Source organism: Hirsutella rhossiliensis, assembly GCF_020360975.1.
Source record: "Hirsutella rhossiliensis strain HR02 chromosome Unknown scaffold00001, whole genome shotgun sequence".
Lineage (NCBI taxonomy): Eukaryota > Fungi > Ascomycota > Sordariomycetes > Hypocreales > Ophiocordycipitaceae > Hirsutella > Hirsutella rhossiliensis.
In genome coordinates this window covers 3,373,240-3,444,674 of record NW_025408667.1, presented here as the reverse complement: position 1 = coordinate 3,444,674, position 71,435 = coordinate 3,373,240, and the positions used below count along the sequence as shown (strand labels likewise).

The window sequence follows — 71,435 nt, the reverse complement described above, 5'->3', positions numbered from 1 at the left end:
GAATTTTAATAAGGGGGAGTAGTAAAGTACTTTATTCTAGTAGTTTAATAAGTAGGTAAGCCTATATATATAAGCAGTTAAGAATATTATCTTATAACTTATACTTTGCCTATATAGCCTACTAGATTCCCGATACTATGCTTCTCCTTATACTAGCTAACTTTAATTTCGAATCCTAGCTACTTTATAGCACCGTAAGCTCCGTTAACGCGTAAGGGATACGATAGAAACCGGATATATAGACACTATCTAGTCGAAAACATAGAAGACTTAGGAGCGCTATATTACGATTTACGACGATAAAGTTATTAAGAGAGAGCTCTATAATAAAGAGCTAGTTCGTCGCCTAAATAGCAACGTTCTTCGACCGTTCTAGGCTAAGGAGCGGTTGCTAAACGAAGCTATATTACTTTAATTCCTTTGCGTAAATACTACTATACCGGTGCCGATATACCGACTCTATATAATAGATAGGGTTATCTACCTCGAGACGAAACGGATTACGACCGGAGTGCTCCTCGAAGAAATAGATATAGACTCTCGGCTAGCCGCGGTCGCTGCTATTAATAAATAGATAGAAAGCTTTATATTTCCTTAGCTTCGTCTACTTCGTCGAAATTATATTAGAAGTGTCGACTTAAGTCTTCCGGTATTCCCTCCGCAGCGCGTATACGGTCGTGATAGACGGTCTTAGAAGCAAATAACGTCGGAAACCAATAGTTTTATACTTTACTATAACGATCTTAGACCTTAAAATATATTTATCTGCCTAAGTACTTTTTAGATCGTTAGAATTATAGACTAGGAATTCGTAGGATACTTTCCCTTATATTTCGAACTTTAACTATAGAGAGCTTTTAGCTAGGACGAAGAATAAAAAGTCTATAACGATGCGAATTTACGTAAACTTAACTTTTTTAGACTTAGGCCGGAGGATTTAGAAGATTCTATTCTACTATAAGAATATAAGGTAGGTACTTATATATAAATCAACTAAGCGGGCGGCCGCGGCGCTATATATCGTAGGTAAATATAGTCATAAGGTTACTTTAGAGGGGATACTAGATTGCCTTAAAGTTATAAGAATAATAGAAGATTAAACTATCCCGAGTAGCTTAATATTTATCTATTCTTTAACCCCGACGCTATATAACTAACTTCTACCGCGCTAAACTAACTCTAATCCTACTAGACCTCTAAAGCCTTTAGGTGCTTAAGGACGTAGTATAAATATCGTTGGCAAATATTATAAAAGTGCCTAGAGCGCTTATAGGCTTATAGCAAACCCTACTAGAAGATATAGGAAATATAGATAAGCGGATTAGGATAGGAGGGTAGGAGAAAGGGAAAGGATAGGATAAGATAGGAAGGATAGGATAGGATAGGACCCGCTTACCCTACTCTAATTAGGCCGTGTTAAGATAGGGGAAGCTGCCTCGTATATATAAATTAATATGTTAATTATAACCCGGTCTTAAGGCACTAATAGTATATATAACCTTAGGTACTATATATAAAGCACTCTATCCGCTCCTTACTCTAGGTAGATCTAGTTATTTATTAACTAATAGGATAATATACTACCCTACTTATTTTATTAGCACGTTACTTACTATAAACCGAATATTCTTAAGTATAGTATTTAGGAATAACTCGAACGTATATATAAAGTATATCTCTTTAGTAGTAAGGGCGGTCCTCTTATATCTTCTTATTATATAACGTTAGCATTTCGCTCTCTTATTATTGAAAATCACCGCATTTCGATATATAGGATAAGATAACTACTAAGGAGGTAGTTAAAGCGGGTATGGTGTTTGCCGTGACCGCGGTCTTTCTAGTTCCTTATCTATACTAGATAATTAGAGTTAAGTTATAAGAAGCCTCGCGGAGGCGAACTTAGGCGTTAATCTCTACTGCCTGTCTCTTTCTAGGCGCTAGAATAGTCTTCGCCGCTTTATTTAGCACTATAAGGAATATAGTTTTATCTAATACCCTTATATATCTATTCTTTATAGCTTAGAAAGGAGCGACTATACTATACGTCGATATCGTCGAGGTATTTCCCGATTTAGGCACTCTATATAATCTTATACTAATAGCTCGCAGCTTATTTAAGTTATCGATTCCCTAATATACGCCTATTTTCCTCGCTCCGTCGAGCCCTTTTCCTCGGTTAAGGCGAAGATTATTATTTTCGGACTAATATTAGTCTTCTATTTCCTATTTATTAGGGCGATCGTCTAGCGCTCCGGCTAGTCTCGTATCGAGTACTAGTTAGCTGTATTAATGGTTTCTTATTTAAGCACCGCGATTATAGTCGTGGTAATCTAGAGAAGAATAGAGCATTTTCGCCGCTTTAGACGTAGATAGTCTTATTAACTTTAGCTAGAACAATAATTCTATTACGATGCCTTTATGCCGATCGAACGACCGTATAATCTATTCGCGGATTATACTATATATAGGAAGACTTCCTAAGTCGACGATAGCTCTATTCGCATATACTATTAAGTCGCGAAAATACGGACTTTTAAGCTTATAAAATAGGATATTATCGTAAGTCACCTAGTAGATGAGCAGCTGCTAAAAGCGAATAGGTTTAAAGGACGCGACGAAAGTATTTATTAGAGCTTGTTCCCTAGGCTGGTAGGAATCTAGGTTAATTATATCGAGCAAAGTGCGTTATTTCTTTCTCTAAGCTAGTATCGGCCCGTCCTTATTGATGTGGTGAGTAACTGCTATATAGGCGCTCGCTTAGCTCGTAGATGCAGCGTCGTATATATACGTTACGGTGGCCCTCTTCCGGTGATATATCTTATATAGCTAAAATCGATGACTAGAGCTGTCTTTCTTAATGTCGTATCTATGCTCCTATATCTAGCTCATTCGCGGCCTTTTCCGACGCTTGCTAATAGAGTAGCCCGATACTCGGTTCTAGTTAATGCCCTCGTAGCTAACGTGGTCGACCGCGAACGATGCGTCGTCTGCGATCTCTCTTGTTAGATCCGATGTACTGGATTAGGGAGCATTGTCTATGATACTAGAAGAAAAAGCACGCGCCTGAATTACTGGCACGATATTTTTTTCGGTATTAGGAGATAGGGCTATACTAGATTATAAAGTGCATCCGCGCGAGAACCGCGGATCGGGTTAATGCTAGGGGAATGGCCTGGGAAACGCTGCGCAAATTTGTAGGATTATAATTAACGATGCGTAAAGCCGCTGGTGCGCGCTAAGATGAAAATTTGCGCGTCACGCGTTAAGGTTCGACCCTAAGCCTCTTCCGGTCCCTAAGTGGGAACTTAAAACGAGGATTAACGAGGTCTCGTCGGCAGGTTTAGTGGGCAGAGGCTTACCCTAAAGCTGCTATTTAGATAGTTAAATATCTAAATAAATCCGACCTCTGCGATCTGATTTGATCTAAATATGTTGTAGGTTAATTTGATTTGATTTGAATAACCTAAGAGGCGATTTGATTTAATCTGATTTAGATATATCTGATTTGATTTAAATGTATCTAGATTTAATCTATCTGTTTGTAAGTCTGCGCCGCGCTGACATGGCCGGCGACTCTAGCTTATAAGTGCTCGGCCCGCCGTTGGCCACGTCCCTTGGCTGCCGGCAGCGCGTTGATCGAAATGTTTGGTGGCTATAGTAAATGCTCCTTAGAAAGTCCCGGAGGAATGTTCCCCTAGGTTATTAAGGGAAAGTTTAGGCCGTGTACCGCGGCGCTTTTAAAATTGCCCTTATATAGGAAGAGCTTTTAGTCGTTGTATGGAGTTCTCTACTTGAGTTTAAGCTCGGCCGGCTATTAGCGGGTTTCTGATTCTTAAATAGGGTGTTAGTTACTATTAGCTAGTACTCTCGCGAAGGAGAGATTAAAAGTAGGCATAAAAGTAAATAAAGGTGTAACGGGCAAGCCGCTTGCTTTAACGGCGGCTGCGCCGCCTAGCTTCTAGAACCTTCTATTAGCTCGAAGCTATAAAATTCTATTATACTCTTATTTAGTAGATTCTCTTTCTTTCTTTCTTCTCTAACTTAATAGTAAATAGCGTAGGGACTAGTTAGTTAAATTAATTTACTAGAGGCCTTTTATAAAAGGGACTTTTAGTAGGTAGGTTCCTATATATAGCTAGGTAGTATGGTTTTTAATCTAGACCCTTATTAATCTAATTAATTAATATCGCGGATTAAATTAAATTAAATTAACTACTAGATTATTAATCCTAGTTAATCCGCGTAGCGTTCCTTTACTATCTCTTATTAGCTTCTGCTAGTTACTAGCCCCGTTATCTAGCTAATAAATTAAATTAAGGGGCGGCGCCTTAAACGGCGGATTATAGCGCTATAAGGATTAATAGATTAAACTTTATTTAATCTAAGCGCCGGTAATCCTTATTATCGGTAAATAAAGATCGATAATTACGCGCTTATCTAGAAATTATTTTCTTTTAATTACCTAAAGTAGTTATATTACTAGCCGGAACCCCCCCCCTATCTTTTAAGTAAATAGTAGATTTATATAGGTAATCCGTTAACTTTATACTTTATATACTATCCGTTCTATAAGTTAAATACTATACTCTCTTTAATATTTATTATAGAAACTAAACTTAATTTATCCTTTATAATACTTTCTATTAATAATTTAAACGGAATTAATATAAATACTATATCTAAAAATATAAGAGGTATTTTAGCAATTATAACTAGGGAATATTATTGTTTACTAGGACTATATAAACCTAATAGAGCTAGTAAAAACCGACTCTTTTATTATAAGTATTATATAGATAGCTATCGATACTAAGCGAGTAATACCTTTCGAGCGTACCTTATAAAGATTTATAGGATTATTATAGTAGAAGTACCTTATATTTTAAATACGGTATTTAAGTAGCTTAAATAGCTTTACCTTAAGGCTATATTAATAGGGTAGATAGAGGTAATTAATAACTATATCCTTTATAAGGTGCTTAATAAGGAAATTATTATAGAGGCACTTACTATATTAATTATTACGCGAAATCTATCTTTTTATATCGTTAAATAGCCTAAGTTTTACGCCCTTTATAAAGTACTTAATCTAAAAGTAGATAGATATATTATAACTATATACTTTAAGATTAAGAAAGCGATCTATATAATATATAAATCTTAAAAGGATCTTATATAAAAGGCGCTTTAATTATTAAGTTTAAGTATTTATCTAGTAGTTAATATATAGACTTTTTTAAATAGGCTTCTTCTTCTTAGAATCTATACTTACTTTATTATATAAGACTAGGATAAATTATCTAAGCTTCTTATCGGTCTTCGTAGGATTCCTAGCTACTTTAGATTAAAGTAATTCTACGCTATACTACTAGTCCTTAAGGACTATAGTATCTTTTAAAAGGTTAGATCTATCGTTAGCGATAATGTAAGCTCTAACGATATACTTTACTATATAATAAGCGAATACCTTAAATAATAAGGTATTAATTAAGATCTAGTTATTTACTATATACGTTATATTAGCTATATTATTAACTTAGCTATTTAGGCCTTTCTCTTTTATAACTTTATATTAATAAAAGAGTTAGACTTATATAAAGAGTAGGAGATTATAGCTTAGGATAGTATAGCTAGATCTACTAATAAATCCTTATAATAGTTATTCTAGAAAATAGGTCTACTTAGTAAGCTTTATAATATTATTATCTTTATTTAAGCGTTAAGCGGCTATACCTAAGCTTTTATTAAGCTAGTAAGGCGACTAGTTCTATTAGATAATCGTATAAGATAGAATAGCTAGACTAATATATATAAGGTTATACTTTAGTATAAAGGAAAGATTAATAGATTCTATAAAGCCTACTAAGATAACCTTAAAGACGACTTCCTCTCCTTTTTAGACTAGTAGAAGATTTAAATAGTCTAGACGTTTTTAGCACTATTCTAAGAGGCAACTTTATATTACTAAGGATATAATATAATAATCGACTTTATACTCTTTACTATAAATATACTAATTAAGTACCTTAAAGGAGCTTTATTTAAATTTAAGGCTAATAAGGAGCTTTATTTATAGATTTAGAGTAGCTAGGAGACCCTTAATAAGTATTATAATAAGATAAACGACTCTCCTCTTTATACTACTAATATTATACTTAATCTAGATTTTTATATAAAGTATATCTAAAGTAACTAGAAAGCATCCTAGTAAAAGAAAGTAATTAATAACGTTAAGGAGCTTTAGCGGAGCTATTAAGATAGCAATCTTAGTACTATACTATCGTACGAAGCTAAAGCTAGTCTAGAAACCCGAGAGCTAGTATCTATATTTAATAGGATCGCGCGAGGCCTAAAGGATTACTATTAGCTATAAAGCTAAGATAAGTTCGATAATTATTATAACTAAGAACTATATAGGCTCGGTAAGATAACTACTATTAAGTAGTAGCTATAAGACTAATAATAAATACGCTTTCTATACCTTTCGATTATAGTAATTAATATCCTTTTAATTCTAGTAATAAGTAACGAGGTAGAGCGAGTTTTTTTAAGAGCGCGTTATATAATCTAATAGGATAGAGCATAGTTATTAGTAGAAACTATTAAAATACTAGAATATATAAAGAGTTAGCATCGAAGTCCTTATATTAGACTTTAAAGATAATAGTATAGAGTAGTTAATTAAGTATCTTTCTAAATACTACGCTATAGCGCTCCTTTACTTAGTTATCCTACTAAAATAGATTATTAAATTAGTAGCGCCTCTATAGTAGTTATAGCACTATATAGATTAATAAGATTAATAATCTTACTAGTTAATTTAATTAGTCTATTAATATCGATTGATTAGGATTAACTAGATCGAAAACCACACTGCTTAACAATCCTTGACTCTGGAGCCACTCTGCATATTTCTAACTGCCTCCATAAGTTCCGATCCTTTAGGAAGGCAAGGGGCGAATACATTATTGCCGGAGACACAGAAGTCAAAATCCTAGGATACGGCAGGATCAACCTGACTCTTACAAAGCCCGACGGGTCACAGGGGCTTCTACGTCTTAAGCACGTGGCCTACTGCCCTACCTTCGCGACAAGCCTTGTTTCCTTCCAGCGTCTTCTGGACCAAGGAATACATTGGGATACCTTAAAGACCCCTACACGGCTAGTCCACAAGAGCGGCAGGACCGTTGGTCTGCTAGAACGGAAATTAGGCCAATTTGTTCTCAGCTATCGACCTATATCGAAAGACGATATCGAGGCGGCTTTTATAGCTAAGCAGGCAAGAGCTTCATCCAAGGACCCTAGACCGGCCTCCCCTGGCGATGGTCCACTCTGGCACAAACGAATGGGTCATCCAGGACCCTTAGCCCTCGAAAAGCTTGGGACGAGCTCACTTGGAGCCCGATTAAGAGGTCCAAGAACAGCCGAGTGCCAAGCCTGTGGCCAAGCCAAGATGCATCGTCAAATTGCACGGAGACCGCCGACCCGTACAAGGGACCAGCCTTGCCAGGAACTCTGGATTGACTGGACCGATCTAGATCCTAATTTTGAAGACTACGTACGAATTATGTTCGTTACAGATGCCTATTCAGGCATGGTCTTCCCCTATTTCATGCGGACCCACGGATCAGACCAAGAGAGCCTAGCTGTTCTTAGGGACTTTGTGGACTGGATGAAAAATAGACACGGATTTTGTGCCAAGGTCATACGATCAGATGGCGAGCTTTTCACCAAAAGGGTCCGAGGCTGGCTGAGGCAACAGGGAATAACGGCAGAAAAGTCGGCCGCCAATACCCCGGCCCAGAATGGAGGTGCCGAAAGGTCAGGGGGTGCCGTAACAGAAAAATCCCGAGCAATGCGGATTTCGGCCAACCTGCCTCATGACCTTTGGAAGGAAATTGTCGAAGCCGCCTGTTACCTCAAGAATAAGACCCCTCGCGAATCCAATGAGTGGAGAACACCACACGAGCTATTCTTCAAGAAACAGCCGCAGCTAGCACACCTTAAGGCTTATGGCTGCCGGGCCTATGCGATGACATCAGAAGCCCAGCTCAAGCAAAGGCGACTACGGAAGTTAGACCCAAGAGCCCATATCGGCTACCTAGTTGGCTACGAATCGTCCAATATCTTCAAGATCTGGGTCCCGCACAAAGGGAAGGTCATCTTGACCAGAGACGTCATCTTTGATGAAGGCACCTTCTTTGACGGAAAGGATATACAGCCCGAACTGCTAGAGACTATCAACCAGCTAGTACAGAAGGTGGAAGTCCCAGAAAGTCAACAATCCAACGCTCAGGCCTTGGAAGAAGAGATCGAAGATGACGCCCAAAGCACCATCTTTGTCAATACAGACGAACTAGGAAATGAAGACTTGACCGACAAGGAAGACTATGATCGGTTGAGAGACCTCGAAGCAGCGCTAATCTCACCTCCGCCATCAGAGCCCGAAGAGTCACTTGAGGCAGTATTTTCAGTCCATCTGCCAGTCTCTGTCCCTGAGGGGGTGGGAGATCAGCCCATCCGCAGGAACCCCTGGAATTGGCTACCTTCTCTGACCATACAGGGACAGATCATGAAGACCGTTTTCAAGATTTTAATCCCGTGCGGATAGAAGACGGTTCACATGGGGCCTTCACCGCAGGAAGGCTATTTAAGCCAAACAAGGTCCACAAAAGGAGCCTGCCGGATCCCCCTAAGACGATGAGGGACCTTGAAGGTCACCCATATAAGCAGGACTTTATCCAGGCCCAGAAAGATCACCTAGCCTCCCACGAAGCAATGGGTTCCTTCCTAGAAGTCCCGTGGAAGAAGGCGAAAGGGCAACAGGTCCTAGGGTGCATGTGGGTCTTTGTCTATAAGACTGACAAACACGGCTTTCTCGTTAAGTGCAAGGCACGCCTGGTTGTGTGCGGCAATCAACAGGCAAAAAGAGACTTGCCTACGCGAGCTACAACGCTAGCCAGCACCTCATTTCGAGCCCTAATGGCTATAGCTGCTGAATTCGATCTCGAACTCGAACAGATGGATGCAGTCAATGCGTTTGTTAACTGCCCGCTAGAAGACGAAGTGGTCTATATAAGAACGCCACCGGGATTTACCAAGCCAGGCAGAGTCCTAAGGCTTCGGAAGGCTCTCTACGGACTACGAAGATCGCCTCTTCTATGGCAACAGCACCTTATAGGATCCCTAAGGGACCTAGGGTTCTAGACAATCCCGCAAGAGCCCTGCGTTATAACAAGCCAAGGAGTCATTGTCTTCTTCTACGTAGATGATATTATTTAGGCTTATAGGAAGTCAGACCAGAAGATCGCAAAGGCAGCTATTGCCGGCCTACAAGAGCGGTACACGATGAGTGAGCTAGGAGACCTAAAATGGTTCCTAGGGATTCACATCATACGTGATAGACGCAACAGGCTGATTTAGCTGACGCAAGATTCCTACATTGATAAGGTTGCCAATAAATTCCTCAGTATCGGACATGACTCAAAGCCTCCAGACACGCTAATGTCAGAACAGGAGCTCTTTCCTGCTCTTGTCTAAGCAGACAGGCGATCTAGAGAGCTATATTAGCAGAAAGTCGGCTCTATTCTATTTGCGGCTATTTCTACACGACCGGATGTGGCCTTTGCAGCTTCGAGGCTGGCCCGTCACAATCAGAATCCGGATCAAACGCACTATCAAGCAGCTAATAGGGTTATCCAATATCTCTATAGCACTCGGTCCTACGGAATTAGACTAGGTGGGACGAGGACCGCAGAAGTATTTCTCTATGCGAGCGATGCCTCATTTGCGGATAACACACTCGACAGAAGGAGCTCATAGGGCTACTGTATGTTCTTATTCGGCGGACCTATTGCTTGGAGAGCTGCAAAGCAAGCTACCGTCACAACGTCGAGCATAGAAGCCGAGCTCCTAGCTCTATCAGAAGCAGCCAAGGAAGCTATCTTTATAAGCCGACTGCTCAACGAGCTAGGCCTATAGATTTAAGATCCGTTACTCGTCGAGTGTGACAACACACAGACGATACGGCTTCTCGGCGAGACTTCAATAAAGCTGTCAATAAAGCTACGGCATGTTGATATTCATCAACATTGGCTACGCCAGGAATGCCAGGAAAAGAGGATCTAAGTCCGATAGGTTCTAACAGCTCAAATGCGTGCAGACGGCTTAACTAAATCCCTGCCTAGGCAACGGCATAGTGTTTTTCAAAGGATGCTATAGATGGAAGATATCACAGACCGCATTAGACTTGAAACCCGCACGGAAAATCTGCGAGACCAGATAAAGGAGGCACAGGCAAGACGAAGAGACGATCTTATCGAAGGACAAGCTCGACTGGGATATTCCCAAGGGCTAGAGTCACCCAAAAGAACCTTGGCTATGGCGAAAGAGGTAGCTAAGCCCTCTTACTAGGTCTCAGCTAAGGGGGTGTGTTGGATAAACTACGCAATAATGTCGCTGCCATATTACTAAGGATTAAAGCGATGGTGTCGAACGTTCTAGATAACAACGTCACCTAAGCAGCCTAGGTGGCAAGTGGCAACATCGCCACCTAAGGCAAAACAAAGCACTATAAGAAGTAAACTTCTTACCATAATTTAGACAGACAATCAATCATCTTTTTTCATCCACTGTAACCTGTCAGTTTTAACTGACACTCTTTGCTCGAGTCGCGCTGGCATACATCGCAGAGCCGTGGCAATCGCCTCCAGCTCCGCGACATATGGGTTTTGATCTTCTCGCGGCCCCAGAGTGATGGAATAGCTCGCCAGTGCTTCTTGCTCGTTGTTGACTCTCGTATCTCGAACACAGCCTCCCATGCCGACTACGCCTCGCCTTTCGGATGAGCTCGTCGCGACGACAATGCCTTGAGCTTTCGCAACCAACTCAGCTGCCTGGTCATCATCGAGGTCACAGAGAACACGAATGCGGTCTTCCCACGGGGCCACCGCATATTCTCTGATGATTTGTGCCGCCTCGTTCGATCAAGTGCTGTCTCCAAATCACGGCTCTATCCCACGAGCGGAAAAAAGACAAGAATGGTGTAGGCTCCCTGGTCCAGGAGAGATGCGCGTCAAAGCTTTCTCAAGATGGGGTGAGATCCGTGCCGCGGGATACCATCCCATCTGCGCCCCTCCGACCCATCGATCGGTTAAAGTAGGAACTGTTTGTCGCATCGTGACACTCGACACGAAAACCAATCGCGGCTCGCACCAATGGGGGCTGTGCACCGTCGAAGTCGGTGTCCATACTGGGACATTTGAAAAGACGGCTCGCTAATCTGATGGAGCCAATACTTGAAGCAAGGCCGAAACACTGAAATCTCGCGGGGTCGTTTGCTTCGATTCTTGAATCGAGGCCGAGTCGAGGCCGAGTCGAGGCCGGCCTTTTCGGTAGCTTTGGCTTTATGTACTTGAACTGTCGGGCGTCGGGCCAACCTTACGGATTTGTCGCCACTGTAGCCTTTCCTCCTCGACGGGGGTGCTGCCATGATCTACCCTTTCTTGTAAGGTTCCGCGCAGAGCGTATTCGAATCATCATAAGCAGAGAAAACTCAACCCGATATGAGATTGAGTTTTGCCGGGGGAGGTTATAAGCGTTCACCTGTGATGATGGTTACGGAATCGTAATCGAAACCTTGAAGGAAGAGGAGAGAAAGCAAGGAATCTCGTCCCAATGCCAGCCCTCGGGATGTTCGGATGTTCGGGATGCTCGGACGTTGCGATTTACTTCCACTGGAAACGATTTTACAGTAGCTTCGCCGGTGTGTGGCAGTTGCCACAGGCGCTGGGCAATTTCGAAAGCTCAACACAAGACCCGTAATCACTGGAGCAGCGGTGCCAGGCGCTAGTCAAGGCCATGGCAAGGGCGATTGGCATCACCCATCGACAGCACTCACGGGAGGGGAACACTGGCTATGGTGGCTGGCCCGGTTCCCGCCATTGATTTTCCGAGCTACCGGGGGTTCCAGTCGTAAGACATGCCGCGACAGCAACCGGCATTCTGAGTTTTAGTCACATTAAGTTCGCTGTATAATACATCGGCTCATTCAGTCTCACGAGCTCCTCAGGATACTTCAAGAAGTGTGCCAGGATACATACAATTGAGACAGGTATGCATGAACGGCGTGCTGAGTATCCAATTTCGTTCGCTTCCAGTGCATCCCACGCGGACCACGACGCTGCGGGCACGGGAAAAAATAAGAAGGCCTTCCAGTGTCGAGTAGGTACATCAATGAAAGCATCGACGAGAGCCGGTTCTGCTCAATTTCTTTCTGGTGTTCTCAACTACGTGTAAGATATACCAGGCTCTCAATAAAGCTCCAGAAGCGACGCTCAAGTCGTGACATGAAGGATAGGCATTCGATCTCCGACTCCGGCGGGTGTGTACTTGCTTGTGTGTTGGGAAGCGGCGACTGCAGGGCATCATCCCACCTGCCGGCCCGTTCTTGCATATTTTCGCGCTTCAAGGGCAAGACCCGAGCTCTTTGTCTCTCCTCCAGAGTCTTGCGATCAACCCGCTTCCCTTTTCTGAGAGCCTCCAATTCTCGGTTCTGTCGTTTGGCAAGCGATACGATGTCTGCCCTCTCGCAGACGCGCAACTTGCTTTTCTCTTTTCTGTGCTTCCTCGCAAGTTGCTTTTGTTCTCTGACTTCCTTTTCCCGGGCTTCTGTTCTTTTCTTGTCGTTCTTCTTTAGTTCTTGCCTTCTCCTCTTGTGCTGCTCGCAAAGATCTTGGCGATCCTTGGATTGCTTTCTTCGGAGTGCGTTCTTCGCTTCCGTTGCCTTGGCTTCCATTTGACATCTTTCTTGCGCATGCCGTTCTCGAAGTTCATGTTCTTCGATACCTTTTTCATTGTTTGACAGTGCCGACTGTGCGCCTCCCCTGTTCATCTTAGATGACTTCGAGCTTGCTTCCTGGTTGTGAGAGAAAACCCTGCTTTTATCGCACACACCGATGATTTGTGGGGACCCGATGTCCCTCCATCTGTCTGTACAAGTCACAATGCCGAAGGTAGAGACCCAAGCTGCAACCCCGTCTTTTGGCCACAGCTGATAAGTGAAATCCGCTGCGTCGGGCACTCGCGGGTGTACGATACGAATAGCATTTACACCTTTGTTACCAGTTGTTCCCTTGATGATGGGCTGCTCTATTGTTTGGAAGCTGGTTCCTTCTGACGGGTGGAACCGCACCGGAGGCGGCCTCGATAAGACAGTCACAGATTCGGCCTCGCTGATGAGCCAAGCGAAGATCGCCGACGCCCCATGAACATAAGTCGACCACTGCTTGGGAGACTTTTGCTTTTTCGGGCAGAGGGCGTTGTTGGTATCCATCAGAGGTCCCATTGCTGTTGCCAACGTCTGCAACCCGCGTTCGTCAGCCCAAGCCTGTGCGAACTCACGCGGCATGCCAGTCCAAAGAACTTGGTTATTCGGGATGCATGTTCGGCGAAGCTGCTCGAGTATTTGGTAGATTTCGTCGCCGGTAAGGTGCTGATTGATGAACAGCTTGACTTCGCGAGGTATTTCTTCATCCATTTGATCTATAAATTCTGCACGATTTTCGATACAAGGAGTATTGCTCGTAATGCTGAGTCCAGCGGCCGGGAAACGAGGCGTTGATATGCACGCTGGGATACCTTGAGCGGGGGCGCCTAATACGGCAGGCTATAGGGGTGACTATTGCAAAACCCTAAAATCCGTCACCCAAGTGTCGAAATAGGTTAGCGGCAATAACATCCTGCCCCGCAGTACACTGCTCTATATACCTCAGCGTTTATCTCTTTGAATTTTATCACGTAGCAGAAGGTATAAATATAGCGGCGGGGACGAAGCGGACCAGTAGAGCGCATTTCTATCACGCCCTATAGACATTTGCCGCCACCGTGGCAGTCGAATTAGGCAATATTAACGCTTAATTGTTTACCTCCTCCTCGGCTTTCTCTTTATCGTCCTCCTCGTCCGGCTTATTAAGCCGCTAAGCAGAGGGTTAGTAGTAAAATATATTTAACGACTTAATCCCGCTTATAATCTAGAGCTAAGTAGCCTTACAGTGGGGGGACAAAAGTTCCGGTCAATGACGCTAGCGCGTCGCGTACGCGCGTCTCCCACATTCCAACCCTTCCTCTTCAAATCACCATCATGCCTTCAAAATGAGCCCAATTACGCCCAAAAAACACTGGAGCCCTCATAAGAGGACGAAGATTGTGACCCTCTTTGATTGCGGCTTCTCAGCTGCCCTCGTCGGCGTCAAAGAGGACGTTTCTCCTAGAGCTGTCTACGGAATCGTCAGGCGTTACAGGACACAGTCGAGTGCGAAATCTTTGCCGCGCTCTGGGAGACCCTCAAAGCTCAATGACACCATAAAGATATATCTTTCGATGCATCGCGAAAGACCCTTTCATCTCGAATGCTCAGCTTCTTCGTGAGGCTTCTCTAGAGTGTTCTACACGTACTTTAACACGGTACCTTCGACACCATGGCATACAACATGTACGCGCTCTTCGACGTCCAAAATTAACAGAAGAACATGCTGCAAAGAGGCTACAATTTGCACTACAATACCATCAAAAGCCAGCTTCCTTTTGGCATACATGGATTTTCTCTGATGAGACGTCAATCGCTCGTGGGGACGGCGAGACAGAAGTGGGTTTTGCAATTCAGTACGTCTTAATACCCTTACTTCAAAAATCCCTCCTAATTGCAAAAGGGGATAGATTAAATCCGAAAACGTGCAAGCAAGAGGAAAACCTACTCGACATTCCCAGATGTTTTGGGGCGGCTTCTCCTTTAATCGGCGGACTTCTCTTACACCAATGCTAGGAGACCCCGACTCAGCCCGTGGTGGCGTTACTGCACGCCGTGTGCTCGAGACCTTACAAGAAAGCCTACCTACAATTGCAGAGCCAGGCTATACATTCGCCCAAGATAACGCCTCAACACATACGGCGGCCATTGTGCAGGCGTGGCTTGGCTGCTGGGTCGAAGAAAACAGGGTAGATTTGGTCGACTGGCCGCCATATTCACCTGACCTAAACCCCATAGAAAACGTATGGAAGCTGCTTAAAGAGAGCATTATGGAGACTCACCCTGAGCTCTCAGACCTTCCAAAGAACTATAGCTCCAAGCAGAAGCTCTGTTTTGCAGCGGTTGGAGCGTGGGAAGACCTTGAAGAGGATACCCTCAATCACCTAATAGAATCAATGCCTCGGCGCCTTCAAGCTGTTGTGGCTGCACGTGGCTGGTATACCAAATACTAGCCGAAACAACAATAATCTCCACTCAATTCTCTATATATTTATATCTTCGGCTTCATAATTGACGTTCATTTGGCAAAGTAATGTGCTGTTGAAAAGAGGGCTCTGATGCGGCGTTGTGGTGGGTGGGCCGGATTGACCGGAACTTTTGTCACCCGACTGTAGCAATAACGTACTTCACCACCTAGTTGGCCACACCACCTAGTTGGCCACTAACCTACCTAGGTCTCAACCGCTCCCAATTCTCACCGTCGGAAAACACTCTACAAATCGATAATCAACTAAATAATTACATGAATGGAATCCTTATTTCCCCGGCCTGATCGGGCATTATGCCCGGGCAATCTGCAGATACTGCAGAGCCGTTGTGCGCCGGTTTTCCCGGTCGCGCCAGACTGTACTGCTGACCCCTTGCCACCATTCGCCTTCTCCTCTGCAAGCTGAAGACCTTTCTCCACAGCCAAAACACCTCCATGAGCTACGTATGAGCGTCGCATATCCATCCCTCTTTCTCCTCTATCTTTGGCTTTCGCTTCGGAGTCGCTCATTTTCCTCCGACAGAAGGGCTGCGCCATGCATCGCCATTTGGCATCCCTTGACCAAGTAACGCACTGCCTGATCGGTTGGACTGGCTTGTTCTTGCGCTGCCCTCGTACGATGTTGCTGAAGAGCCTTGACTTGAGCCTCAAGTTCCGTGATGTTGTGAGGCGTTTTGGGTAACAGTTGGCTCCCCGAGCCTTGGGGATCGAGGGTTGTTGGTTGAAGTAGAGGACTTGGTGTCCTTACATTCAGTCGGGAAAGTACCCTCTGCGGATCGTAGGGGACAGTTCCGACGGCCTTAAATGCATTTTTTATTGTCTTCTCTGTAAACGTTATCCGATGGGCTTGGTGGTAGAGGACCAGAAAGTCCGTTTTGTCGATGTGAAAAGTCCCCAGTTCTACTTTCGCTTAGACAAGCCGACTATATGAGTTCTTGAGCGCTAAAAAGCACCCAAAATCGAGAGCTTGTAAGAGATGCGTTGAGTGTGGTGGGTAGCAAAGCCAGACGATTGAATTCTTCTTGCAGAAGTCGTCGAATTCCGGAGTGAAATGGCTGCCGTGACCGTCAAGAAGGAGAAGTCGATACTTCCCGACTGCACGACCGCGTGAGTGTTTGTCAAAGACCTCCGTCAACCACTTAAACCCAAGCTCGTTGTTCGTCCAGCCTTTCTCACTAAGACCAATGACCCAATTGGACGGGATTCCAGTCCGGTACCAGTTCGATTGGTGGACTTTGCCTTCGAAGATGATAGTAGACGGCAGAGCCCAACCAGTGGCATTGATTCCTTCGATGACCGTAACCTAATTCCGATCTCCTGGCTGGACGACCTTTGGGCGACCTGACTTTATATAATCTGACCTTGGCTGCTTTGACGTCGGCCGCTTTGTTTGTGTGACGACCTTGGCGGTTGCAATCACACCCATCTAGAATCCTGTCTCGTTAAAGTTATAAATATCCTCTATCGCAATACCGTATTTTGCAATCGTCGCTCGTTCGAGACTAAACCACTTGCCGATTTCTTCTAGGTCTTCGCATTTCGCCCGTTAGTAGTCGTATTTTCGCAGGTATTTCGACATAAGCACGTCGTGGCGCTGGAAGCGCGTGAGCCAGTTCTTCCCTACCGCCGACCCCGGAGCGCGTTGTGAAAGGAGTAAATCGGCCATTCTTCGAACGAATGGAAGTGTAGGTGAAAATCCACGTTCATCGAGTGAGATGATCCGATTAAGGAGCGCCTGCTCTTCCGTTGCTGTCAATTTGCGATTGTTAACTTAGGCGACGCGCCGCGTGACGCGACCGTGAAGGCGATTTTGCAATATGGCTCTAGTAACATCGTATAAAGTTGCAGCTGCTCGGATACTTGGAACTTGGGATGACTGAATAGCCTGTATAGCAAGATCAATTCTTATTTCGTACGGAATTCTCTGGTTGGTTGCGATTGCGGCCATGTTTTGCTGTGTGGGTGGAGAATCATGTTCCAAAAGGGGGTGGGGCGGCCAACAAGGTGGGGTGGCCAACTAATAGGTGGTGAAGTACGTTAGTCCCTAACGCTATAATCTTTCGTTTATTAGGGCTCTTCTTAGCTATCTCGCTAAAAGAAGCTATAGCGGGAGCCGGACCTAGAGCTATAGGAAGAGCCGCACTACTTCCGCAAGCTCGTAGTTATTATGCTGCGCACTATACAGCTATACGCTAGGCATTATCTAGGTCGGTATTTGCACGCTTAAGCTACCGATTTAGCTCCTAAAAGACATAAATAGCACCTAAAGCATTAAAAAGAACCTAAGGGATTAGCTTAATTAATAACTTATTACCCTAAGTAAACAGAGACGCTTACTAGCTTATATATATAGCCGTTCTTTGCGTAGTCCTAATAGGTAGCACTAGTATCTATTCCGTATTACGTTAGCGTAATATATATTATATCGCACGGAGGATAAGCAAGTGAGCATAAAGATTAGGGACTGGAAGACTCTTGATTTTCCTATCTAGAGTATATAATATGCTGCATCTTTATAGGCGATGCGAATAAGTAACTAGAAGCTGATGGAAGGTTCTGTGACTGTTGAGGTGGTGACTACTGTGCGAGTTAGGGTTTTAGACTGTTAGAGGCTGATGTACTCTGTGTGACATCCCCCCCTAGGTTGTGCTGGCGGTTGGCAGTGCAAACTAAAAGAAAGCTAAATTCCTAGCAAGGTAGAGACATTAACGAGGCCGAGTTATTAGACGAAAGTATTGAATTTCTGGCCTAGTAGAGCCTTTATAAGGCCGTCTGCGATTATCTAGGAAGTAGGCGTATAAACGAGTTTATAGTGGCCTTCCTCGAATGCCTATCTAGCCTAATAAGTGTGAATGTCGATGTAACGAAGGGCGGTGCGAAGGCGAGGTATATCCTATGTAACTAGACGAATAGTCTATGTGTTATTATATTAGATAGTTAGTTTTCCGTCGAGCTTAAGAGAAAGCTGCTTAAATAGACGGAACGTAGCGATAGTCTCCTTAGTTATATATATAAGGGTAAGAAGCTCTGCTTCTATTAACGAGGTCGTAACTATATCCTATTTCCCGGCTTTCTAAGCGATAGGGCCGCTAAAGAGGGTAAGAATTAAACCTTAAGATAACTTACGTATTTCCTTATTATTAGCGAAAGCGGCGTCTAAAGCGCTCTAAAAGTCGATATAATATTAAGCTTAGATTAGAGCAATATAGTCTCCGTCGAGGCTAGAGATGCCTAAGAACTAAATAGCGAGATACCTAGTAGCGTATAGGTACTTAATTAGATAGTCCGCGAGCTTAGAATAAAGCTCGGAAGGGTTATAAAGGAATTTAGCTAGTTTAGATGCTAGTTTAGCTATATCTAGATAAGTAATGCACGCGGTATAGTTTAGCGATCTAACTTTACTTTAATAGAGCTAAATCTAGTCTCGAGAAGCCTGCCCTATATTTAGCCGGACTTTATTATATAGGAAAGGGGCTCCTTTAAAGGTGTCGAGGCATCGAAGGCCGAATCGTTAAACTATCCTTTTAATATAGGAGTCTTAGTAGAGCTAAAGCTTCCTATTACTTCGGTCTCGGAGAACCTAAATACCGAGAAACCACTATAATTCTCCTTAATCTATTATAGCGTACTTCCTCTTAAGGGCTATAACTATCTAATCGGCTATATCTTAACTACCCTTACGATAGAGGAAGATAATATTATTAACGAAGAAGAAGACTATAAGCTAGTCGTTCTAGAAGATATAGGGCTCGTCTAGACACTATAAAAGACTGAGCTCCTTAAATGCTATAGTAAGCTCTTTCTGCTAAAGGAGGGGGGAACGCCTAAGGCTATAGAGGGCTCGGATAAGGTAAAGAACCTAGCCTTATCTATAGTATCCGTTAGGAAATAATATATAGACCTCCTCGTCGTCGTCTAAGAGGGCATTAGTAAAGGCGTTAACTACGTCGAGCTATTAGGTCTTAAGGTCGAATTTAGCTATAATAGCTATAAGAACTCGGAAGGATCTTCCGGTAAGTATAGCAGCATAGGTGTCCTTATTACCTAGCTTCTAAAGGTCTCCCCTAACGTATAAGCGGGCTTTAAACCTTATAAGAAACCCGTGCTTATCGAACTTATAACGAAATACCTAGGTTAGCGGAAGTAGCTTCCCTATTGCTTAATCCCTTAGAATAGCCTTAAAGGTGCCTCTTTATTAGAGTGCGTTCTATTTAGCGTAAGCTACTTCCTTAAATTAAGGGCTAAAGCGGTAAGTATAAAGTTCCTTATACGCTGTTAGTGTGACGACCGGTGTTATTCCTAAGGGATAAACCTATCGAGGGGTTTATATTGGCAGATACAATAGGGCGTGGTCTAAGCAATGATATATGTGTCACGTTGGTGATAAGTCGGAGGTCGTAGACCGTAGACTATAACTAGGTAATTAAGTGATCGGAATCAGAGATAAGATCGTGATAGAGATCGTAATGATTGTGTTAAAAGCTATCGAGCTATCTGTCTAAAGGAGTGTTCCGTTCCTTCCTTATATATCTCGAGAGCTTCCCTGGATCGCCGAGAGCACTGGGTGATCCCGTCGCCCAGGAGCGCTGGGGCGCTGGAGCGATCCTGCGATCCTAGCCGTGGAGCGTTGGAGCGCTAGAGTGACCCGTCGCTCCAAACTTGATTGGCCCGTCGGTCCGTCTAATGTTCCTTGCTCCCCACGTCACGTGTCCTCGTGACATGTGCTGGTCCCGCGGTTCGCTGGACCGTGGTCGTAACAGTTAGCTCTAGGGGTAAAGAGCGGCGATAAAGCTTTTCTTCTCGTCCGAGAAAGAAAGAACTATAAAAGTAGTTCTAGGAACTAGCAAAGCTGCCGAAGTTCCGCGGCTTAGCCGGACGTGATAAACGTCGTAGTTGCTAATCGCTCGGAGCGAGATTAGGCGTCGGATACGGGTTGTCCGCCTCGTGAAACTCACGTTAGTCTTCTAAATCGTTGTGTTTAGATGGTTCCTATTGAATATAGATAGTGCTAGCGTCGTCTTAACCTAATATAGTCGAAGAAAGGGTGTCCGGTTAAGGATTAGGTTCTTCTATACGAGTAGGTATTTCCTCGTATTCCGATTCGTCTTCGATATATACTAGAAGCTATACTTCTAAGTGTTAAGGGATAGGCTCTTATAGCTCTACCTTTCCTTCGTAGAACTCGTATTCGTTAAAGGTTATATCTCTAATCCTTCGGACTTCGGATAACGAAGGGATCTAAATCCTAAAAATATTAGTAGAGTCGTAGCCTACTAGATAACCGATTTCCGTATAAGGGTCGGTCTTAAGGTCCTTTTTCTATTTATTCTAAAGGGCCTTATATATTAAAGGGTAGGCTCGGCAGCCGTACGCTTAGAGAAAAGTAATATTAGGCTAGAGCTGCTAATAGCCTATATCTCTATTATTTTTACGCAGCTACTAATAAAGCAGCTAGAAGGGTGTCTAGAAGTTACGGTGCTATATAGGCGATCTACTATGCAAGAACACTACTGCTTTCTAAGTTTTAGGCTAAAGATCTAATAGAAGATTAGCGTTAATCCTTATCGTTCTTGCCTAGGCGGCTATTACCCCCCTAGATCGTTCTATAGCGCCGTTCTAAGCGGGAGTATAAGGGGCTATAGGCTTATCTCTAATCCCCTTTTCCTCGATCTAGGTCTTATAGGCAGTCTAAAGAGCACGATCGTTGTCCTAGTAAATAATATAAATATAAAGGTTCTATTAGCGTTTAATCATAGCCTTATAGTTCTTTAGAGCTATTATAACGGATTCTTAGCTCGCGTTACTTAGAAGGTAGATAAAAATAATGCTTATAAATTTATCTTTAACTAAAAGAACGGCTCCTTTACTATTAAAGGAGGTGTTTATAGAGAAGATATCGATATAAATTCTCTAGAAGGGTCGTAGTAACTGGTTTTAAGAAGGTCGGCGTAAAACAGCCTTCTTTCCCTTTCTAAGGGAACATACCTTATAGTTAATAGTAATTAGGCCTTTAATTTTTAATCCGATTATATTCTTAACTAGATTCTCTAGGGCCTAAGAGTTTAAGTAGCCTAGATATTTATGCTAATATATAGCATCCGCGGTTTAAGTCGGTCGTAGAGACAACGAAGTAAAGTTAGAAGAGTTTATTTCTTCCTTAATAGGGTTATACTTAATAACCGTTTATTAGTATCGGCGAATAGTATAAAATACTTCCTAATCGTCCTTAGAAACGCAACCGGATAATAGATTCTAGTTATATTCCTTTATAAGAAAGCGGTTAAGAGATACGATCTTAGTATAGAAGTTTAGTATAAAGGCAACGTCGTTAAGTTAAAAGAGTCTATCTTTATATAAGGGAATACGTATTATAGTATAATTAGTTAGGTAGTAGAGATAGCTAGAGGTACTACGCTATATATATTATATTCTCCTCGTCGTAAGACTAAAGCTTACGAGAAGAGGGATTTCTCCTCTTCGGTCGGAGTAGTAAGTAGTCTATAATATATAAGCGGGGTAGGCACGATTCCCTACCGATACCCTACCGATATATTAGTACTACGTACCCGAGTGCTTTATTAGCCCGTACCTCCTAGTAGCGCTCTTATAATTATCTCCCCTCTTATATAGACGCCTCGGCTATATCTTTAATATATATTGCTTTCGCTACGCTATATATATTTAGTTAAGAAGAGAGGTAGTTTCGGTTATATATCGCGCGTATACGCCTATATAAGTATACGTTAGTCTACGCTCTATAACGTTAATAGTTATTATGCTAGCGGTTACCGCCGAGTAACCGTTACGGTATCGCCTATATATCGGCCGCGTAACTATAATATAAAGAGCATACGTATATATCTCTTACTTCTTCTATTTTCTTTTCTTCTTTAACTCTTCCGCTTACGATTACTATAGAGTTTTATACCTTTTTTTATTAATCCCTTATACCTTTTTATATTACTTTTTATCGACGATTTATTAACGATAATGCCTTCTACGCTAAAGAAGATAAAGAACTATAACGCCGATTTCCTATGCTATATATAGGAGCAGGTAGCGGCGGGTTTGCCCTCGAAGCGTAAGTAATCGGCCTAAAAGTCTCGTAGCGACGCTAGTTCCCCCTTAGCGAAGAGAGCTAAGAAAGGTATAAGGGAATCCTAGTCTTAGGAGACTTCTAGTCCGGGACCTAACGTTAGCGAGGGTTATGCCCCTATTACCCCGCTAAGTGCCCTAACTCCGACCGCCGATAAGCCTACCTCTATAGGCCCGGAAACTCGTAAGTCTATTACCCCCGTTAGCGATATTAATACTAGCGAGGAGATCGTGCTTAGGCGCTCCTAGGTAAGTACTAATAACCCGGCTACTCCGTCTCGATAGGGCGGCTCTAGCTAATAAGAGATTATCGCCTAGGCCGCTCCTTAGAATAAGTAGGCTAATATTAATAACGAGGCCTAGCTAAACGAGGGTTAAGACTATCCCGATACCTAGCTAAACGAGGGCTAAGATAACGATAACGGTAATAACGGAGATAGCCGCGATCCGACTCCTCCTACCGACGAACCTAAGAACGGCGGCGCTAGAGACAAGGGCACTTAAGCGGCGGTATAAGGCGGTCGCGCTCCTATAAAGAAGCGCACCCGATCTAAGGCTAAAGCCCGCCTAGTTAGGGCCTATAAGGTTATCCCTTATAAGCTCTAGTATATATATTATTTTAAGACGGTCGTTAAGGAGTATAGTATAACCGAGCCTAAGCCTATCGAGGTGCTCTCGATTAGCTATATTTTCTCGGGGGTTTCCTCGACGCGCTATAAGTAGTGCTATAAACGTGCCGCGACCTATAACTAGGTAAGTTTCCCCTTAACTTTAAATATTACGATTAATAAGCTAATCCTTCTTAAGGCCGCTACTCTTATATCTAATAACTAGGCCGATATAGTCGCTATCGTTAAGTACCTATACGAGCTTAATAAGCTAAAGACTAGTAACGAGGATACTAAGGACGATAGCTCGGACGTAGGCGTGCTCGTTTTCGAGGAGGCTAATCGGCGCCGTCTCGCTATTACGGTATAGTATTTAGCCGAGGCTTTCGACGCCGCTAAGACGGCCTATCGTAAGTCCTTTAGGACTATAGGTATATAGAAGTCTACTATCGTAAGTTTTATCTAACCCTTTTATTAGCGACCGCCTAACGATATACTAGGTCGAGCATACTAACTACCGCACGCTAATTAATAAGCGCCGCGAGCTTATTATTCGCCTTAACCCCGCGCCCCTATTCGATATCGCCTATATAAGCCTAGAGTACTAGGCCTAGGAATCCCGGTTAAAACTCCGCCTTATCGATAGCGATACGGGCTATACTTTATAGTAATACGCTTTACTATTTACTAAGGCCGAGGTAAGTGCCGTGCTAATAGAGATAGGTCTTAACGTAGAGGATAAGGAAGGAGCGGAGGATAGGGTAGTTTTAGTATTTCTAGAGGTATTCGGTATAGTAAAGGGGGCGCCTTAGTTAGTTCCCGCTATGCTAGTAAAGAAGAGGGGTAGTTAGAAGTAATAGATAGGTCTTATCTTTCTTTTATTTAGCTACGACTATCCTTCTCTCCTTTATCGTTAGGGCCTTAGTAGAGTTATAGTTTAGTTTTATTTTCCTTAATAATATTTACTAGGTAGTATAGATAGTTTTCCCTATTCTCCTATTTTACTATTTTATATATAGTTATAGGACGTTTAGGCGTGCTAATATATTAACGAGTCGGTAGCGATTTAGTAGGGATTCGTTACTAATTTAGTAGCGTCTCCCTACGCTAGTAGGTTTCCTTACCTTACTTAGTCTTATACCTCTTTTTCCTAGTTAAGCGAGTAGTATATTCTTTAATAAGGTCTTAGCTATTTACTATATCTTTAGCCTTAACCTATTAGTTATACTTAGCTAGCTATCCTTTCTATTTAATAAGGAAAAAGGTATCGCCCTTAGATCTCTTTCGGTCTTTAATCTCTTAGACTTCCTATTCGCCTTCGTTATCCTCTAAGTCTAGTATCGGTAAGGTTTCGCTATCTTTACGGGTGCCTTTACGCTCCTTCTATAGCTCTAAGAGACTAATATAGAAAACGTTATAGAGGCGTAAGTACTTCTCGGGAAGTATAAGATAATATACTTACTTTCTAATAGCTTATAGGACCTAAAACGGTCTAATATACTTAGGTAAGAGTTTTCTTTTTTCGTCCTTAAGGCGTAAGTTCTTTATCGATAATACTATAAGGTCTCTTACTTTTAGTATAAGCGGTTAGTGCCTTAAATCGTAGTATTTCGCTTACGATTTAATAGCCTTTCCCTAGTATTCCTTAAGCCTCTTTCGTAGCTCCTATAGCCTAGTAACTCTTACTCTTACTTTAGGTACCCCCCTCTAAATAATATCGTCCTTAGTATTAATATAGAAGTTTAGTTAGTAACCTATTAACGCTTCGTTAGGTAATAACCCGGTTATCGCGTTCTTTATATTATTATATATAAATTAAGTAATATATAGGAGTAACGCTTAGTTAGTTTATTCTAAGTTAATAAAGTATCTTAAGTAGTGCTATACGGCTTAGTTTATTTATTCTATTTACCCGTCGGTTTATAGGTAAAATGCCGTCGATAGCCTACGTTTTACTTATAAGATAAAATAGAGATCTAACTAGAACTTACTTATAAATAAGGACCCTCTATCTAAGATAATGCCTTTCGGAGGTCTATATACTAATTTAATTTAGTAATAGAATAATTCTACTAGCTTTAGGGCTATTATTATCTTAAAGATAAGAAAGAAGAGGCAATACTTAGTATATCGGTCTATAATTACTAAGATCGTATTAACGTCTCGTCTATTATACTATACTTTAGGCAGACCTATAGTAAAGTCTATTAATAATTCTTCCTACGGTTATATAGGATATAGTAACGATTATATAGTACTATAGGGGCGATGCCTCTTAGATACTATACCTTAATATACTAGGTATAACTAAACGTATTTATTTATATCTTTCGTTATTCTATCCTAGTAGAAGTTCCTCGCTAGTAGTTCGCTAGTATATCGGGAGCTAAAGTATCTTACTAACGGATCGTTATAAAAGAGCTATATTAGCTCTTACCGTAAGGCTACCTCTAGAGGCACTACGATACGACCCTTCTATAGTAGTAGTCTATCTAGGCGCACTAACTAGAAACCCTTCCCTTTTAAGAAGTCTTTAGTCTCCTTTAGCCTACTAATCGCTATATTAACCGACTAAGTGCGTTTTAGTAACTCTAGTAACGGTTCTAGAACTTCTACTATATAAACCTTTATATAGTAGGCCGCTTTTTTAGCGGTCTTTCTTAAAAGTAACTATTTATAACTAGCTCTCTCTTTAGCCTAATCGGCTAATCGTTTAGGTCTCGCGCCCGAATTATTATAGTTTCGCTATAGATAAGCTTATATATTTTCCTTATATAAAGGCACTTTACTACGCTTATATTAACTTAAGGTTAAGTATCTCTTTACCTATAAAAACGCCTTATTATTTCTCTATACGGATATAGTATTAATAGTAGCTAGCTTTGCTTATAGCTCTAGTAATAGTTCTATAGATAGGGGCTTCTTACCCTCGTATCTAGGCATTCTCGATAGCGCGTCCGCCGGGTTAGATTTACCTATACGATGCTTAATCGTAAAGTCAAATAGTACTAAATATATATACTATCTTACTTACCTCCTATTTAGGGAGGTCTAGTATATAAACGTCTAAAGGTTATAGTAGTCCGATAATACCTTTACTTTATACGCTGCCCCTTTAACGTAATATCGCTAGTATTTAAATAACTTAACGATAGCGAAGAGTTCTTAGTCTAGAATACTATAATTAAGTTCGGCTCTAGTAAACTTCCTTAACTAAAATACGATTAGATAGTAACGCCCTTTATTATCGGGTTAAGAGATAATCCCTACTATCGCGAATTGCGATATATCTATTTCGATATAAATACGTCTTTCCGGATCGTAATATCGGAGGAATAGGGCTCCTTAAAAAGCATCCTTAAGAGCTTAAAACGCTGCCCTTTTAGTAAGGTTTAGCTCTATACTCCCTAGCTTCTTCTTATTCTTACTCCCCTTTAGTAATACCGTTAAGGGCGCTATAACTCCTAAGTACCTATATATAAATTATCGGTAAAAATTATAGAACCTAAGGAAAACCTAAATATTATAGTAGGTTATAGGTTTAGGCTATTAGGCTATTACCTTTACCCGTCGAGGGTCTATCGATACCTTATCGATAGATAATATAAACCTAAGGAACTCGACTAACTATTAATAGAAGATATACTTCGATGGTTTTATATAGAGCTCTATAGCCCTTAGCCTTTCTATTACTTATCCTAAGTATTTAGTATATTCTTCTTTTATTTTAGAGTATATAAGGATATCGTTAAGGTAGACTACGTAGATTATATCTACGAGCCCGTTAAGCGCCTAATAGATATAGCTCTAAAACGTAGCTAGTGCGTTAGTAAGTCTAAAGGGCATTACTAGGTATTTAAAATATCTATAACGCGTTCGGAAAGCGGTCTTTTATTTATCTCCTTCCTAAATTCGAATACGTTAATATATATTCTATATATTAATCTTAGAAAAATACTTAGCTCCTTAATAGTAGTTAATAATCTCCGAAATAAGGGGTAAAGGGTACCGATTCTTTTACGTAACCTAGTTAAGTCCTCGGTAGTCTATATATAGCTATAAGGTGCTATCCTTTTTTAGAACGAAAAGGATAGGCGCCCTAGCTAGGCTCTTTAACTCCTAGATTATTTTCCTTTTTATCGCGTCTTAGATCTAGTCGCGTAATACTTAGAGTTCCCTTTATAATAGAGGGTAAATCGGTCTATAAGGAGGTTCTATATTAAGGATTAAATTAATTAAGTAATCCGTTCCCTTTCTAGCTAGTAATAAATCGGATTTATTAGCCGAGAAGGTATCTTTAAACTAGTAGAGAGTTAGTAGGATTTCGGCCTATTCTTCCTATAGAATCCCTTTATCTTTATCTTTATCTAGTAGCGGGATTAGCTTAGGATTAAGCGCTATTATATATACCCTTACTTCGTTCCTATATTCCCGAAGGAATTTATAAGGATTTTATAGGGTTTCGCTGCCTAGTTAATACTTAAACTACTACTATCGTTTCTATAGGATAATATAGATACGTTTATCCTCTAAGGTAGTAACTAATAAAAGGATTAGTACTTAATCGTTTAGCGTTAACTTATCGGTACTAATATAGAAATAAGTAATTATCTTTTCGGTGCCCCTTATATCTATTATTTAAAGCGGCACTAACTATACTCTATACTCCTTTACCTTACTATTATTTAGCCCTAATAACTTAGGGTATAATAGCGCTACTTATAGCAATCCCTACTATTAGGTAAAGTATACGTCTATAAGGTTAACGGTACCGTAAGTATCTAAGTATATAGGGACTTTAGTAAGGTTTCGCCTTAATATCGTTATAGGAGTTTTAAGTAACTATCCTATAGGTATTAAGTTTACTAGGGGAGAGGCGTTTACCCCGATATCTTGCCTTTTCTTTATTTTATAGTATCGAGTCTAAGAGTCTTTACTAGGGTTTCTACCTTTAGAGAATTAGTATATTCTATAGATAGGTATCCCGGCTTATTATATTAGAAATATATAATTCCCGATCGAGTAGAAGATCCTCTTCCTTAATAACGTCCCTTAGTTTAGCCCCTAGTAAGTATATCGCTAGCTTACTAATTATTAGTCGAATTAGTAGTATTTCCTTAACGATTTAGCCTAGCTTATCGGCCTCTCTAATTCCTTCCCCTATATATACCGCCTCGGGGTATAGCACTACTTCTATTCCCGGTTCCTCTAAGGGTAGAAGTAGTATTAGTACGTCGCCTCTTATTAGTAGTAGTATCTTAATATCGTTAGGCGACTTATATAAGCTCTTCCCGTTAGTAGGTATAGATAGGTATTAAATAGAGGTTAATTTAGTCCCGAAGTTATAGCTCTAGCTTAGCGAAAAACGTAAGAGCACGCGCCTTTTCCGATAGGCGTTCGAAATGCCTCTCTAAGGAGTTAAGGTATAAGCTAAACTCTAAGGGGGACTAGCCTTCTCGTTAGCGAGCCTCCTCTAATTATATCGCTAATAGTATCTCCCTATTTATAGTATCCTTAATTAAGATAAATATCTATTCCTTAAAGTATACCTAATCTATACTATATTTAGTTCGGTTAATCGGCGTCTATTCTTTAAGGTATCGGCGCTATCTCGCTTTATAGTCGCTATATATATAATCTACCGCGTAGAGGATCTTTGTTTTATCGCGACGAAAGCGTCTAAGCGCTGCCCTAAAGGCATCCTTTAGATCGTAAGTCTAGTCTAGACGTTTCCGTGCATTAGTAGGTTAGGATAATTAAGCGATGTTTTTAATCTTAACCTCGCTACCGCGACTACCGTCCGATTTAGGGGAGTAGGACCGTCGACGCTTCCCCGAATAGATAGCGATAGCACTAGCGCGTTTAGCAATTTCCTCCTCTAATTATATAACGCGATCTTATAGGCGTTTCGTCTCCTCTAGCTCCTTAACGCGCGCTTATAGGGCCGTAAGCTTTTCCTTATAAGACGGTTATCTTACGCCTATAGGTAGCGATATCTTCGATATAGTTATAACGCCGTCCGTAGTAGGGGTCTATTCTAAGGATATATCTTCCTATTCTTTGTCTCCTAAGTAGATACTTAATATACGTAACGAAGAGGCCTCGACTAGTTAACTACTACGTCGCGCTATAGGAGCGTTATATAGTCTTCTCTAAGTAGCTATCTCTACTAGGTAACTAAAAAGGGAAGCTTTAGAAATTATAAGGGAATACGTATTACGGTATAATTAGTTAGGTAGTAGAGATAGCTAGAGGTACTACGCTATATATATTGTATTCTCCTCGTCGTAAGACTAAAGCTTACGAGAAGAGGGATTTCTCCTCTTCGGTCGGAGTAGCGAGTAGTCTATAACATACGAGCGGGGTAGGCACGATTCCCTACCGATACCCTACCGACACATTAGTACTACGTACCCGAGTGCTTTATCAGCCCGTACCTCCTAGTAGCGCTCTCACACTTTAAGTCTTATACGGACTATGCCGTAGCTAATAATTTAAAGTCGACTATCGCCTATAAATAGCTCTTCTAGCTCTATAAGTGCGGTATAGTTAAGAAAGCGTAATCTGTTATTATAGATATACGTGTTAGATCTAGAGTCGAGGATAAAGGAGTCCCGTAGAGGGTAGATAGCCTTTCCTATATAGAAACTCGTGGATGGTCTAGGAACTAATAGATGCTCTATAACTATTACGGGAACGCTAGAAAAAGCACTACCTTTAACGAGAGAAGTATTTATGTCCTCTAATAGTTATGGTTTTTCTTGCTAGTTGCCTTTCTAGATAGATTCGATCTTAGTCGTAACCACGAATTTAAACTTAAGGCTTCGTTAATTTTCTTCTAAACCTTCTAATTAGGAGTCTATCCGTTAGGTCGCCGTGTCTTAATAAGGTAAAAGTAGTCGGAGTAGCGATAAAATCTTCTATAGACGCATTTAGGGATACCTTATTCGTTTCGCTTAGCTCTTAATAAGCCCTTATTTTTATCTTTTCCTTCCCTTTCTCCCTTGCTTAGAAGGAGGCTCTAAATGCTCCCTTTACGTTAGTAGTTTTAATGTAGTAAGCTCGCTCGAAGATCTCACTAATCTTAATGCCGTTTAGGAAGTCTAGTTGCTAATAGGGCTTTCCGAAGGCAGCCTTAATTCTATCTTATTAATCTAGTGGTCCGTAAATAGAGCGTTAATAGACGAAACAGATTATAGGAAGTCTTAGGTAGGTCGTAGGTCCTAAATATTAGGAAGTCCTAGTTGTCTTGCCTCAGTGAGGACTTTCTGCCATTGGGTGATCCAAGCTTCGATCTTGGTCCGGTCAGGCGATTGGAGAGTCGAACGAAAACGCTGAAGAACTTCCCTCTCGAGTGCCCAGTCCGTAGGAGCGACTCGTGCTTGAAGCAGGGATAATTGCTTCGCAGCGTCGTGTTCTTCGGCAATGGTACTGTAGTACCGCTGCGGTAGAAACCCTGAGCCTACCGTGCCTGCTTTAGACAAGGATCTATGGCCCGTGAAAAAGATGGTTAGGAGCGCTGCGCCATCGTTAGATGCGAGAGCTTCGCCGGCGACGAGCCGAACGTTCTGCTTATCGATCTCGTAGCCGAAGCCGTGATGATGTAGCCCGCCATACCAAGGGCACTGAATGCATATATTGCGATCATCTCACCGCTGAACCCTGGCTATTAATGGTGGAATTTCTGCGGCCGTCTTGACACTGCAAGGTCTGCAGCAGATCGGTGAGTTGACTGCGTGAAAGGTTCGAACACCTAACCAAAAATTCGAGCTTTAAAGGATGAGTAGCGGAGTAGTACGTTAGATTGATGGAGCGACGACCACGTATTTGGCTCAAAGGCCTCACCGCACCGTTGTCACCTTAAATGGCATATTAGGTTATGCAAGTAAGTGTCTCTGTGATGTTGAGCCGGTTAAGAAGCGGCTAACCATGACCCCTAGCGCACGAATTCCCCTGATTGGTGCATTGGCGCTCGCGCTTATTGCTATAGGGCAAATTTCGGTTATATTTAAGCGCACTACGTAAGCCACAGCCCAGTTGGCGGGGCGAGAAACTTCGCACTACCGTGCGGCAGGCTGTCAACCCCCTAGGGACCTCTCCTACATCAAATCGAATACGCTGCAACTCGCGATTTTGCGCCGAGTTCAGCCTTTCACAATCGCATCCGTGTCCGATAGATCTTTGCAATGCATCCAAAAGCGGCTTCATTATTGTCCCTGGTTATGTGTCGGGAAGAAAGACAGACATCAGATATGTGTTAATTGCAGCGCACTTGTCGGAGCGCGTTCCACTTTTGCCTGCGTGGCGCAATGGTCTTCGCGACATTTGGCGGAAAGCCTCATGTATCTGTCGCTGGGTGCGCTGGCATGCTGGAAGCCAAAGATGGCTGAATGTGGTGGGGCGATTTGCGGCCGTTGGAGCCTGTGCCGGCTGAAAAGATAGGTAGTCGGCCACCTCCGCGGATTTTTGACTGGGCTGGTCCCAGCGTTCTTGCACGACATATAGTATCAATAAATGTTATGTACTGTCCTTGCTTGTCACGAGGCGAGACGGCATTTTCACGTGATGCCTTATGGGTTAAGGCATGTGCAGGCTCACGTGCATTGAGTTTAAGCGCGTTAAAAAGACAGAGCGTTCTGCGATTGGCTAGGATTTAAGGCTGTATATACTGCTTAATTGCAAAGACCTCGGGATGCACCTATGCGAAGTATTCACCCCAATGCGAGGACCTAGAGTTCTGGAGGATTCTTAGCCCGTTATCCCCCCTTTCCTTGTCAACGCCCATAGCTCCTCTTCCTACGAGGGATGCACGCGCCACGTTGACTTTGCGTAGTTATGGGTGTTGCCCCTGAATTTTGCTCTCTTCCTCGCGTCAACCCCAAGGGTGAAGGATATATGGTGCGTTGAGATTCGTGATAGCCTCACAGTTAGTAGAGGAATGCGAAGGATAAAGAGCACCGCAAACCGGGCTCATAACTCTCAGCAAGCTGAGAGCGCGGGCGGGAAGGATAAGGGCAGGCACAATTGAGTTCAAACGATGATGCATGTTTTCTATCTATCTGTGTGACATAGAGGGGGTATTTATACGACAGATACGTCTCTAGGACCCGTGGTGGCCCTGAATCAGGGCCAATTCCCGCGTATCCCGATTATGGCAATGTTCCTCTACTGTATCGATACCCGATTGTCAGCTCCCTTGTTGGCCTAGCTACCCATGGGTGACCTGGCTGACTCAACCGAGAGACGTTCTTCGCGACAGAAGGAGGGTGATGAAAATGAAGGGCGGGCCCCTGCTAGTGCTCAGCGTAGATGATTGTTGGAATTAGCGCTAGTGCACCAGTTTGATCCAGTTAGTGGTGACCTGCTACAAACCCTGGCATATCAAATAATGGGATATTAAACCTTACCACGCTAAACCTTGCCACGCTAAACCTTGCCACGCTAAACCTTGCCACACTAAGCCTTGCCACACTAAACCTTGCCACACTAAACCTAGCCGTTTTAAACCTTGCCACACTAAACCTAGCCGTTTTAAACCTCGTCAATTGAGACTCGACAACTTCTAAGCTCGCCGATCTATACCTCTTACTTTCTATTGAGCACAAATTGCCTACATAGCATAGACAGTAAGACACACGCATAGACCTCAGTGTCTTATTATAACTATCTTAATTCGGTGCTGATTAGATACTATCTTTCGTCACTAATTACCTATACTGGCAAAAAGAGCACGATTGCCCTTTTAAATGTTTTACATAAACCTACAACGTACTGCGTATCTATAGAAGAACATGGTGCGCGGCCCAATAATCTGGCGGCATTTTGTACGCAGTACTACATAGCGATCGTGATCTTAGAGTAGCTCCCTCCTAACTTAGTTCCTATAAGCAAAGTCTTCAACGACCTTCTAGACGAATACACTCTTAATATAACGAGCTGGTAGAGACATACACGAATTTAGAATCTCTAAGTTTGTCTTGGTCTTCTTGAATCTCAGTTGTTGGGAACCTCGACTTTGTCTTCCCTGTTATCCGTGCCCCTGCGGAAGAGACCACTCTAAAGATACGGATAAACGGTCGATGATTAACAGTCTTCGTAATCTGTCCTTCTTTCTCTTCGTCTTCATCTTGACACGACTAACTATAAAATGCGCCTTATTTTCATGATCTTATACATCTTAGCGGCCAGGCAACGCTCTAGACGACTTAAGTCGATCTTGCTTCCGCTATTATTACGTCTTGAACGGGTGGCGCCGAAGGTGTGGTACCTTTGCTCCTGGCAGGTTATATGCCATGTGCCGCTAAATATGATATTGTGTTTGATGAATTCGTGAAAGAGGCTGGCCTAAGTTCATTCAAGAAGCATGTCACGTGCCAGCTATGGCAGACCTCCGAGACATAGCGTCAGAAACGTGTGGACAGGGTGGTCATCGATACGATCGATACGATATCGATATCGATTAGCGATATCGTCGATATCGTCGATATCGAAGTGCACGGTCTATTATCTACTAGAGAACCTAAGAACTTCGTGACCGAATTAAGCAATCGTATTGTTTTTCTAGATCTATGCTCGATTTTTACCTTTTCGGCCTTAAGTTAAACTACCTAATACTTTCCGTCGCTTTATTTTTCTTTTAATACTTTAAGCATTCTACTATCTTAATAGTTTCTTCTCCTAATTTTATCCTTTCCTATAATATTATCCGCCGCGCTCTAGAAAATACTCTCTCTGCCTCCGTACTTATCTATATCGTAGGAATCGATAATATATTAATAGTAAGCTACGATAGCTTCGGCTAACGCTTACGCTGCTATATATCTAGCTACTATTAGAGAGCTAGTATATTAATTTAAATAGCTAGCTTATTAATATACTCTTTATATTTATCCTTACTTTATAGCCGCGGAAAATTACTTAGCTTCTTAGTAATAAGATTAAATACTTCTAGATTATCTATAATTATATATATAGATTCTTTAAGCGAAACCGAGTAGCTAATATAGTCCTAAGCCTTAAAGCTATTCTAAAGCTATTTTATAGCCTATATAGTAGGTCGCACCTACTTTTTATCCTAATTATATTTTAGGTATCCTATCTAGCGCGAGGGATAAAAAATTATCGCTGCTATATAGTAAGGTAAATCCTTAGTCTTTAAGTAGTACTTATCGAAGGCGTGCTAGCTTCTTAAGATACGCGGAGAAAAGAAACGGTTAGATCTATACTTATTAAGACTTATCTTAAAATACTATATAAGAATATCTATTATAAAAAGGACACGATCGATCGTTATAGAGTCCCCCTTTATTACTTTAATAGCCCGGTAAAAAGGCTTAAGAAAGTCTAGTATAATACGTAACTATTCCTAATCTTACGGTAATAGATAGTCGTTTTCGAGATCCTTAAAGTACTACTTAGAGTAGGAATCGATCGCTAAGGCCTTTTTAATTATAACGCATAGTATCTTATACTAACTATTCTATTTTATAAGCTAGTAATCCGCGGATATAGATAATAACGTTATAAAGCCGTCTAAGCGGCCCGAGAGTTCGAAATATATCTCTAGTATATAATATACTACTAAGGTCTTAATCGTTATTCTACTACCCCTCTTTGTTTTTAAGCTCCTAAAATAGGAATACCTTAACGGTAAGGTTAATAATATACCTACTATATCTAATACGGTTAATAGAGGACTCCTAGGATATCCCTTCTTTTATAAGTATAGAGCTTATTATATAGTAAAGCTTATCGTTTAAAGAAGTATTATCGCTAGCAAAAGCGCCGAGCCTTAGAACGATACCGTAATTATAAAGGATCGGGAAGAGAGCTTCGAACTAAGCTTCTATACTATAAGAAAGGATAGGAGGAAGTATAAGAAGGGCTTTAGAAAGCCTCTCCGTCTCGTAGTCGATAAATTACGCGTATATTCTTAGTAAGAGCTTTTTACTCAGGGAAGTCTAAATATCGACCGAAATATAAATCGATAATAGCGCTAACTAGAGTCTTTTTCGTAGGGCATCCTTATATAGAAGCTATAAGCTCGCTATCCTTTTCCTTACCTCTATATATAACGAGATAATCTCTATAGTAGCTTAAGGATTTAAAGCTTTATAGAACGTATAGAACTTATTAGACTTAACTAGCCGGAATAGTAAGCTATATACCGTAATTAATAAGATAAGAGCTTTATTAATTATATCCTTATATATAACCTCCTTAACTATCTAGGTATTAAGCTAGGAGATCTAGCTCGTAACGGATGCTTAAGTATAGAGAGCTTATAAGGCTAGCTAGCTAGTAGTATCTACTCGGCGAGGCTCGTATTTAATAATAATACCATGCTACTTAAGAAGATAGTTTCGGAAAGTCGTACTGCTCTAGCATCCGTAGGAAGGATTATTATAATACTTATAATAAAACACACGGTTCTTAGCCTTATACTTCGGCTTATCGTCCTAAGGTTCTCGGGCATACGTTCGAAGGCTTAATAATAGAGCGGGTTGCTCTTAAAGACTTAATCCTTCGGCAATAAAAGAAAGCTCTAGGAAATACAACGAGTCCGGTAAAGAAGTTATTAAATAAAATTAGATTATTAGCGCCTATTAGTTAAGCCGCGTAAGCAATACTAAAGGTAAGTCGTGCTAAAGATAGAACTATTTATATTCGACTAACTTTAGTCTGATTTTCTAAGTTTTACTATCTTTCTTAACCGGGCATTTACCCCTTTCTAGCTATTATCTACCTTAAATTACGATATATAAAGGGGCTTAGTTTATACGTCGTAACTAGTTAAAACTCGGTTCTACTATAATCGATATCGATTAATATCGATATCGGTATCGATACGATATCGATCGACGATAAAATCGATATCGATATCGACTAACCACCCTAGTAGCCTTAGGTAAGAAATATATAAAAGTCTTTAAGATAGTCGTTTTAGATAGGCCCGTCGAGGATTATATCGTGAGCGCGTTAAGGGTATCTCGTTATCCGTCCTATAGTAGTAATAAGTTAAATTAACTCGGCTTTATATAGTAGCTTTAGAAACTCCCTCCTAGCGAAGGATAAGAATAGTTCGGGAGCTAAGTCCTTATTAGGCATATTAAATATGCTTCGATCTTTGCCCGGGCTTATTAGAACGTTACGGGATCTAACGTTTGCCGGTTCTAGCCTAAACCTAAAGTAATATTCGGAGAACTAGTTTAGCTAGACTTAGGCGTTAGGGCTATTATTAATATCGTTCTTGCCTTCTAATCTACTATTTCTTCCTTTAGTTAGTAGAGTTGCTTAGAAGATTAAATGCGACTATTTTTAATAATATATAAGTAGAAATAACCGCTTAAATCTACGTCGGAATTTACAGTCTTTCCGTAGACACGGCTTAGATAGGTATAGAAATTAACGTTTCTTATCTAAATTTTCGGTAGACAACTTTTCTCTCTTAGACTATAGTAGGGATAGGTATACTATTTTCCGGGTAAAGGGAGCTTAGCATAAACGGTCGTAAGGTGCCGCTAAAGATTAGCGTTAGAACCGAACCCGTCTTCTAACCTAGCATAGCTAGAATAGGGGCATTTAAAAGGCTTTTCGTAGATCCTATTATATTTTCTAGCTCGTATTAACTATATTATCTAAATAATTATAAGGATTAAGCGCATTTACTTAAATATAGAAAGAGTCTTACACACGCAATAATATATCTCGTATCGGAGAACCCCTCGGCTTAATAGGTATAGGTGCAGCACTATTAAAAGCAAATCGTCGGACGAAAGAGCAGATCGCCTTATCTTAATATAATAACGGAGAGAAAGTGCCTACTTAGTAGTAAAGTTAAAACGTTGCTTCTTTAGATAGAAAAGTGGTAAACCCTATAGTTAGTCTTTTCCCGAGGAAAGCATTTTATTAATAGGTGAAAAAGGAGAAAGCCGGACTATTACTTATAAAAGCCAAAGTAAGCAAACTACAGATACGGTAGAAAACAAGGGCCGACAATAATTCGTTTCACGGCTCCCGCCTTTATCGAGTAGACATCCTATATATTTAATAAACCCTATAGCCGGACAACGCATAGCGTGCAGCTAAAGGCTAGGAAGCGCTCCCGGTTAGCTAGGGTGTCTAGGACCTCGTAGCACTAGATAGCTATTCTCTTAGTAAGGGCTAAGACCTATAGTAAAATCTAAATTTAGTGTAATCCCCTCGGCTAGGACACCGACATAGACCGCACGATCTTAGTAGGCAATATCGACAAATACTATAAATCGAAAAACACGCTATTTATCTTCTTAATTATCCTCCTTAGCTAACTAAGATGCAACGATTTATAAAGTATAAGAAAGAGTGTCGCAAATTTAAAAAGACGCCTTTACGGCCTTATATAGTTCGTTCTTACCGTAGCATCTTCGTCTATATCCCTTAAGTGTTCACTCGCATATCTCTCTAGTTTTTTAAGGCCTATCTTCTTCGCTGTCTCTTTAGTAGATTGAAAAAGTCGCCGCTGCGTGGGTTAGTTCCTAATCGATGCTACTTATAAGCGAGAACTTATAAATGCGCCCTCCGTCTCAATAGGATCAAAACAGCCGTTCTCGTAAAGGCGGTACCTATAAGAAATCTCTATATACTCGGCCACTAGGTATAGGGGGTCTCCTCCGAGTATACTAAGGGATCTAGGCTGTCCTATAAATTGTGCAATCGCCTAGAGATCTAGGCGTAATTATTCTAACGAGCACTTTTATGCAAACTCGCCTGCTGCCTCGGTATTCCCTTCAATCTCCTTGCCTAGTCCTCGCATAATTCTAAAGACAATCGTCTGGAAAACGACGGTAGGGATCTCGAGTTATACTTCAGAAGAAGGTCTAAATGACCCACAGAGGTCCTTAGATTGGGGTCTGATGGTCTCTTCGATACGCTCCGTGTCAGCGCCGCCATCACGCTCGTCTACACGCTGCGGCTGCCGAGGGCCTGGCGGCTGGTGCTCGGCGTTATTCTTGTGGTCAAGCTGGCGCTGGTGCGCGCAGCCGACCGGGGCGAGTCCTTCGCCCGGCACGGCAACTACAACATGATCCTCTTCGTCGTCCTCGCCGTGCCGCTGAACCTCGTGGTGTTCGCCACGGTCCTGCTTTACCGGAGCACGCGGCATTTCTGGCGCATCGCCGGCGCCTTCGTCGTCTCGCTACTGCTGCTCACCAGCGTGTCGCTCGTCCGTCAGAGAGCGCGCTGGAGAGCCGGATTCCTCGGGCGCGGCTACCAGCCCGATGCGGCGGCGTGTCGGTTCCCCGAGCCAAACTGGCCTTTTATTGACCTACTGCCTGCGGGAGCCTAGAATTTCTAGACAGGCTCCCAGAGCTGTCCCTTGCCGTCCATCGACTTCGATGCGCGGCTCACGCAGCACGACGCCCTCCTGACCATCGACGGATGCCCGCCGGGCCTGCCGGTTTCATATGACGTGCTGCCCAACACGCGCAGCTGGCCCGCGTCTGAGAAGAAAGAGTATGTATTGAACCGGATGATTGTCCAGCGCACGGTGCGGCGCGAGTATACCGGCCGGGTGCGCCTCGACGTGCGGTCGACCGAGACGGTCATTGCGAGATGCGGCCACGAGGAGAAGCTGCTGCTGCGCGTCGCCCGCACGCTGCCGCCGGCGCGCGTGAGCCAAGGACGGACCGAGACGCAGCGGCCCAACATACTGCTACTCTCCTTCGACGCCGTGTCCCGCCGGGGCTTTCACCGGCGGCTGCGGCGCACATCCAAGCTGTTGGAGGAGCTGCACGAGCCTGGCCGGCGTTAGCTCTACCAGTTTTTCCGCTCGCACGCCGTCGGCTTCAACACCGACGACAACAGCCGCAGTATGTACACGGGAACAATACGGCGCAGCGGCGTCGACCCTGTCTGGCAGCAGTTTCGCGACGCCGGCTACATCGTTGCCCACACCAGTGTGGTTTTCGATCCAGTCAATCCTAATCAATCGATATTAACGGATTAATTAAATTAACTAGTAAGATTATTAATCTTATTAATCTATATAGTGCTATAACTGCTATAGAGGCGCTACTAATTTAATAATCTATTTTAGCGGGATAACTAGGTAAAGGAGCGCTATAGCGTAGTATTTAAAAGGATACTTAATTAACTACTTTATACTATTATCTTTAAAGTCTAATATAAGGACTTCGATACTAACTTTTTATATATTCTAGTATTTTAATAGTTTCTACTAATAACTACGCTCTATCCTATAAGATTATATAACGCGCTCCTAAAAAAACTCGCTTTACTTTATTACTTATTACTAGAATTAAGAGGATATTAATTACTATAATTAAAAGCTATAAAAAGTATATTTATTATTAATCTTATAGCTACTACTTAATAGTAGTTATCTTACTAAGCCTATATAGTTCTTAGTTATAATAATTATCGAACTTATCTTAGCTTTATAGCTAATAGTAATCTTTTAGGCCTCGCGCGATCCTATTAAATATAGATACTAGCTCTTAGGTCTCTAGACTAGCTTCGGCTTTATATAATAGTATAGTACTAAGATTGCTATCTTAATAGCTCTGCTAAAGCTCCTTAATATTATTAATCGCTTTCTTTTACTAGGATGCTTTTTAGTTATTTTAGATATACTTTATACGAAAATCTAGATTAAGTATAATACCAGTAGTATAAAAAGGAGAGTCGTTTATCTTACTATAATACTTATTAAGGGTCTCCTAGCTACTTTAAATCTATAAATAGAGCTCCTTATTAGCCTTAAATTTAAATAGAGCTCCTTTAAGGTACCTAATTAATATATCTATAGTAAAGAGTATAAAGTCGATTATTATATTATATCCTTAGTAATATAGAGTTACCTCTTAAAATAGTGCTAAAAACGTCTAGACCGTTTAAATCTTTTACTAGTCTAAAAGAGAGAGGAAGTCGTCTTTAAGGTTATCCTAGTAAGCTTTATAGAATCTATTAATCTTTCCTTTATACTAAAGTATAACCTTATATATATTAGTCTAGCTATTCTATCTTATACGATTATCTAGCGGAACTAGTCGCCTTACTAGCTTAATAAAAGCTTAGGTATAGCCGCTTAACGCTCGAATAAAGATAATAATATTATAAAGCTTACTAAATAGACCTATTTTCTAGAATAACTATTATAAGGATTTATTAATAGATCTAGCTATACTATCCTAAGCTATAATCTCCTACTCTTTATATAAGTTTAACTCCTCTATCTATATAGAGTTATAAAAAAGAAAGGCCTAGATAGTAAAGTTAATAATATAGCTAATATAATATATATAGTAAATAACTAGATCTTAATTAATGCCTTATTATTTAAGGTATTCGCTTATTATATAGTAAAGCATATTATTAAAGCTTACGTTATCGCTAATAATAGATCTAACCTTTTAAAAGATACTATAGTCCTTAAGGACTAGTAGTATAGTATAGAATTACTTTAATCTAAAGTAGCTAGGAATCCTATAAAGACTAATAAAAAGCCTAGATAATTTATCTTAGTCTTATATAATAAAGTAGGTATAGATTTTAAGAAGAAGAAGCTTATTTTAAGAAGTCTATATATTAACTACTAGATAAATACTTAAACTTAATAATTAAAGCGCCTTTTATATAAGATCCTTTTAAGATTTATATATTATATAGATCGCTTTCCTAATCTTAGAGTATACGGTTATAATATATCTATTTACTTTTAAATTAAGTACTTTATAAAGGGCGTAAAACTTAAGCTATTTAACGATATAAAAAGATAGATTTTACGCGACGATTAATATAGTAAGTGCCTTTATAATAATTTCCTTATTAAGCACCTTATAAAGGATATAGTTATTAATTACCTTTATCTACCCTATTAATATAGCCTTAAAGTAAAGCTATTTAAGCTACTTAAATACTATATTTAGAATATAAGGTACTTTTACTATAATAATCCTATAAATCTTTATAAGGTATACTTAAAAGGTATTACTTACTTAATATCGATAGCTATCTATATAATACTTATAATAAAAGAGTCGGTTTTTACTAGCTCTATTAAGTTTATATAGTCTTAGTAGATAATAATATTCCTTAGTTATAATTACTAAAGTACCTCTTATATTTCTAGATATAGTATTTATATTAGTTCTATTTAAATTATTAATAGAAAGTATTATAAGAGATAAATTAAGTTTAGTTTCTATAATAAATATTAAAGAAAGTATAATATTTAACTTATAAAACGAATAGTATATAAAGTATAAAGTTAATAGATTACCTATATAAATCTACTATTTACCTAAAAGATAAGGGGGGGGGGGTTCTAGCTAGTAGTATAACTACTTTAGGTAATTAAAATAAGATAATTTCTAGATAAGCGCGTAATTATCGATCTTTATTTACCGATAATAGGGATTGCCGGCGCTCGGATTAAATAAAGTTTAGTCCGTTAATCCTTATAGCGCTATAATCCGCCGTTTAAGGCGCCGCCCCTTAATTTAATTTATTAGCTAGATAACGGGGCTAGTAACTAGTAGAAGCTAATAAGAGATAGTAGAGGAAGGCTACGCGGATTAACTAGGATTAATAATCCGGTAGTTAATATAATTTAATTTAATCCGCGATATTAATTAATTAGATTAATAAGGGTCTAGATTAAAAACCACACTGCCTAGAAATTCACTGTCGGCTCGAGGCTCCTAACTCTAAAAGTCGAGATCAGCAGCAAGTCGAGGATAATATTTACAGCTAACTTTCGTAGCGGCTTCGACGATCGAGTTTGCCTTCGAGATTATCTCGGCCGCCTTCCTATACCAGGGGCAGGACCACGGCGGCCACGCCTTGGCTGTGCGGAAGGCTGCCGCACGCGATGATAATTCCGGTATAAATCCTCCTAACGTTGCATAAAAGGTTGCTCCTCTTTAGCCGGGTTCTCTTCGCATAGATCGCGTATTAAACCTCTAAGGACGGGTGAGTCTTTCGTGGCGTCCGTATCCTGCACGGCATTTCGCAAAATCTAGAGTAGAGCTTTATAGGCCTAACGATGAGCTATCGCTAGAGGCTCCTCTTCGTAGCGGCTATCGTTAAGTAGGTACTCGACGTTAATTATATCGTCGCCCTCCGATCGACTAGCCTAGAGCTTCGCGTCTTTGCGCGTATCCTCGGTAGACTTTCTTAAAAGATAAATATTAGAGATATAGAACGGAGGCGAGGATAAAGCCCCGCTTAATGCCTTGTCTATATATTGGTTATATCGCCTTAGCTCTTAGAAATAAAATTTTCCTAAGGGACGAATAACGCTAAATATAGGATAGAATTTCTATATAGGCAGTTAGACGGAGCTAAAAATAATGCTAAGGGGTTAGAGCGTACCGCTTAATATATACTAGGTAATCGTCCTTATAGTTATCGCTAATATATCCTTAGAAGATCGGGACGGCGTACTAGTCGGGCCGTCGAAGCTTTTATATCTAGCCGTTACGGTCGGAGTCTTACCTATCGAGAAAAATATAAGACTTATCTTTACTCTAACTATTTCGACGTACTAAGTAAACTATTAATATATAGTTATATAGGAATAAGTCTCGTAGAATAGGGCCGCGGTAGGCGTATACGTCTAGGTATAAAAGGGTTCGCCCTCCTTACCTTAGAGGGATTGTCTCTAGGGGCCGTTCTACGTTCGTGAGCTCGCCGGCCTAGTAGCGGAGATATGCCTATAGCCGAAAGATTATCTAGTAGAGGGCCGATAAGTTTAGGAACGACTAATGCGGCACGTTAGTAAAGTCGGTATTATATCTAAGGAGGTAGTAATAGACCTCTATAGCCGAGAGTTATCGCTCAGAGAAGATCCGATTTACCGTTCTTATTAGGAACTAACGGCTCTTATTTAAAACTGCCTACTGCCTATCGTCGGGCTAGGCGGGACCTAGCGTGCGATACCTCGGACGACCGGCTTTACGAAGTTAGCGGGCAACCTTAGCGGCGAGAGCAATGCGTTTCTATATCGGCGTATCTAGTTTAGTAGCGTAGTTCGTGATATAGTATACCGTAGCTAGGCCCTTAGTCTTAGTTAGGATTATCGAGACGTCGTAATTATAGCGAATACCGACCGCTAATAACTTATTATACCGGTTAATAAGTAGATAGTTGCGCCGGATCTAAAGTAAGCTATCCTCTATAAACCCTATCTCGTCGACGATTTTCTAAGGTACTTTAAAGCGGCAGGCTATCCGTCTCTATAGATCTATACCCTATTCGACGATCCCCTTAAGAGAATACTTAAGGCAGGTATACGTATAGGAGTATACTTAGTAATAGTACGCGATAAAGTTAGATTCGTCGTCGAAGGCTATAGTAAGAGCCGAGGTGCTAGCTATAACCTCCTCTATAGGGTAGATAGGCTTCCTCTCCTATCGCACGGCTTTCCCGGCATCTTTATCTAGATACTTATAAAAGACGGAGTCTATATATCGGATCACCTAGGCACGATATGCTTCTTCCGCGGGATTGGCTATATCGCCTATTAGGTTCGGTAACCGTATATTGCCGTCTAGCTAGAGAAGTCTATATAAGTAGAGGCTGCCTCGCTCGTTCGTTTCTACCGTAGCGTAGTAGTAGCTAATCTTCCCGAATACCAACTCCTAGCCCGTATTAACGTACTTTTTAAAGAATAAGGATACTTCCCGATAGAAGAAGATAGCCGAGCTAACTAGATCTATAGTGCTAAGGGCGATTCTATCGTACTTTTTACGGAGATCGGCTAAAAGTCCCTTTATAGACTTATAATCGTATAGCCTATAAATAGCAAGCTTTATCTTTACCGGATTATTAATATCGTTAGGACTAATAGTAATCTAGATTATAGGCATACCGGCGCGGATATCTAGAGCTTATATATTCCTCCGTATAAGTAAACGGGATTCGTTCGAGAGCGGCTATATATAGCCAAAGATCGATAGCTCGCGAAGCAAGACCGATATATCGGGGTCCGACGTTATCCTTATCTCCCGCATCTCCGCCTCGGCTCTCTTTAGCCGGTCCTCTATTAAGTTCGCATAGGCTTACTTAAGTCTATAGAAGGAATCTTTAGCGACACGGACTATACTAATACGGCGGTTAGAGGAGCGAAGGAGGGTGTTAAATACTAAGAAATAAAAGATAGGATAGGCGGCGAATCGGCTACTATGCCGTTATAATACGTATCTAGTCTAGTACTAAAGAGAGTGATTTAGACGATAGTCGGGAGTGTCGCTTTGTTAGCTATAACTCGAGTCGCCCTTCGATTTCGGGCCGCCCCTTCCCTACGGAAAAAGCTTCGGAAATATTCGAGGGAAGAAATCTTTATATAGGTTGTCTGCAAAATCCGCACCACGCTCTACTCGGACGAACGGCTGGTCTCCCGTAGTCTAGACCTATATAACGCACGGCATAGAGATGCCATATCGGTCCGGATTAGTGTTAACGATATCGGCCAGAAACGACAGTTTATCGGTCTCCGCGAAGGCAGCCGGTCTATCGAGAGGAAACATGCCGGACGTCGACGTCTTACAGACGGTGTCAACTTCTAGGCCGACGGCAGCCGAGTCGGGGACAGGAGTCGCCGGGTCACTAGGGAAGGGTTAAGTCTAGTTAGTCGATAGAGTACGGTCGAAATCGCAAGATTTAGCGTCGAAAGGAGGATCGATCGAGTTTACGAGATTATCGATACTTCTAAAGCTACTTTCCTCTAAGCCTCGATTAGTATCCGGGACTATATAGTCCGTTTATATCTTCTTAACGGTCGACGGTTCCTCTCTTCGCATACGGTCTATAATAAGAGTCGGAATACTAGAGCCGTCGGTATACTACTAGCCGTCTATCTCTACTTAGTTGATCGCGATATCCTCGTAAAGCGGGTTATTCCTCTATAGCTATGCTAGGGCAGCTACTACTCGAGATCTGCGCACCTAAAGTAGGTGTCTAACGTCTGCGGAGCTAGGCTTAGCCGAACCGCTCTAAGAGACGTAGATGTTCTTAATGGCCTATAGTAAGGGATAGGGAAGAACCATGGCCATAAGATCGTCTACCTTATTCGGAAAGACGACGATATATCCTTTTACGTGCTTACGGTAGCTAATTCCCGAACGGGTCTTATTATCGACTATAAACTTAGTGATATAGCTAATAGGCGCATGCAAGGCAATAAGTCTCTCCTTAACGGGAGAGAGGTTATCAAGCTCGCTAGGGTACCGATGTTCGCAACTAATAGCCATATTATTAACCGAGCAGGCTTTAGGCAGCCGTCTACCGTCGAAGCTAGCGCGACACTCGCGGCATACGTTAACTCCCGCGCGCTCGTGCGGCGGAAGGCAAGCGTCACACTTCTAGATGGTCCTGGTCGCCTGCAGCAGGGAGGGTGACAATAGACTCCTCCACTGCATGGTTAAGAGCTCGCAAGGTAGGGCCTTTCTATAGCAGAAGACGCAGTAAGAAATCGGCAACGTCCTCTTATCCGTAAACGCCTAGTAGAACGATCTAGGAGCTGCTACCTAAAGGGCAAGTGGAACTTCGTTGCACCAGGATCTTATTAACGATGCCTGCTCTTTAGAGCGGAAACAGGCGTTATAGTGATATAAGGTAGACTTAATAGAGTCTCGCTAGAGTTAAACGGTTTCTCGCGTAGGCCCGGGCCTCGTGGGGAAGCGCCCCGTCCGCGTGAGCGATAAAGGGCGAAGCGATTGTTCCGCTCTGGATCGACTCGGGGATGGAGAGGCTGGCGTCTGCATGTGACTTTTAAAGGAGCGCTTTAGCTGCGTGGGGGGTAGAGTGGGAGGTGTCTCCTCTTCTCTGTGTCGTTTCGGTGATAGAGCGGCCGGCGGCTGCGTGTGTCTTTTGGAGGAGCGCCTTAGCTGCGTGGGTGGTGGAGTGGGGGGTGCTTGCCCCTCTCTAGGTCGTCTCGGTGATGCAGTCGCTGGCGGCTGCGTGTGTCTTGTAGGGAAGTGTTTTGGCTGCGTTGGGGGTGGAGTGGAGGGCGCTTGCTCTTCTCGGGGTCGTCTCGGGGATGGGTTGTTCGGCTGCTGCGTGTGTGCGGTATATTTGAATTGAGCTTTACGGTGGCGGCTTCGTTCTTTAGCGCGCTGGCGGTCTATATCGTGCAAGACGCGGAGGATCTCGTCGTGGGGAACCCTAATAAGCGGTGAAGGTCGCTGATAGGAACGGCGCTGCTGGGATCTCTGCGATTCAAGATCACCCAAAGTGCGGCGAACCTCCTCGGGTGAGACTGTGACTGGATGTTCTCGCGGCATGGTGCACGGGGATGGCTGTGAACAATTGGTACGAGAAAGGAGAGTTGGCGGAGCGATTAGGTCAAGGTCAAGACCTTTTGCCCTCGCCGGCCGGGGAGGGGCCCCTCCCCGGGGCCCCCGGGAGTGGGCCCGGAGCGGGCAGCAGCAGGGCCGGCCAGGGAGTGGGACCGGAAGGGGCAACAGGAACAGGAAGTTGGTGGGGACAGTACAGGTGGCGGTGAAGAGTGGCTGGAGGGCACGGAGCGGCATACGGTCCGTGCGTAAGGTGTGGAGGGTGTGGAGGTGTGGCGAAGGACGCGGAAGAAGGATCCTTTCGTCTCTTCGTTCCTCAAGGCAAAGATGCGGAAGGAAGAACCTTTCGTTCCTCAAGGCATAGTGGATTTTCTAGAGCGGCGCTGACGAGCGGCGGACTCGAGCCAAACTTCAATAGGCAAGATCGCCGAGCTTACCCCTGTTGGTGTCGTGCCAGCGCGTACGCTTAGAATCCACTGCGGGGAACTAACCAGACGCCGATCTGCCGACCCGAGCAACGAATCAAGACAACATAAAGCAGTGAGAAAATTTTGCACAAGGGGTGTCAAATATATATCAGCCTCCCTTCGTTGCGCGTATTCTTAGGGACAAGGATACTCTTAGCTAACCTCCGGAGTATAAACAGCAGTAAAGAAAGGTTCAAGCAAAATGCTCGGACAAGGCACGGAAGCAGACTCGAATGTATCACTGGACGAAGTTGTCCCTCTTGGCGTTTTTGACGACACAAGCCTCAAGCAGCCTATAGTTATTGATTCAACGTTTATTTTCGACGGGGTTCTTGATGTTGCACGGCTGCGGAACAGCCTTGAGAGGCTAATTGAGCAGGATGGTTGGAGGAAAGCTGGTGCGAGATTAAGGCTCAATGTAAGTACCGAGTAACCTGTTTGAGAGAGATGGGAACTTGGACTCCTGACAATTCTATGCAGAAGAAAACAGGTGGCCTGGAGCATCATATTCCATCTCGATTTACTCGAGATCGTCCAGCAATCAGGTTTCACCACGTTCAGCATCAAATGGCCAGAGCACATCATCCCATAGCCTCTACGTTGCCGGGTCCTACTGCCACGCTGACCGTAATGGTCGACCCAGGTGAATCTCATCAATTGTGGACCTATCATAATGCACCAACGAAGCTCCAAGATTATTTGCAAAATGATGAACCTCAGTTAGGCCTCGTCATAGTCTCATTTACTGATTCGACTATCGTCTCACTCAGCTGGACCCATTTGCTCTTCGATGCAATGGGGTTTGGGGAACTCGTTCATGCTTGGTCATTGATCGTTCAGGATCGGCATGATGAGATCCGCGAACCGGTTGGGATTGAAAGCGATCCACTGGTTGATCTCGGCACAAACCCCTGGAAACCTCATAGACTTGACAAGCTACGTCTATCGTGGCTTGGAGTCGTCCTATATTATTGCCGGCTTTTATTGCAAATGCTCATGCATGGACAACGGAGCCGTATGATATACGTGCCCGGTCCATTCCTCCAGCGACTTCGCAAAAACGCAAGTTCAGAGGTTTTTGCGAAGAATGAATTTGGCGATAACCAATTTCTGAGCGATGGCGATATCCTTTTCGCATGGTGGGCGAAAATCGGGGCCTCGCACTTGTCAGACTCCGACAAATTGGTGCACTTGGCCGGCGCTCTAGGCTGGCGACCTACACTTCAAGGCAATTTACTCCCCTTGGACAGGCCATATCTCTCCAATGCATTTGGGTTTTTTGGTGTCTTGGTCCCTGCCAGAGACTTGTGTGCCAAGTCAATTGGTTGGTTAGCCTGGCGAATTCGCCAAAGTATAACGGAGTCTCGTCAACGAGACCAAGTCGAGTCATACGCGGCGCTTTGGAGGCAATCAACGAAAATGAACATTCCTTTATTCGGAAACCCTATGATGCACATGATGGTCTACTCTAATTGGTCGAAAGCGAGACTTTTCGAAGTCGACTTTTCTGCGGCGGTTGTTCAACCAGGAGATACACGTTCGTCTGCAAAACCTGGACGGCCTTCCTATATTCAGAGTTGCTTTCGCAGAGTCCGCTTGTCTGACTTTATGATTGTTATCGGCAAGGACTGTCTGGGAGGCTACTGGGTGACTGCTATAACGGATGCACGACATTGGATTGCTATTGAGCACGCCCTAAGCAACACAGAAGAGGCCGATGGGTAAAAGTGCTGTTAAGGAACTAGTACCTATAACGTATTGAATGCCCAGACTGTAATATCATCTCACGAGAGCAACTGTGGCGAGCCGAATCCGTCGGTAACTCGGCATGACTTCCGAGCAGGCCCAACGTGAGCTCCCGTGAGAAACCCTGGACCTCGTCTCGCGACCTATATCTTCCACTTTGATTTCTTCCATATCACACTCTTCTTAGCCCTTCGGTACTGGTCGCAGGCGCTCAACTCATTGTCATTATGCTCCATTAAGACCATTGTAACAATCGACAGGCTTAAGTAATGTCTATACGAGAAGAGTATAAATATAGACTTCGTGCTCGTCGTCCTTGTTTAGAGCATTTCTCTATATAGATGGAACGGATCTAACTCTACAACTAGACTCTCGGCTTATAGGCTCCCAATGACTGCTTTGCTCCGCCCTGCTGGCTGGTGGTACCATGCCCCACCCCCCTTTCGGTAACACCCACCTTTCGGTAGCGCATTAGGAAATATCCCCACCAAAACCCATCAATTTCACTTACACCGATTCCAGCCAGCTTTGAAGATATTCACAAGCCGTCACTTGGAGTAGATAGAGGATTGATTGAATTCTACTTTTCGATGGTTGAATGTTTGTACAGGGGTCTGTGGCCTGTGCGTACCTTGCACGCGAAATTACCATCCAACCCCCTAATCTCCTTCCGCCTCCTGACGATGATTCTTCTCGTTATTCCTCCACCACATGACCAAAATGACCTTAAAGCGGCCTCGGAGTATTTATACGGAGGATATTATGGCTAATGCGATAATTGATGTCACAAAAAACGGCTTGTCGCAGTACCGCGCCGCCCAAAAGTATGACATACCTCAGCAGTCTATTTCCGACAGACTCAAAGGCCAGGTAGCCCTGGCTGATCAGATCCAGCCTCGTCAACTCTTGAGTAAGTCTCAGGAAGCTCGCTTGGTTTCTTGGATCCTCCGCCAAGAGTCTCTCGGCTATGCTCCCTCCCACAGTCAGATCCGCGCATGTGTGGAGGCTCTTATGAAGCAACTGAACAACGAGCGGACAGTGGGGCGCAACTGGGTCTCTAAATTCATCAATCGCCATCCGGACATCAAGAACAAGCGTGGGAGACGTCAGGAAGCTAACCGATTTAATGCTTTTACGCCTCGTGCGGTTCACTGGTTCTTCGATATCAGGAAAAGGAGTATGGATGGATTAAACCAGAAAATACCGTGAATGTTGACGAAGGCGGTATTATGTCTGGCTTTGGTGAGTATTTGGCTTGTCTTTCATTACTTTTACTAACCAGACTCTTTTTGCCAGGTTTGGATAGTCTTGTGGTTGGGAGTGCAGACCCAAACGGAAGGCCCTTCTGAAAGGGCCACAGTCCCGCAACTGGACCTCATTTATTGAAGCTATCACCGCGGACGGCCGTGTCCTTACCCTGGCATTATCTTTAAGGGCAAAGAACTTCAGAAACAGTGGTTCTTGACGGAATTCGGCAAAATAGCCGACTGGCATTACATAACGTCGCCCAACGGATGGACGGACAACCATATCGCTATTGAGTGGCTTGAGAGGGTCTATTTGCCCCAGACGCGACCAGCCGATGCCTCAGATGCTAGACTGATCATATTAGATGGACATGGAAGTCATGCAACGGTGCGTTTCTTTATCCACCTCTGTAGGAATTACCGTTAACCGGGACCAGGATGCATGGATGGCCACATGCTTTTGAACAACGTTTATTGCTGTTACCTTCCTGCCCACTGCTCTCATGGCCTCCAGCCGTTAGATAACGGTGTATTCAATGCCTCCAAGGCAGCTTACCGGAAAGAACTTCAGAAATTGACCTGTTTGACCGATTCTGCGCCTGTTCATAAGGTCAATTTTATACGGGCATATGCTAAAGCGCGCGAGGTTGGAATGACGGCAAAGAATATATTGTCCGGCTGGAGGGTCACTGGGAATTGGCCGATCTCACGATCCAAGGCATTGCGGCATCCAGAAATTCACGCGGACATTGTAGAGACGTCTCCAAAGTCCGCGCCATTTTGGGTTCTGATGATACGCCAAGAAACAGCCACCAGATTCGCGATTTCGGAAAGAACAAGACTCCTGGCACCCGGAGACGATACGCCGTGATAGCTAGAGGCTTTGAAGCCCAAGAACAGACGCTTGCCGAGCACAGCAACAGAATCGCGAAGCTAGAGGAAGAAGTGGCCCGGCTGCAGAGAGGCAAGAAGAGGAGAGCAATTCCGAACCCGAACAGACGGTTCATGACTCTCAGTGAAGCTTTGGTGGCTGAGGAAGCCATTCCCAAATTAAAAGCCAAGAGATAGCCGTTGTGCTGAATTCTGACACAGAGGAGGAGGCGGTCTCAGAGGTGGAGACAGCTTCAGTGATCGAAGTCAAGGTGGCACCGAAGCCCTTCCAGTCACCACCAGATCCGGGCGAATGGTAAAAAGCGCCGGTACATATAAGAGCGTCCATTTCTCTACGGAATGATATAATTTTTGTGTTTATAATGTTAAGTTCTGATCATATTTCATGTAGTTCAAATGGTAGACTTTTGGTGGAGAATTTTTCAATTGCGCTACCGAAAGGTGGGTGTTACCGAAAGGGGGGTGGGGCATGGTAGACGATGGCCCAATTCCGTATATTGACTGTGTCACATCATGCACAACGTGCCCTATACGGCATGCAAGCGCCAGAAGTCTTTTATAAAATGGAGTACCACTATGCTACAGATGTACAGGCCGGAACATATTCCGTCTCAAGTAGTAGACCATGAGCCCCTGGATGACTCTGATGAACTTCCCCCAGAGGCTTCTCTGTTCTATACACGTGGCTGTTAGAGCAGTAGGTTGCTTCCATCTGAATGAAGAAGACATGAACTTCCAGTCCTTGTCTTTACCCACCTTTGCTTCCGTTTTGTGTGGTGGACTGTTTGAAACACTTTGCTACCTGCTTGTAACAAGGCACAAGACACGAGCCCTCCCATGTCCAACTTGAAGGTCTCGTTTGGCAACAGCTTGGCGAGCCTCTAAGAAACTTAAAAGAGGCACTCTCAATTTCGTCTGTTCGGTCTCCATTCATGAAGATTGTGATCCCTTCACTGTGATCTGATATTGATACACTTGATTTTCGGAATGTAGGCATCGTCTCTTAGAGGCTGAGACAGTCGAGTAGCAACGCATGTATTATAGTTGTAATAGGGAAGCGTCGCCCCTCTCCCGGACGTTGTCAACTTCGAAGCTCCGGATCATCATCTCTTGTTTAATTCCTCTTGGTATAATTCTATAACCAAAATCCACAATATGACTGATTGCTCCTGGTGTGACTTCGAGCTTAGCCTTCACCTTTTGTCCCCGATCATCGACTGCATGGCTTATATCGAAAGAGGCGAGCGTCTGAGCGATAGTTAAAAAGATGCTGGAGTTGGCAAAATAACGACCAGGACATATTCTTCGACCATAGCCAAATGCATGTCTTCTTGGATCAGGCTCGTTACGAGGCTCTAGGAAACGGTCGGGATTAAAAGAGCTTGGATCAGAATAAACGTCAGGGTTGTGCAGAAACCACCATATGGAAGGAATCAGGTATGCTCCTTTTGGGATAATATAGCCATCGTACAGCATTTGCTCAGTCGTTGCGTGTGGAAAAGCCAATGGCGTTACCGGAGACCAGCGGAAAGTTTCTTGAACTACTGCCTCAACATATGGTAACTGACTTTGGTCTGAAAACTGTGGGAGCCTTTCGGAGCCGACGACATTGTCAATTTCTGCCTGAGCCTTCTGCTGCACTTCAGGAAACATTACCATGGCCAAGAAAAAGCCGCATAAGGCCATGGCCGTCGTATCCGAGCCTGCAGCATATAGAGTCGCGGCCGTCCACTTGATGGCATGCTCGTCATTGCCACTAAGCTTAGGATCTCCTGTTGTGCTGTCGCCCTGCTGTTGACACTGTTGAACGAGCTTTGATACATACGATGGTCGATAGGCGGAGGTGGTCATTTGCCTTCGAGCAAATGCGTAGGGGATTTCAACAGTCTCCTGCGTTATCTTGTTCCACACCTGGGCCGTCTTTTTGAATGACATGCCAGGTAAAAAACTTGGGAGATACTGCAGGGCGGGAATGGCGTCAACAAGCCACGTAAGGGGAGCTGCGGCGAATGAAAAGTTAAGCATCATCTGATCAACCAACTCGATCAAAGGATCCGTGTTATTCGGATCGACAGAATAGCCGTATGTAACTTTTAAGATGGAAGCGCCTGCCTGACTACGGAGAGATTAGCCGAGTACTTCAGTATGCCTAATCCGACAATTTGCAACTTCGCTACCAGAGGTCTCAGTTTTCATGATCGCAGTGCAGGGGTGCCTCGATTCATTCTGAACACCATCACGTGTACACTTACGTCTTGAGGTTCTTGATCAAATTCTCCGGTGTGGTCAAAGTCCGCAAAAGGAATCGCCGTACTTCTGCTTCGTGAATGGCATTAAACTGTGCTGCCGTTGTCTTCGATCCAAATTGCTGGTGGAGGAATTTGCGACCTCGGCGGAAATTATCATCGTATTGCTGTGTTGATAAAAGGTTGCCGTAGCCACACAACTTACAAAGAAACTCGAACGCCGGACGCCCCGAAGTCTTTGCGGACGCTTTTTCCAAAAGAACACTCACTGCATCCTCATCATGGATAATGACAAGAGTCTGGCCTAGGGTAGTGATAGAGCTTATTGGTCCATATAGTTCTTTTTGCTTAAGCCAATGTCGAAATTCGTGAATCCCCTTTGGCGGGAGATCCAAGATGTTGCCCACAATCGGTAAAGGTTTTGGGCCGGGGGGGAATCTTAGGCCTGACTTTGACGAGAATCTCAAATAGACGAGAAAAGAAACCAGGAGAGCACAGCAAGTGAGAATAAATGCCATGATGCCATGAAAACAGAAACAAAATGTTGTTTCTTATGATGATTGCCCTCGTTAGGTGTTATTCTTCTTACGTGTCAGGAGCAGACGTGGACCTAGAAAGGAGCGAACTCTTTTTCACTACGCATGAGGATCTATGGACCGACAAACTCAAATCAATGACGTTTGAGGACCCGTACGTGGCATTCACTAGGTCAGAATAATCTTCAATACTAGTTATGTCAGTTTAGCTAGTTGTAAATATAGTTTGCTTTGCCGGCGGGTCTTATCATGTACTGAGCGTCGAAATGGCCCGCTAAAATGTGACACTGAGACGTGGCCCGCTACTGCAGCGAGAAAACAGCGGAAAGTACATTATTTCGGCAGTAAACAGATGAGAGAACCACGAGGTGGTGCAAGATTATTGTTACATGTATGTTCAGTCTGAAAACTGCCTTCGAGGCGTAAGGGCTTCCGCGAGTAGAGCAACAGAACGCACTGTTGAGTGTGGTCGAAAACACTTATCAAGTCAGCGGAATTGACTCAAGGACCCTCTAGTGATACCTGCACGTGTGTTTGGTGCATCTTGATAAGCAAGGTTGTTATGCAGTGCAACGAGGTGGTATCACTTCGGCGAGATTTCTGTTAAATTTCTCCTGCATTGGTTTGCAAACGGATTTTATTAGACATAGATATCCACCTAGGTACGTAACTGATATTTCGGACCATGGCTCAACAAAAGTGCCAAGCGAAGTCGCCGCGGTTCCACTAACCTACATGTAACGAGGCCCTCTGTGGCATGGGCCCCCGGTACTTTAATTGCTGCAGAGGCGCCCGGTTTTCTTAGATATATAGGCGCCCGCGTACCTATCGGCTCCCGCCGCGAGGGCACTCACAACATGAACGAAATCATCTTTATTATTACAGGCCCCTTTCAAAGAGCCCTCAACAGCGTTCAGGTGTACCGATAGAACTTCTAAGGCTTTGTTCATCTTACAATGCCTCGTGATTCGGAATCAACTTCTCCTCATCTTGAAACAGCACGAATACTCAAAGACTGGCTGAGAGAAGTCGAGTTTGACCTCCAGCAACCATTGCGACCGTTTCCGACAGAGCTCTATGATCAACTTCGTGAATGGATTCTGTCTCAGGGTCTAAAGGAGTGCCAGCTCGATCTCATATTGAACCTCTTGCCCACATGCACCAGCGCTGCAGACAAATGGTACCCTCGGGCTTCCATCCGAGTAAAGCGATACATTGCTCTTTACACAACTTTCCTCCTCTACGTCGATGATAGAGCCGAGAAGGATCTTGACGGCGTGCTTCCCGATTTCCGACGCATTGCGTCTCGATCAAGCATGGGGCTGCAATCTACGTCGTGTCAGGACGCCGGCATCGCGTTGTGGCTAGATCTCATCGTTTCGGAGACCGAGTCGCTTTTTGGTCCATATTCTACCGGCGTTATATCCAAAGGATTTGTGGACTTCATACTGGGAAATATGGCTGAAGCAGGCTTGGCTGAAAGCCTGACACTGCCAGTAAAGTTTGCATCTAGGAGCTCTCAATTTATCCGCGACAAGACGGGTGCAGGTGAAGTATATGCTCACTTCCTGTTTCCAGAGCATCTCATCAACGAAGGCGAATCCTTTAAAATGTACATTCAGTGTGTGCGAGCAATGATTGATATTATCAACCATGTGAATGACATCTTGTCATTCTTCAAAGAGTGTGTCGTTGGCACGGACGAAAACACACATATCGTGAACATAGCCGGAGCTGCTGGCTGTGCCCCACAGATGATTCTGAAACAGGTGTGCTCGGAGATGTCTGAGGCTATGAAGGTTGTCAAGAACGCATTCGAAAGCATGCCGCAGGTCGCAGAAATTTGGCACGATTTCATTAATGGTTACATTATGTGGCATATCCATCACGACCGATATAGATTGAAAGAACTGGGTTTACTTATCTTTTCGGATTCGCAGGTGTAATTTAGAAATCTTCTTAGTATTGGTATAGGAATAGGACCTGTTCCTGTTTCAAAGCTAAGCCTTTTAGTGGTATCTGTCGATGGACTGTTATTCTGGTACTCATGAGGTAGGGGCAGCACAAGAAAGGATAAAGATGCATGATCTAGCTAGAAAGAATCGGCCACGGGGCCCTATTTATGTTGTAGTCAGAGGGACCCTCAGATGACTTACATAGGCACCAAACTGACCCCATACGTGAGGTCTTTATGGGTCCCCGATACATGGCCTCTAATGATCCTTCAGGTGGCCCTCCCTTGATCCTTCAGGTGACCTACTAACAGCGGTGCCTATACTAGCCGACAGTATCTTATGTCGTCCTAACGGAACGGGTCCCTTTGCAGGGTCTCAATTTTCTTGATGGGAATGACTGTGCGCAAACTTCTCTGAATTGTTACTTTCTTAGCAGATGGGTGTTAAGAAAATAACTCAAGTTAGACCAACTCGCTCAACAACTGCTTTCGACAAAAAATTTCAAGAGCGCCGCGCTCAGGCGCCGGTAGCGACCATCTGGATGGCACCAGCTCTAGGTTCCCATGCCGTTTCTGATGCTTGGCTACTGTACCAATACTATACTGTACGCTGGTCAGTGAGTGGAGAATTATTGCAATCCCGCGATATTGTACTATATGTATTTAGAGCGATGATGAAGTGAAGACGCTGGCATAGCCAGATTACCAACTGTTGTACATAGAGACGAGTTGCGGGGAACGGGTTGGGTCGGGGTGTCGCTCCTAGACCCTTCTGCGCTGCCTAGTGGAGACGGCAATGCTACTCGACGCCAGCTTACTTTCTGGCTGCAGTAGAGACAATTTTGCTTATTATGAAGGGGTTGCAGCCCTTATAGCTCAGTACTACCAAGCAGCCAGAAGCGAGGGTGCTGTCAGTCGCCCAAGACTTGGACTTGCTGCGCTGTTGTGAAGCCAGAATCGGCCGCAGGTACGGTAACGGAAACCCAGGCACCCACAATTGGCGGAAGGGTCTAGGAGCGACACCCCGTGTTTTCTGCATCCGACCTTCTCTTGTGCGACAGCTGGTAATTATGTTCTACTGTACAGTACCAATCATCCGCCAACCACTCACTTGAGCTCACTATCATTCCGCCATAAGCCAGAGCCGCTACTAGACGTTCAAAGGCACATGTTCAAAGGCTTGTTTATACCGACGGCACAATCACAACCGCGGCCAGCCAAGCCCCTGCCAGCGGAGTCCCCCTGCCTGGCCGACCCCTGCTAGAAGTATCGCTTCCCAGAAAATGAGGCAATGGCAACGACAATAACGACGACTTCGAAAGCGGTGTCGATATTAAGGCTGAAAACCCGAAGGCACGGCCCCATCTAAGCTTGAAAGCTCTGGCAGGTCAAAAGCCTCGCCCAAACCAGCAAGCGTTATTACGCAACGGAGAAGTTCGGGGGAGTAGATTGGGTAAAGAAAATGCGGGTGTCGCTCCTAGACCCTTCCGCCAATTATGAGTGCCTGGGTTCCCTTGACCGTATCTACGGTCGATTCTGGCTTCACAACAGTGCAGCAGCTCATTAGTGGGATATCCTGCCCGATTATTGCTCAATTATCACATACTGTATACGTCGCTTGCTATGTATGAAGTTGAGACGCCGTTGGTTCACGTGTCAATGGCAAAGCCTACGAGGCTACGGGCGCCTCAGTGGCCATCCGCCGACGGCTGTATGGATAGAGGCAAAGTAGATTTGATAGCTTTAAGGTACTATGAAGTATAACAGGAGACAAGAAGAGGAAGGAAGGGAAGGTGGGCGACGCGGGGTCTCGGAGTCGTTGGTGAGAAAGAGACCAGGAGCCAGAATCTCCGTTGCCAGACCGCGTCCGCTTCAAGATACATTTCAGTAACTCTACTTCTAGATACATGTACACAAACACTGACGGTAATGCTGTCCTGGTGCGGCGGGTAAACGGATAATACCGGCATCAAGTTCCGTGTTGCACCAAATACTGCTGTTGTTTCTCAATGTGAGAGAGGTTGTGGACGTGTGTTGCTGCAGGCTGGTTGAGGGCTTATGCACGACAGCGCCACATGCGTCTGGATGTCGCTTCCAACTGTCCCTGTCCGGGATGGGTGGCATGAGTCATATGGGATGACTTTTTAGATGCAGATCGTAACTCCATCACATTCTACTCCTCTACAGTAGAGGCTGTACGCATTGCCAGCAAGGGCCTGGTATAGACTATCTCGCTCTATGTACAGAGCATTGCACTATGTACAGCCGAAGCGCTCTCCTGGCCTACACACATCATTTTGGGATGGGTGCTACTGTACTCTTTGCATGGATCACTGAGCTTTCAGCTTCATCTCCTCTCGTGATGGCTGCGCCGCAGTCTGGGCTGGCTTGTGGAGCTGCTGTGCATAAACCCGAACCAACTGCAGCAACACTTATCCACTTTGGTAATGGCCTTCGTGGTGTAACCAACAGCAATATTCGGAGCAGTATGGAACTTTTGGCTCCAGGTCATCTATCCACCAACGACTCCGAGATCCCGAGTCTCCCACCTCTCCTTTCCCCTCTCCCTCTGTCTTCTCTCCAGCTGTAACTAAGAACATTTCAAACTATCTACCGCCCACGTAAATGATTCGACTGGACAGAAGCCATTCAGGAGCCCGTTGCCCTCCTGCCCTAATGTCCCAGGCACCTCTCGCCGGCAACGGTGGCGGGCCGAGGGTGCGCCGCCGCCGCTGCCGATTGCCCCGACACGTATTCGTGAAGTTGCCTCCTTGGGAAGGAAGGACTGGCGTCTCTATGAGGTCTTGGGCACATCTTCCTTAGCCGTAAGCTGGCTGGCCGTGGTCGTAATGCAAAGGCGACTAGCATCACTCTCCTCTCGCGGTTGCTCAACCTCGACACTCCTAACAAGCTCCGCGTGCTTCTTGCTCCGGGGCTCGATGTTGCAAGAGAAAGCTAGAGGGTGACTGAGTACTCCAGGTGTGACCCCAAACTTGACTTCAATTTCCTTCCCGTGATTATTTACCGCTTTAGTAATATCCAGAGCGGCTAATGTCTTCGCAATGGTGAGAAAAACGCTCGAATCAGCGAAATTTCGCCCGGGGCATACTCTGCGCCCATAACCGAATGCCTCGTTCTTAGGATCAGGCTCCTTACGCGGCTCTAGAAACCGCTCGGGGTCGAAAACGTCAGGCTCCGCATACACCTCAGGATCATGTAAAAACCACCATATTGCGGGAAGTATAATTGCTCCTTTTGGGATATTGTACCCTTTTTCGATAGCGTCCTCGAGCATTGCATGTGGAAAACACAGGGGTACAACGGGAAACCACCTGTACGCTTCTTGAACCACGCTCTCGACGTATGGAAGCTTGTCTCGGTCTTCAAATCGGGGAAGCCGGTCAGTGCCGATCACGTTATCTATCTCCTCCTGCGCCTTGCGTTGCACCTTAGGGTTCATAACCATAGCAAGGAAGAAACTTGTCAGTGTGATGGCGGTCGTGTCAGCCCCAGCGGTATACATCATGGCGGCAGTCCACTTAATGGCATGCTCATCGTGACTGCATAGGTTTACCTCTTCCGTTTCACTATGCTGTTGTACCAACCGAGACACGTACGACTGCCTGTGAGTATGTGTCATCATCTGTCGTCGTACAAAGGAATAGGGTACTTCCGCCACTGCCTGGCTGATCTTGTTCCACTGCCGCGCCGTCTTCTCATAGGATGTGCCGGGGAAGCCATCTGGAATAAGTTATACTTAAGATGAGGGAAAATGTCCACCATCCAAGCTAGGGGAACCGCGGCAAGTGAGGCATTCGCCAACATGCGCCGTATCAATTAAATAAGAGGGTCAACTCCTTTTGATTCGATGGAATAACCGTAGGTCATTGTTAAAATAATGGCCCCTATCATGCTGCAATGTAGTCCACGGTCGGCTATTTAACACTCAAGGATAACAAGCACTTATTCTACCAAGATGCCTACCTTTCCAATGTTGGACTAGATGCTCCGGCTGGTTCATGGCCCGCAAAAGAAGTCGTCGCACTTCCACTTCTTGTATGTCATTGAATCGGGCCACCGCCGCCTGAGAACCCAGTTGCTGGTGCACGAGCTTGCGATGAAGGCGGAACTTTTCGTCGTACTGATGAGATATGAGCAGATCTTTGAAACCACATAATCCATAGAACACTGTCGAAGGGCGACCTGCGGACTTTGTGGATTTATTCAGAATATTATGTGCTGCGTCCTTGTCATGAATGATCACGATCGTCTGCAAGCGAGTTGTCCCCCGAGAAGCCCTCAGGCGCGGAAAACTGGTCGGGGCAAGCCAAGACGGGAACCGGGAGTTCATCACGCTGATCACTGCCATATGTGCAGATTATTCGTACCTGCCACCGGCCCTCATTTACAAAGGGGAGTCAAAAGACTTCTAAGATACTTAGCTTAAGGATTTTGACCATTCCAGCGAAGTAGCCTTCTTCGCCAGTACGGAAAACGGCTAGAGCTATGACGCACTAGGTTTACACTAGCTTTAGCGCATATTTGACTGCCATACGAAGCAAAAGGCTGGTCGTGCCTACCGTCTCTTAATTTTAGACGGTCACAATAGTCACATTAACCTAAAATTCATTAACTATGCCGATCGGAATCGAATTCTCATTACTATATTGCCATCGCACTTAACTTATCGGCTTCAACTACTCGATGTTGGCCTATTTTCCGCACTCTCTACCTATTATGCTCAAGGTTCCGACCAGCTAGTGTCTATTAGATAGGGGTTAATTCGCCTTACTAAACGGAACTTTTGGCCACTCTTTCGTGATACGTGGAACTAGGCATTTACGGCTAAAAATATCGAGGCTAGTTGGCGGGCTATAGGAATCCATCTACTCGACCCCGGCAAAGTATTATCTAAGATTAGCCATAGTAGTAATGTGACACCCCTATAAACTGCATCTAAGGAAAGGGCGATGAAGACTCTAGGCTCTCTTCGGGCTATTCGGCGCATTACCCGCCGTCTCCGCAAGGAAGGGCTGATAGACTCCCGAGTCACAGCGCTCTCCCGAGCATTAGAGAAACTAGCGACATAATATAAGCTCGTATAACACGAAAATCGAGATCTATAGGAAGCGCTTAAACTTATATATAAAAAAGGGAAACGTAGAAAGGCCTTAGGCTTTTTTAATCTAGAAGAAAGTAGTGGCTAGCCGGTCTTTTTTAGTCTAGCTAAGGTAGAACTAGCGCGGCGACGTTAGACGGATAAGGCATAGGCCGACGAGCAGCGCAAGCAAGCTATTAAAGATCGTCGACTCTAGGTAGCTATATCACGTAAAGAAAAGGCTCGAGAATCTGCCGAGAAGAAAAAACAGCGGGCTACAATGCGTCAGGCCTTACGAGAGCAGCGTTCTCGAGAGAAGATAGAGCGTGCTGCGGAGCGCGAGGCAAAGCGAGCTAAGAAACGGGAGGCCGCAGCAAAATTAAAAGCAGAGAGGTCTGCACGCGAGGCTGAACGCCAGGCTATTCGGGAAGTTAAGTTTAAGGTAGCTGCTACGTTAAAGCCTGGTATAAGAGGGCATAAAAGACATAGTAGCGGTGAGAAAAACGAGGGGCGTTAGAAGCGGGTTTACGCGACGGGCATTTAACTACGCAATAACTCAGAGGAAGAAAGGGTAAAGATTGGTTCTAAAGCTTCAGTGGCTCGAGACTATAGTCCCGGAGCTTTAGGGGTAAAAGATATACCTCCCGTTCGACGGAAGCGCAGGGAAATATAGAGGCCGGTTTCTCAGTCTCTTAGGTCTAGGCGGACTATAAGACCGCCTGCTTATATTTCCTAAGAAAACCATTATATAGATAGACTCTATATAAAGTGTTTTATATAATTATAATGTTTAATAGTATTTTAAATGGTTATATCGGTTGTAGGATTAATTTTCGCTCTAGCTTGCCGGTCGGGCAATTTATTGCATGACGTGGTGCGTTGCATGACTCAGTGAGGTACGTTATCGCAGCCCTCAGCCCCTCTAGCGCACCTGTCGCCTCAGCGTCGAAGACCTCCGCAGGTCTAAGACGGCCTTTGCCGCTCGAAACAGTGGTTCCGTTCCGGTGAATTACAAAGCCGTATCCGGCGTGACCGTGGACAGAAAGGGATCCGTTAGAATACACGACCAGAGTTCGGGGCGATAGTATCCGAAGCTAGCCCTTAACCTTCATCGCGGTATCGTCCTTTAATGCATCCCGTAGGAGTGTGCTCGTTCTACAGCCAAAGCTACGTTGTAGCAGGGCAGGCCTTAGGCAGCTTAGTAGCAACGCGTCGCTACGCCGCAGCCTAGTCTAGAAGGGTGTTGCCTATTTTTAGTACTTTAGCTTAATTAGCTTATTCACGGTACGGGCTTTTAGTTGCATCGTACGCTTAGCGAGCGGATAGGCTTTATTAAGTAATTTAAGGCGCGCAGTAAAGGCCGTCCAACGCGCGTCTAGTAGTAGAGAGACGGGCGGTATTCTTGCCTCCCGGTATAGGACGTTCGTCGGCGTCGTCCTCTATACCGGTAGAATAGCTCGAAGAGACGTATAAAGTACCTTGCTTATATTCTTAACGAGGTAACTAATTTTAGACGGGCCTTCTTTAGTTAGCTTAGTCTAGCGCGGGCACGTAGGGCTAGGGTACTAGGCTTCCGCCGCGTAGAGCAATACTAGAATAACGTAAGCGTAGATAGCTCGTCGTATAGTACTCGGTAAAGGCCTATGCTTAGTATTTATTAGTCTTCTAAGATAGAAGGCAATAGCTAGCGCCTTAGCTATCTATTTCTAAACGTAAGTCTTAAAAGAGAGTATACTATCGAGCTAGACGCCGAGCTAACGTATCGCTTAGTCTAGCCGTTTCTCGACTTAGCTATATAGCACTAGCGGCGTTATCTTAGGCTTCGTTCGAGAGAAGTATATTACTTCTATCTTATCGGGGTTAAAAGAGATACCGTTAGCAGCGCCCTATAAAAGAAGCTTATATATATAGTAAGATACTTTAGCGGAAGTTTCGTTAAAGCTATCGCCGACGTATAGAATAGCGGTGTTATCTATATAACTAAAGCGGCCTTTTAAGTTACCTAGGCGGTAGATCGGTTCTATATATAATAGGAAGAGAATCGGCGAGACTAGCGATCCCTATAATAGACCATACTATAGAGGCGATAAGTCCGTTACGATATCTTAAAAGCGAATATATACCGATCGGTCTTATATAAATAAGCTAACTTAGCGCGCGAGGTTCGATAGCTATCCTTATTCTCGTAAGCGAAGGACTAATCTATTATATAGGACTATATCGAAAGCGCCCTATATATCTAAGGTTACTAGGGTCGCGACTTACTTATAGGCGAATGCCTCCTCGATATCGTAAACTAAAGTAGCTATAAGATCTATAGCTAATCTCTTTAAAAGCGCGCCGATCTATTATAAGTATAAAACACTAAAGTAGATTAAGGCTTATACTAGTAGTCGTATAATAAGCCGCTCGAGGCCCTTACTAAGATAAGATAAAAGGGAGATAGGGCGCTAGGCGCGGGGTATAGTTAGATCTCTACGCCCTAGCTTAGTAATTATAATAACTTCTACCTCTCGAAAAGGCTTTAGATAGTAACCGATTCTAAGGTAGCCTTAATAAAGCTAATAGACGCGACTGCCGATTATATACTAGATAGCGCGAAGTATCTATACCGTAATATTATCCGAGCCTAGAGATATATTCCCTATATATAGAGTAGCGTCGCGAACCTCCTTAAGGGAGACCTAATCGGTAACGGGGATTATCTTATCCGCATTTACGAGGATCTATAGGTCTAGGATATTATCGCTTACTATACGCCGCTCTAGAGTAGCCCGTCGTAAGGCGGTGGCCTTTTCTAGTTACGTCTTATATACTCGGCCGTCTACCTATAGCGGAGGAGCTTAAAAAGGACCTAGCGATTTTAGCTAACGAACCGCCCTAAAGACGGAATCGCTATCGGTAAAGCTGTCGATTAAGCCGCGCTAGTAAAGGCGCTTGGCCCGGCGTACTACTTAATAAAATTCCTTTTTAGCTAGTTATACTTCTCGGTCGAAGCCGAGAGGATATACTCTCCTCTACGCGCGGTACTTAGCCGCCGCCTTTACGCATTCCTCGGTCCACCATAATACGCTATGTATAGACTTACGAACGGGTCGGCTAGCAGCCCTGGCTACGCAACCAAGAAGGTCTACCAGCGCCGACGCAAAGTTATCTAGCCCGGAGGGAGATATAGTGGTGGTCGGGATAAAAGCTACACCGGCTTCTACTAGCTTAATAAATCGCTTTAATTCCTTATCGGAGTTAAGGTAGATTTTACTTATTAGAAGGGGTGCCACGGCTTAACTAAGCAGCGTAATACTAAGGGTAAAATAGTCGGAGCCGGTTGCTAAATAATCCTTAATAACCGCGTCGGCTAGAGGTATATTAGAGAAGGCGAGATCGACCGTACTGCCGCGAGCGTTAGTCGGGACATCGACAGCATTTAGTAGGCTAAGACGGTTGTCCATGGCCTAGAACGCGATATCTTCGCCGCGATCCTGCTGCCGACCGGCCTACCAGCTGGGATGCTTGGCGTTGAAATCGCCAGCTATAAGGCATTTATCTATTAGGGTCTAATAAAGCAAGATATCCAAGGCCATGTCGTAGCCCGGCTGCCGATAGAAGTTAACTACCGTTACGCCGTTCACGGTGAGCTAAAGGATGTCACGAGTTGCCGTAGGCCTCTTTTGATCAGCGACGAGGCCTACGGAGCGTCGGATATATATCATGACTCTCGGGCGAGTGTCACGGCTGTCCTAGTCATTTACTAGGGAGAAAGTATCGTAAGCCGGGTGTGTTTTCGTGAGGCACCGGCCATCCCTCAGTCTAGTCCATGGTTCTTGCAGCAGGACAATTTCATAACGCTCCGAGTCGGCAAGCGCCAGCGCAGCGTCATGCGCCGGAGGAATCTTGCCCACGTTGGCTTGGAAGACTCGTAAGGTCCTCCTATCGCTTCGTTGGAGTGGAAATCGTCGAGGCATCAGAGCAACGTCACAGGGCTAGTGCGTCGTTTCTTCGATGGGACGACGGGGATGAACCGATCGCTGTCGCTGGCATGCGGCGGTGGCGGTGTCGTGGCTACGACGATGCATGGGGGCGACGTCGCAGCTGGCTCGTCAGTCGTGCTTCGGTCGGAGCTTGCCTCTCCTGTGACTGTCTGCGGCACCACTGACTCCGAAGGGCGTGCCTGTGTGTTGTCAGGGCTCGGTTGAGACTGACCGGATGCGCCGGCGCATGGCGTCTGACGCTTCCGCTGCGCAGAGAGCTGAGCACCCATCTGCCGTACGAGGCTCTTCTCCTCTTTCGTGAGGCGCCGTACCGCGCCGTGGACGCGCTTGGGGCGGGCAGGGCATTTGGGGTCATCTGCGCAGTGTGGTCCGAGGCAGTTTGCGCACTGCTCCAGGGCGGTACATTCTGGATCAGGATGATCGGTTTCACCACAGCGCCTGTAGCGCGCCGTGCGATTGCAGCTGTGTCAAGCGTGGGAATCCCAGCACTTGTCGCATTGGCTGGGAATGTTGGGCTTGTCGATGTAGCGGGCCAGGCGGCTGTCGCCGAACAGTCGCCACGGTCTTGACGTGGGTTCTAGGAAGGACACAATCAGGGTCTGGCGGGGCATATCGCCCGAGTCATGTCGCGAGGTACGTATGCTGATGGGCTCCAGCCCTGTCTGGCAGACGATCTCTTCTCGAACCGCCTCGTCGTAGTTGATTTCGATACCGCGTAGGTCGGTGAGCCTACGGGGGCAATCGGCTACGACGTACGAGTGCCACCTTTAGCTCACTTCTACAAGCCTGGCACCCAATTCAAAGGCCCAGTCTGCTTGTCGCTGCACGAGCATGTCGCGAGTGGCCCTGTCCGATGCCTGGATGGCCTAACCTGTGTTTACCGGAAAGGCCGCCGGAACGCGGCGCAGGTCGATGCCAACTCTAGCGGCGATATGGGTCCGGATTGCGTATCTCTCGTGGTTTCGGGCCGGAGCGGCGGCATTAAGTCGGACAAAGACACGGAGGTCTTCCTTTGGTGGGGTTACGGGTGGTCGTCCTGGGAGGCGAGCGGCGGTTTGGGCGGTTTGTTGTTTTCGCTGCGGTGGGGCGGGGGCCGAAACGGCCAGCTGTCCTCGGGACTTTCTGCCGGAGGCGAGGACGCTGCTGTACGTGGGTTTCGGTGATTCTCCAAACTCGCCAAGCGATTGGTTCCAGAAGTCCAAGAACTTGGTGGCAGCTTGCTTGGCGATGCTGTTTTCGGCGTCGGACGTGAACTGCTTCACTGCCTGTTCGAATGCTTCGCTTAAAACCCGAAGGACTGCCAGTTTGGCGTCATGGGCTGCTGTTTGGTCGCGAGCCATCTTTTCAGCCGCTTCTATGATGGAAACTGGTGCATTTTTCGAGGGACCGGTCGGGACCGGGCTATCCGATACCACTTCTGGCTGCGTTCCCTCCGTGACGGCAGCCTTGACTGTTTCGCTACGAGGCGTTGACAACGTCAGGATCGCGGATTCGTAGCAATGGCTCGTCGAGGTCCTAGAGGTAGTAATTAGTATAAAAACCACTACTAAAGGGGGGGGGGGTCTTTACTAATGGCTTCTCAAGCCACCATCGTGCTAAAACATCACGCTTTTCAAGCTTCAACTTAGCTTGGAGGCGTTGAAGGATCGTGTGGACACAAGGTAACCCAAATTGGCTTGTAAATCGCCTACTGCAAGGCCGCAACGGCTGTAGCTCCCGCGTTGATGAAGGCATCGCGGCCTTAGCAAGCCTATGCTGTGTAGCAAGAAGATTGACCGCTTGGTATGTTACAGTAACGTTGAGGTCCCCAAGCCAAGATGACTGGCTAAGGAAAAGACGCCTTTGTCGCATCCCTTGCTGGGCAGCTGTTTGTATGTATGACATCTCCTTGTTCTTGATCATTTGAACGAGGGCATCGTGAAGGTGTAAGAGGTCAGACGTGCCCGTGAGTAAATATGACTTTACGTCTTTGTGGGCAGTCTCAACTGGGCTATTTACCCGTTGCCCGAAGTTGCGATACCGGCTAATATAGCATTGCGCCCATTGCTCCCGCCACGGCATATACTCGTTAGAGATATAGGTCACGATGTGGCCTTGGTGTTGACCGAAGATTTTATCAAGCCGCTTCCACGCCTTGAAGAAATTGACCTCATTTTCTCCATAGATAACGCGCTTCCAGGCAAGGAGCATGCCCTCGCGGCTATATTCAACTTCCCCGTCTGGGTCGAGGTTTAACGTAGCTGCGGCGGTATCTCCTTGTTCAGCGGCTTCGCGTTCGGCGGCTTCTCGAGCGAGGATAGCTTCTGCCTCTGGAGGTATCTCTGCATCAGTGGGGTTTTCATGACTATCAGGATCTGCTAGGTCTCTCCAGCGTGGCCAGATTCGAGCCCGAATATTGCTATTAACGTGGAATACACATAGCTGTTGCCGCGTAAAGGGGAAAACCCTAAGAAGGGCGTTTTTTAGCGTAGCTTCTTTATCTGTGATGGCCACAGTAGGCTCTGCTGCTCCGATCTTTATACGAAGATCGTTAAGGGATTCACAAAGCCACTGGTATCCTTCTTCTTTCTCTGTGTTAATGAGGCCAAAGGCGAAGTTTGCTAAAGACTTCTGGTCAGTGACTCCAGTAACCTGGAAAAGGAAGAGCTTAAAGCGGTTAGTTTTATATGTATTATCGAGACCAAGAACCTCAGGAAAACGTTTCCACATCTTCTGACACCATGGGTAAGTCCAAAGCACGCCTTGGATCTTATTTTCATCGTATGGGTCGAATTTGATACAATGGGGAAGATTTCCTGCTTGAAGATGCCCAATAAACGTTTGTGTAGCCGTCTTGCCGTCAAGAGCTTCAAAACGAAGCTTTTGGCGATCGTTGTAGATATCTCGAATGCGGAAGAATGCTGCAGCGGGCTCGGCATCCCGTAGGATAGTAGAAATCTCTCGAGCCGGCAGCGCCTTATGTTTTGAGAGGTTCCTCTCAAGCTCTTGCTGTGTAACGGTCTGGCGGCGATGAATATTGTGTGCTGAGGGATCAAGAGAAGGCCCGTGGTTGTGGTGAGCCTCAGTGACTCGAAAATCCCACTTCCAAGCTTCCTCATCGAGGGAGGCCGTCACGACAAGGCGGAAGGGGCAGTCAAGCTTCTGGGTAGAAGGCTTGCGTAGCCCTACACTAGTGGAAGCCCGCCGCGGGCCACGATCGCACATAAAGAGAACTCGGGTTGCAAGGGAGATCCCATCGATATCTCGCTTATATGAGCCTGACCGCTTGACGATAGCGGCACCGTTGTCGCGAAGGAACCCTTGGATGAAGTTGTACGCCGCATCGTAGGTTTCGAAGCCTGGGGAAGGCGGCAGGGGCTGAATCGTGCCTTCGCGTTCTTCGTGGGCATTATGGGCATCGTAGGTATCGTGGGCTTCATTTGAGTCGCCTTGCGGCGCAGGGGCATTGAGGAGAGAGAGAAGAGGTCCATTGCGGCGCTGGCGATAGCTTCAAATTGATATATGTGTGTGTGTGTGGAATATAGGTAGGGTCTTGTGTGTGTGGGCGGGCGGGGGCGCGGGCGTTTGGGCGGTACCGCTACCTGCCATGCGGGCGCGGTACAAATAGGCGGGGCGGGCTGGTGTTGGTACGTATCTTAAAAATGGGGCTTTTATACGAACAGGAGAGGCAACCCAACGGGGGTTGCGCAAAGAGCCTTTCGGAACGAAAGTTAGAGGATTGAGTTAATATAAAATGACGTTGGATGAGATGACGTTGGAGAGGGAGTCATCTATTTAAAGGTTTTTGTGGTAGTTGCGGCACTAGGTAACCGGCAATTCCGTCCCGCAGTAGCTTACATTGCGCGACGGCCGGTTGGGGGCGAAACGTAGAGGCCTTAGGAGCGCGCGCTAACGTATTATATAGTATAACGTATTAAGAAAAGCAAGGCGAAGGTAAGAAGGGATAGGTAGAAGAGCCGATATAATAGATCGGATAAGTAGAATCCGATCCCGAGCGACGGGCTTTTCCCCGTCCTTCTTATTATATATACCTACCTACGTATTATTACCTATAGTATCTAAATTACGGCTAAGTTAGTTATAGTAACGTCTATAGTTCGATTTAAATTTATATGCTATATCGGTGCTAAGTAATTTATACGTAGCTATAGTATTGCCTAGAGCCTTATTACCGGCGTAAACCGCGCCGGAGAGGATACTAAATATAAGGAATAATTTATATAGGCTATAATGCCTCTTATAAAGGAGTATAAATTAGTATATCGTAGCGCGTTAGGGGCTTTCTATAAATACTATAAGCGGTTTATAATAAATATCCTATAGAGTCTAATATCTTTACTATACGCGGATAAAGCTTATATTATAGTTTAGGTTATATCTTTATATAAAAGCGGGTAGTATAAGGTAGAAATAAGATAGGAAATATAACTAATAATAAGGGAAATATAGTAAGAGCACGAAATACGTAATAAGTTCTTAGGACGTACTAGTTATATAGAGGTTATATTATATAAAGTATACGGGACGACCGCGGGCGTAAGTCGCTATAATAGATATTATATAGTAGTATACTATGGGAAAGAATACTAAAAGGCAGACTAGAAGGTTTATAAAAAGGAATACGTGCTAAGAGAAGATTACTAAAGAGGGAAGGTCTAGAAGGGAATAATAACGAGATCCGAAGTTATAGATAGAGTATTATAAGATTATAGCTCGGTATAGATATTTACTAAGAAGTAAGATAAAGTATAGAACTAAATTACTTTTCTATAAATATTATAACTTATATTAATAGACTATTATATTAAGTAGTTACTTTATTTCTATTATCCTTTTACCTAGGTAGCGGTTTCTAAGCGGCCGGGCTAATAAGTCTAATATATAGGCAACGATCGAATTAACGGCGGGTCCTAGGACGGTTCCCGAGGTAGGACTCTATCTTATCGTCTCCGGCTTAAAGGAAGAAAAGGTAGCGGAAAGAGAGAACGATTAAGTAGTAGAGCTTCTAGTAGCGGCCGATAAGGAAGGTTTTAAGGCTAGCTATAATAGGCGCGGTTTCTTCGTTAGCGTATTAGCGGGCTTAGGATAAGGACGCTTTTATAGCGGTATAACGGGATCGGCTAAAGCTAAAGTTAAAGCCGAAGGCAGAGGACTTAGCGGGAGGGCGCTAGGTATAGCGATAGAGAAAGAGGCAGCGCGGGCATCCTAGAAGGCCGCCGAAGCGGAGGACGGTTGCCGCTTCGGTAGCGATATAAGGGCTAAGGCCGACGCGGCTACGGTAGTAGCGGTATTATTAAGAAAAGTCTAAGAATCTAGGGCAACGATAAAGATATAGTCTCTATTAAAGCTCGGCTAGTAGACTATAACGCGGTGATCGAGGAGGCTAGCGACCTTACCCGTATAGGTAAAGGAGATATTAGTCTAAAATTAAGAGTCCCGCCTCTCGGCTATCTTCTTATAAAGGATAGCCTATAGGTTAGCGCGGATAGGGAAGATAATAAAGACCTAAAACGGGTAGAAGCCCCTAAGAGGGATCTTATTAGGGATCCCGGGAGTAATATAGGTCGAAAGCTAGAGGAAGCTATAGTACCTTAGCTAGGTAGCGTCTAGACCTAGTAGAAGGTCCTATCGTAGTAGGGAGTAGCTAGGGCTAACGATAAGGCCGGTAAAGGAAACGATAGGGGGGATATAGGGGAAGCTATCTATAGAGGTAAAGAGCCTAAGAAGAACGCTTAAGGCCTATTTTAGCTAAATTTAGTGCTCGAGGTATACGCAGAGGAATTAGGTAGTCCTTACGGCTAGTAGCCTTAGTCGCGGATAATAAGGGCGGGTATAGTATAGAGAAGGATGCTTCTAGCGCTAGACTTAAGACTATCTCGTTACTCGACCTCCTATATAAGGGCGTAGGGATAGACGCGGCTATTTATAAAAAACCACTCTTTAGTCTATTTAGAAGCGACGACTAGCTAATTATAAATTAAGAGATTAAGGCTAAAGAAGATAGATATCGCGGAGTCGTCGGTATCTAATTAGAGAGGCGTATATTCTATAGTAAGTAACTATAATAGAGGAGGTAGGAAGACGCGGGCTATAGTCTCGGCGTTAAGGCCTCTAATACGATACTTATCTTAGTAGGCGAATCTAAAGGGGCAATCTAGCTAGACGAAGAATATTATAGACATTTTACCGCTAGCGCCTCTCTAGCTATCGAGCGGCCTTCGAAGGTATAGTAGGGGCAGAGGTAAAGAGAAAGATATAGTATATTACTATATCTATATAAGGTTAATTAGTATTTTATCCTATACGTAAACGACTATTATAACTATAGAGTAGGAAAGTAGGAAGTAAAGAGTAAATAAGCTTATTATATTTAAAGGGATTATAGAAAGGATAGGAGGGGCGAGTAACCTTATTATAATAAGCATAAAGAGAAGAATAGTATATATAGTGCTTAACGCTATAAATAAGTAATATAAAGAGGCGGTCTAGGGAACGTTGCTATTAAGATTAATGGGAAAGCTAGGGAAGACGGTGTTAGAAGCTATCGTCCGGGTAAGCTAAGCTAGATAGTAAGGTTACCCCTTTCCCTACTATAGTATAGATAGTAGAGAAAAAGAAAGTCTAATACGACGTTTATTTAAACGCGCACTTACGATAATAGAATCGGAGGAAGCGGGGGGGTAGAGTAGTTAAAGGTCGCCTAGGATAGGGTTACGGTATTAGTTCCTATATATAGGCTAGTTAAGGCCGTCCGAAAAAGGGGTCCTCTTAGATAAGCACTACCGTATTGCCTCGGTAATATAAAGATAATAGGGCTTTAGGAAACCGCTAGTAGGAAGAATACTAGATACGGCGGAGCGTACTATTACTAGAAAGCGAGATAACCTAGGAGAATCTTCTAAGCGAAAGCTTTACGATCTATTATCCGTTTATAGATCTTTAGCGTTAAGATAGCATTATTATAGGGG

General features: G+C 44.2%; 8 protein-coding genes across 8 annotated transcripts; 5 read left to right on the top strand and 3 right to left on the bottom strand.

The window, feature by feature from the left end:
* Positions 1-7,453: 7,453 nt before the first annotated feature.
* HRG_00421 (integrase core domain-containing protein) lies at positions 7,454-8,611 on the top strand (the record flags this gene model as incomplete). Its single annotated transcript, XM_044858892.1, has 1 exon — positions 7,454-8,611. One exon carries the CDS (start codon positions 7,454-7,456, stop codon positions 8,609-8,611), a length of 1,158 nt encoding a protein of 385 aa, XP_044725292.1.
* Positions 8,612-12,283: 3,672 nt separating this feature from the next.
* On the bottom strand, positions 12,284-13,537 carry HRG_00420 (uncharacterized protein; the record flags this gene model as incomplete). The annotated part of the gene is made up of 2 exons (XM_044858891.1): positions 12,284-13,347; positions 13,402-13,537. 2 exons carry the CDS (start codon positions 13,535-13,537, stop codon positions 12,284-12,286), a joined length of 1,200 nt encoding a protein of 399 aa, XP_044725291.1.
* A 24,195-nt stretch (positions 13,538-37,732) lies between these two features.
* Positions 37,733-38,786, top strand: HRG_00419 (uncharacterized protein; the record flags this gene model as incomplete). Its single annotated transcript, XM_044858890.1, has 3 exons — positions 37,733-37,755; positions 37,880-38,265; positions 38,335-38,786. 3 exons carry the CDS (start codon positions 37,733-37,735, stop codon positions 38,784-38,786), a joined length of 861 nt encoding a protein of 286 aa, XP_044725290.1.
* Positions 38,787-45,922: 7,136 nt separating this feature from the next.
* On the bottom strand, positions 45,923-46,281 carry HRG_00418 (uncharacterized protein; the record flags this gene model as incomplete). Its single annotated transcript, XM_044858889.1, has 2 exons — positions 45,923-46,050; positions 46,089-46,281. 2 exons carry the CDS (start codon positions 46,279-46,281, stop codon positions 45,923-45,925), a joined length of 321 nt encoding a protein of 106 aa, XP_044725289.1.
* A 2,945-nt stretch (positions 46,282-49,226) lies between these two features.
* Positions 49,227-49,715, top strand: HRG_00417 (tc5 transposase DNA-binding domain-containing protein; the record flags this gene model as incomplete). The annotated part of the gene is made up of 1 exon (XM_044858888.1): positions 49,227-49,715. One exon carries the CDS (start codon positions 49,227-49,229, stop codon positions 49,713-49,715), a length of 489 nt encoding a protein of 162 aa, XP_044725288.1.
* HRG_00416 (DDE superfamily endonuclease domain-containing protein) lies at positions 49,716-50,217 on the top strand (the record flags this gene model as incomplete). Its single annotated transcript, XM_044858887.1, has 4 exons — positions 49,716-49,748; positions 49,803-49,819; positions 49,895-50,141; positions 50,191-50,217. 4 exons carry the CDS (start codon positions 49,716-49,718, stop codon positions 50,215-50,217), a joined length of 324 nt encoding a protein of 107 aa, XP_044725287.1.
* Positions 50,218-54,382: 4,165 nt separating this feature from the next.
* On the top strand, positions 54,383-55,372 carry HRG_00415 (trichodiene synthase (TRI5) domain-containing protein; the record flags this gene model as incomplete). Its single annotated transcript, XM_044858886.1, has 1 exon — positions 54,383-55,372. One exon carries the CDS (start codon positions 54,383-54,385, stop codon positions 55,370-55,372), a length of 990 nt encoding a protein of 329 aa, XP_044725286.1.
* Positions 55,373-58,174: 2,802 nt separating this feature from the next.
* On the bottom strand, positions 58,175-58,906 carry HRG_00414 (cytochrome p450 domain-containing protein; the record flags this gene model as incomplete). The annotated part of the gene is made up of 1 exon (XM_044858885.1): positions 58,175-58,906. The coding sequence occupies one exon, from the start codon at positions 58,904-58,906 to the stop codon at positions 58,175-58,177; it is 732 nt and encodes a 243-aa protein (XP_044725285.1).
* Positions 58,907-71,435: the final 12,529 nt, after the last annotated feature.